This window comes from Phyllostomus hastatus, unplaced genomic scaffold (genome assembly GCF_019186645.2).
Source record: "Phyllostomus hastatus isolate PE091 unplaced genomic scaffold, TTU_PhHast_1.1 phas_contig_283, whole genome shotgun sequence".
Lineage (NCBI taxonomy): Eukaryota > Metazoa > Chordata > Mammalia > Chiroptera > Phyllostomidae > Phyllostomus > Phyllostomus hastatus.
Window position 1 is genome coordinate 19,222,392 of NW_025333833.1, and position 72,089 is coordinate 19,294,480.

Below are 72,089 nucleotides of genomic sequence, written 5' to 3' on the forward strand. Positions count from 1 at the left end.
ACATTTACTCATATGTTTTGTGCATATGTTTTTTGTCATATAAATTCCAGTTGTCTCACATGTTATTTCCCTAAATACACATTAAACAACTTAACAAACCAGACCTTGTTCAAATCAAGTGCAATATCATAAAAATAGGAGATAAAAAAGAATGCTTATTGAGCAGATTAATTATATTTTGGAAGAGGGTTCTGTGTTAATCTGCAAATGAGAAAAACTCAATTCAAACTGACTGATAAAGAAGGCATTTACTGACTAATATCTGGAAGTTCCAAAGATAAAATCGGTCCATGACTTGGTTGAGCTAGGGGCCCATCAGAACCAGGTTTCCCACTACCACACTTGACTCTCTACTCCATGTTGGCTTTACTCGCAAGCAAGGCCTCTCTATGAGGTCTCTCTGAACCTATCAGAATGAGAGATTCTCTTTCAAATGATTACCTGGAATTTATTTTTATGGAACTAACCTAGTTATATACCATTCCTTAAACTGTTCATCATTGCCTACAAGATGGGGATTGAGCTGACTGGCTGGAGCTGGTTCGTACATCCATCCCTGAGCCTGTCGATAAGGTGAGGGCATTTGATGCTCTGTCCAAGCAACTGGGGTCATGAGCAAGGGGTTTTCCCCATGTAAATTATGGCTTTATAGTCAGAAGAAAGAAGAACAGATGGGGGACAGTAAAAACAAAATTCCATCGTAGGAGGTAAGTCCCCATTTATCACTAGATGATAAGGCTTAGTAGTCTGGAAAGAAGGAAGTGAGTCGAAGGGTGGGCAATTGAAGATGAAATGTTGGTTACTGAGTGGTTTTGCCTTTTCCCCTATGATGAAAGAAGATATTAGCTCTGTGCAAAATACCATTCTTTGCATGTGCTCTGCCTTCATTCACTGTCCATAGTAAAAAGAAACCAATTCAGGGAGATATTGAAACATAGTCAAATTTTGTTGCAACTTCAGAATTAGAAAGAAAATACAAAACAAATTGAAAGGGAGGTCATACTATGGGATTTCATATAAGAGTAAAATGGTCCCTCTTTTGCAGATTTAAAAAAAAAAGGTTCAGGTGAGTTAGATCTGTAAAATGAAATGAAATTAGGTTTAACACTATAATTAATATTTATTAAGTTTTAAATACAACAGACATCATTGGGTGAAAGGCTGATTATTGGTTCAAAATTCTTTACATAAAATTTGACCTTTTCCTGCTGGAACCCTTTCCAGCTTTCTGAACAGAAGATAGTGCTACATAATTCTAATGCCCATGGGGTAGAGGAATTGGTTTTGGAAGGAAAAAAATAAAACTATGTTTTTTTCTTCTTCTCCCTAATAGAATGAACAAATACATTGATCTATTCTTCTTGCCAAGCCCTGTGAGTCTCTTTTCAGTCTGTTTCTGTATCATACAAATTCAAGGGAGCTTGGCAGGGGCAAAATGTCTGGGTTCCCAATTGAGTCACCAAATTGGCCCATTAACCACATTTCAGTTTTCTTTCCTCCAGTTGTTGGTGGCCTTCACTCTCTAAGTGAAAACTAATATCGTTCCTTCACATGGGGCTCCTTAATGACACTGGGAAGCAAAGTGGTGACTTCTTATATTGGAGTAATTTGTTCAAAGCCCGAAGGAACTCTGCAGCAACTTCATCAAGCCAGCTCCTTCTTCCCCAGCCAAAGTGCAGGCAGCGAGACTTGGACTGGCTGCCCAAGTTAGCTGTGTAGCTAGCCTATCTTTAAACCACCGATGATTTAAAAATCACAAGGAAATAACTTTCCAAGGGGTCCAGTGGGAGAGAAAGCATTAGCAAACACAAGTTAAAGGAGAGAAGAGTTTATCTCTGATTTTGACAACTTATCCCCAAAATGAATTATTATAGCTACAGAACAGTGGTTCTCCAGGAAAGAGAAACAGAATTATTTCTTTATTCTAAGCAACAGTCTCATCTCTAAACTGACAACCACCAGACTTAAGAAGAGGGCACCCCTCTGTTATGTTTTGTTTTGTTCCACTGTGTTAACTAAAACTTAAATAGCCTCAGAATCTTCTCAGCTAGTGGCCAAAATATTTGATTCCACTGACCGACTTCTGTTGGCATCATTCAGTGTCAGTAGTTAGACTTGCAAGTGATAATTCAGCATCCACTTCTGGGCCTGGTACCCAGTGTTGGAGCCCACAGTATTCTCCAGAGCTCCGCCTGTGTCCAGCCAAGCTCTGTACCCTGCTGTGTTGAGCTGTCCCACTGTGAACATCATGGTATAACCTGGGACCTAGGATCTGAGACTCTTGGCCCATGACTTCTGGCTACGATGCTGCTTTTCTCACTCTATCTTTGGTTCTTTTGGGGGTTTCACTCTTGGGTACCATCCTCAGTTCCTCCTCAACTTCAACTATTAACAATCCTTACCCTATGCTGATGTCCTGCATTCTCGCCTGTGATTAGAGCCATGAGCACTCTTCTGGGCTCAAGAGACATATATGAACAGGAGTGAGCTCTAGGGCCTTCATGCATTGTAAAGCTGGAATATTAACATTTCCTCACTGGTTAACTCTTTACCTCATAGGATTGGTATTAGAATTACGAGAATGGAAATATATAAAGTGTTTACAACAGTGTATGGCAAATGGTGAACACCCAATAAATCTTAAATATTTTTGCTATCCTCACTTCATTATCTTACCTTGAGCACTCCTAGATGTTCCTCTCTATTAGCTGTTAGAGACAAACTAATTCTCTTTTTTCTTTTTTTAATTTAAAAAACAAACTCCATCACTTCTGGAAAGACACCACAACAGGACAGCTAGCAAATGAACTAGTAGGTTTCTCTCAGCCAAAAAGTCCCTATCACATTTTTGCCATGGCTGTAAACATAGGTTGTTTTTTTTTCCAATGAAAATCAAGTTTATTTTTATCCCCAAGGTATGTCCACAATCTTCCTTTCTTCTCCCTGCCAATAATCCAAACCCAACCAAAACAGGAAAATAAAAGGCTTCATTTGGCAAGTGTCTCTCTGGAGCCACCCTGGAGAAAAGAAGGCAGAAGGAAGAGACTTCTATTGCTCACTTGGCAGTGTGGGCGCCCTCCTGAGGCCAGTCGCTGCAGCAGGGCTGGGAGAGCAACAAGCTTCTCCTTCTCCACCCTCTTTGATCTTTCTCTCAGCTCCCCTCCCTCTCTACCCCATCCTTCCGAGGCCTAACACCCAACAAAATGTGATCATTTGCATGAAATCAATGCCATGATCCACACACAAAAGCCCGGAGAAGTCTGCTATGCAATTGTGTGAGTAATTTTTCATGAACCAGACTCCTAAGTACTTGCCAACAAGCTAAATTATCCCCTTGTTAAGTGTTGTATATTTTCTTCACTCTTTCTTCTTTTCCATGTACTTCTTAATATTGATAAGGTTCTCACAGTTGAAGGGAACATTTGCATTTTTCTTTAGTTCTCTGTGCAGCAAGCACTTCAAAGGACCTAACTCCCTCTGCTCTTTTATTTTCCATTCTCAGTACCTGAGCTGTCTTCAGCCCAACCTCTGAATGAAAAGATGGTACCATTTTAGAAGGGAGAAGGGGAAGCAGATGTTTACGGATTTGGATCTTAGATCTAATACCAAAGTTACATGAAATCTAGGCTTAACTTCTTATTATGTAATCAATTAATCAATTAACCGCTAAGTGGTGGGTGACACTGGGTTTCAAGCCCTGTACTAAGTACTTTGCTAACTCTAAGACTAAAAAGAATTTCTTTTAAAAAGAGACCCGTCTATTAGTACAGATAAATGAGAGCAATTTGTGAACACTGGTGTAACTAGTATAACTGTAAAGTTGGTATGGGACAGCAGCACTGCAGCTTGGAGTTGGGGAGAGGTCCTGAGGGCTAGACAAAGTAAGAACAGGTTCACGGAGGAGTGGGGAGATAGGGAACTGGAGATTAGGTAGAATGTAGGTAGCAATAGTCAAGGAAAGTCATTCCAAGCAAAGAGAAGATTCCTTATTTAGTAATGATGATTGTCATAATTAGATAATGAGGATGGGTTTCAAATGGCCTGACTCTTTCCTTCATGTACCACTTGCACTGTGGCACTCTTACAAACATACGGTTTTCACATACTCCCAGGCTCCCAATAAGTCAGGCTCTGTGGCCAGAGAAGGAATATGGTAGAGAGGGTTGAAGAGAGAATTCAGTGGAGAGTGGATTTCCTCTTGGTCAGACAGAGGATGATACAGCAGGCTCTTAGCAAGGTAAAGTGGCATTTCTTGGCCTCAATTGTTGTATAATATAAAAGCATACCATTGGTACATGTACACAATGGAATACTATGCAGCAGAAAGAAAGAAGGAACCCTGACCCTTTGTGACAGCATGGATGACACTGGAGAGCATTAGGCTACATGAAATAAGCCAGGTGGTGAAAGAAAAATACCCTATGATCTCACCTATTAGTGTAACCTAATCAACAAATCTAACAAGCACGCGAAATAGAACTAGAGACATAGAAATAAAGAACAAGCTGACAGTGACCGGAGGGGAGGACGGAGGGGAATGTTGGGGGAAAGAAGGGGAAGAGTCATCAAGGAACATGTATAAAGGACCCATGGACAAGGCCAAAGGAGGAAGGATTGAGGGTGCAGCAGGGGAGAGTGGTGGGGGGGACATAAAGACAACTGTACTAGAACAGCAATGAAATATAAATAAGTAAACAAAAGTATATCAGCTGTACACTCAAACACACACAGGCACCGTTGTAATGATGTACATACTGTTTTTCAATTTTATTCTTTTAATAAAGCATGAGCTTTGAGGATATGCTGATAATTAAATATTATTTTAAAATATAATTTAATGGCTGAATGAGCTATCAGATTGTTTTGCCACAATACATTCAAACATTCTCCTATTATTGCCTGTTTATATCATTTCCATTTTTTCTCTATTACAAATAGTACTGTGATAAATACCTTTAATATTAATCTTTGATAACATTTCATTGATTTTTAAGATATATTTCTAGGAGTAATATTATTGAATCACCAAGTGTGGATAGTTTAAAACTTTTTATAAATAGTTCTAAATTGCTTTCCAGAAACATGGTGCCCATTCTTATTTTCAAAAGTAGTGCAAAAAAAATGTATTGGTTTCACTAAAACCATCTCAAACATGGACTACTACATATACTTTTCTCCATCTAAAATTTTAAACAATTTCATACATACAAAAGACTATATTATACTTTGTAGTTATCAAATATTCATACAAGTTTAAAGTAACTTATGAAAGTTTTAAAACCTAAAGGGACACGTTAAACCCTGCCACCCAGGTTAACAAACAGAACATAAATGAGAGTCTGCATTGCCTGTGTGCTCCTTCCCCTCGTACCCCAGGGCCTTCCACCTTCCAGGAGGTCAACACAAAGTTGAATGTTTGGTCAGCTCTTTTCTCCATAGTTTTGCCATATGTGTACATAACCTAAATAATCTACAATGTAATTAAACTTGGTCTTGAACTTTATAAATATGATACTATATGTATTTTCAGCAACTTGCTTTTTTTACTCATTTATTTCACTGCTTTATAGTGTGTTTTTTTTTAATGTGAATGTATAATGGTTTGTCCTCTTTCCTGTTGATGGATATTTGGGTGTTTCTAGTTTGGGTCTATTTATGGACAGTGCTGCTGTGAAGTCTTCTCTATGCCTCCTGCTTCCATCGCCAGGGGTGCTTCTCCCAGGCAATGATTTACAAACTGGAGTATGTGTGGCCCTGGGGAAACATGAGGCTTCAAGAGGCACAGGGGCATAGACTATGTTCAGGGAATCAGTTTGCAAGTCAGCAATTTCTGTTCATACATTTTCCTTAAAGCAATCCTTTCTAACCTCCCATATTTAATAGCTCTTTTCCCACTTTACTAAAGGAAAGCATACCTCTCACTCATCCAGATTCTTATGCTAGTGCATTAAATTAGTATAAAAAACTGCAGGATGACAAACAAAGGGACATTTTAAAATTTTATGATGGCGTTGAGAAAGCAAATGACTTTAATGAATGGATAACAAATCATGTTGGAAGTCAGATGCTTTCCAATTCTTTGTTGTCCAGAACAACAAGTTTTCAGCTAGTAGATTATTTAGAATAGTTTGCTATGATAAAACAATCAATCATAAAACACTAGGTGATATTTGGCACACAGTTGGATATGAATTCAGAGAACTGAGTCACATTGCTAAACAAAATTCCTCCTATTCCTCCGTTTATTTGCAAGAACAAGGATTCATACCACTTGCGTCTGTAAAAACAATGAATAGGAATAAAATTGATGCTATATTCTGTCTCACTCAAGCTGTAAATAATATGTATCCTTAGATATATAAAACTGATTGAGAAATTCTAACCATTTCAATAAAATATATGTTTCCAATAAATTTTTAGTTTCATAATTAGTAATTATCTAACAAAGTTTGTGATTTATCCACATCACTTCAATCAACTGTTTATTATTCCTAACTATAATAACTCATTCCAGGAGAACTTTTTGATATTTAGAACCCTATGGCCTTATAGAAAACCTTTGAAAAATTCAATATATGCATGTTATTTTGCTCTAAAGATGTGTGAGAGGATGATCAATTAAAGCGTTTCAAGCATATAACTATATTGAATTTGGATAAGGTTATTTAAGAAGACATGGAATAAAAAATATAGGTCTAAGGACAAAAGAAGTGATTAAAATCTTAAACCATTACAGAAGAACTTGATCGTATATTTTTTAATTTAAATTCAATACACAGAAAATTATATTTGTTGCCAGTGAAAGGCTTAGATGATAATTTAAAATTATGCAAGCAGCACATAGCGTTTCAGAATTCTTTTAGGTGTGTAGGTGAAAACATCTGACAACCTCTAGTTGAGGGTATACACTCTGGTGCGGGATTGTAGTATCAAATGGTGTGCACATATTCAGTATTTCCAGAAAATATTACTTTGTTTTTAAGTTGTCCAGCCCTATCAGAGCTACAGAGCTCCTAATTGCTAAACACCCTCCCAAACACTGAAAGAATTTTCCATTTTTGCCAAGCTAGTGGGTATAAAATGGCATTTCATTGTGGTTTTAATTTGCATTTTCCCGATTTAATGAGGTTGAACATATTTTCATGTTTATTGGCATTTGTGTTACTATTATTTATTTTTAAGCTTTGCTAATTTGATTTACAAAAAGTGATGCTTCATTTGCATTTCTTTGATAACTAACAGGGTTAATAGTTTTTCAAATGCTTATCAGCCATTTTTATTCTTTATGTGAATTGTCCATTCATATCCTGCTCATTTTTCTACTAGGATTTTTAAGGTCTTTCTTATTAATTCAAATGAGTTCTATTAAGGCTTGAGCTCTTGACTTTTCATATTTATTGTGTTTCAATCTTGAGATAAATTGTACTTTTTTATGATACTACACTTTTTTAATATACTTATGAATATGATTTGCTGATCTTTTGTTTTAGATTTCTACATCAATATTTATAACTCAGATTGTCCTGCCAGTATTCTGCTCTATTTCATTTTGTGAGGATAGCATCAAGTTTTAGTATCATGGTAATGCTTGCTTCTTAAAATGAATTCAGATTTCTATGTTTTTCTAGATGTACTAGTCAATTACATGCTATGGAAATTGTTGCTTGAAAAATTTACAGAAGACAACTATAAAATAATGTGCAACTGATTTTTTTGAAGGGGGAAGAATTCTGAAAGTGAGTTATTAGCTTTTTTCTTCCTTTTACTTTAACCTAAATTTAGTGTTTTACTTTCTCCAGCAAACCATCAATTTCATTAAGAACTTCAAATGTATTACCATTAACAAGTATAGTTTTGTTCATGGAGTTTAAAATGCCCTTTATACTGATCTAATATCCCTGTTCTCATTGCAAATTTTACATATTTATATTTTTTATTTCTTACTTATAAATGTAAAAAATTAAATTATTTTGCCCTGGCTGGCATAACTCAGTGGATTGAGCATGGGCTGCAAACCAAAGTGTTGCAGGTTTGATTTCCAGTCAGGGCACATGCCTGAGTTGCAGGCCACGGCTCCCAGCAACTGCACATTGATGTTTCTCTCTCTCTCTCTCTTTCTTCCTCTCTTCCCTCTCTAAAAATAAATAAATAAAATCTTTTTAAAAAATTTAAATTATTTTTCTCAAAAGACTATCTCTTGAATATATTTTTATTGATTTTTTCTTTATTTTTCATTTCTCCTTTGAAATGGGTTTGTTTCTAATCTGTTGACTACTTAATCTGTTTATTCTTTTCATTGACTTTCTTTTTTTTTACATTTTTAAGTGTATTTTATTGATTATGCTATTACAGTTGTCCCAACTTTTTCTCCCCTTTATCCCCCCTGCCCTGCACCCTCCCCACTTTCCAGCATCCCCCCTTTTAGTTCATGTCCATGGGTTGTACATATAAGTTCTTTGGCTTCTCCATTTCTTATACTATTCTTAACCTCCCCTGTCTATTTTGTGCCTACCAGTTATGCTTCTGACTTTCTATTTAATAATGAAAACATTTGAAGATATTTTTTATCTTACTATCTCAGGAAATATTTTCAATAGTCAACTAGTTACTGCTTATATCTTTCTCTTGTTATTAATCCTCCAAATATGAAACTCTCACCCTTCTTCTCTTTAAAATATATTAACTGGTATCCCAAAAGGTATTAAAATAAACCATAAGTTCTTACCTTCCACTCAAGGTCCTCCACACTCTGGCCATAATATACATTCCTAAAGTCAACCCCTAGTACATCCTATATTTACATCCTATTCTAGAGACAAATGACCCAAAAACACATATTATCAAATGTTCTAACCACCACGCATTTGCCTATGTTTTTCTTTCTACTGGGAAATGGCCTTTTATCAAGCCCTCATTCCTTGAAATTATTAGCATCTTTTAAAATTTTATTCAGCCCCTGGGTGGTTGTGGCTTCCTGGGTCTCTGGAGTCATGCGGAGTTGTAGCCACCAGGTGATCTCCTATGGGCCACTTGACTTCACTTTGCCATGAGTGTTGCTCACGGGAGTGTTGCCTTGTGAAGGGCCTTCAACGGTACCCTTTTTTGTTGATGCACCAAACCTTGCCAGGCACATCCCATAACACAACACCGGTTCAACAAGGTAACCCTACAGCATCCAACTCTGGACACTGTTTTTACTAAAAGAAGCCACTCTTAACAATTATACCAGGACAAAAAGTATAAATGATGCCTATCTTGAGCAAACCAAGACATATGCTTACCATCCAACTAACTCTTGTGATCTATGTTTATATAATACTTAATATAGCCACACTTTTCTTTGTTCTCTGTAGGGGGAGAGCAAAGGGGATATAAAGCACATTGTATAAAAGTATAAAAAAAGGTTGTATGGAAACAAAGTGTGTATCAATACAAATATTCTCACCTTCTCCAATGTGCCTTCTATTTGGATTTTGTAGATAATCTATATAGATTTTGGTTATTACCAACAACAGGTATCAGAATTCCTTGCCCTGACTGTGGCCTCTTGGGGTCCCAGCCAGTGTAGGAAAGGCAGAGATCCATCTGGTTCAAACAATCCTAGGATATTATATTGACCTTATAATGTTGAGACATGTCATGGAGAAAGTGATATGATGTCCCATGCTTATCACACTGTCACATAGATTTTATAGCTCCCGGTGTTACCATATTTTATCAAGTCTTGTCCCAATTCCACGTGTTCTCCCATCACCATGACAATACACATTTCATTAATAATGCAGACCTGAGGGAAAGTCTCTGGTGTTAGGCCCCTCTCAGGACTCACCTCCTACTTTGGCATTCCATGAAACTATTCTGATTCTAGACCTTGTGCTTTGAAGATTCCAAGATATCTCAATTTTACACATCAGAAAGGAGGCTAGTTAAATACTATAGATGGTGAAAATGCAGGATTTCAACAAGATTTCCTAAAGCAATTAGCTGGTATAACACATGGAACAAAAGGAAACCATTATAAAAAATGATAAACCATGTAGATCTGGAGATCAATGTCTCCAATGGCTCTGATATAGGAAAGAGAAGAGACAGATTCTCAAGTTTTCAGCCTGTGTTTTCGGTGCCTCTTAGTTCCAGGACTTATGAGTGGGGCAGCAAACAACAGTATTTGTGAGATGAACTGGTCACAACTGTTTAGCTCAGTGCACAACATCCTTGGGTCCCTGGTACTTTTTCCATTATAGGCTTGGTCAACTTTTAAAGTCCCTGTGATACAGTTAAAACAAACAAGCAAAACTGAGACTGTTATCAAACAGATTTACTATCAATTCCCAGCTCTCTTACCAGTTGTGTGACCTCAGATGAATATTATTCCCCTGAATCACTATTTCCTTTCTGTAAAATAGAAGGAATAATATTAACATTGAAGATGTTAATGTATATAGGAGCCAGGAATGTAAACTATTCTCAATAAAAGTTAGGAATAACAATAGTACTAAAATTATCACCATCATCATCATCATCATCAATGAGCTTTGGAAGGAAGAGGTTTGAGCCCTTCTTGCAGAAGTGCTGTCATCACATAAATTGCACCTCAGCCACTGCCCTGCTTCAGAAGCACCAGACATACCATCTAGCAGTGGAAGATATCAGAAGTAAGATCAGGGCCCTATAGTCCAAAGAAAGTGAAGGTCAAGAACATAAGCAGTCAGAGTTAACAGCAACAACAAAAAAATTAGTTTCTACTTTCTGTCCTAGGAAGAGGAGATGGGTTGGTCAGAATAAGAATGTATGTACTGAAGACTTTAAATATCTGGCTGTCCTATGAGAGATTTTCACCAGCACCTACTGGTGGTTTGCACAGCTATCCCCTCTTCCCCATCACGGGGTCACAGAGGCTGTAAAGCACAGGGGACTCAAGTGATAGAAGGAGAGGCAAAGGAATGAGCTTTTCATCTCCTTCAACCAACAGGCTCTGTCCCATAGAGTCAACCCAATGGAACCAATTTTAAGTGTTCTTTGTTTCACTTCCCATTGCCTAATCAGTCCATTACATGTTGAGCCTTCTTTTCTGCCAAAATGTTTCTCTTGCCTTTTATTTCTGTTTCAGTGCAACTGCCACCATTCCATATCTAGCCCTCGTCAGCTCATGCCTGATTTAATTCAGCACCTTTCATGCAGATGTCTCCAGGGTCTGCCAACTCAAATACATCTATCGCAGCTGCCAGTATAATCTTCCTTAGGCCATGCTTTTGTCATATCATCTTCCATCTCAAGGGTCTTCGGTGTCTCTGGTCCCCTTCTGCCTCCAGCCTCACCAATCCCATGCCTCCTTATTCCTCACAGCTCCCTTCCACTGTGGGCAAGTGTATTGACTTCTCAAGCCCTGCATATGATTTTCCTTCATAACTTTTATGTACTATGTCCTTGGCCTAAAATGTTCTCTCCCAGTCTCTCTACTAATCCATGCCCCTCATTGCCTTTCAAAGTTTAGTTTAAAAATACACCTTCCTCTACACATACAATGTCGCAGTAAGTCACACCTCAGCTTGTGCCTGGCCTTGAATATTGTGGGATAAACCATGGTCCCTGACATTCCTCCTAGATGCCCAAGAGTTAGCCATTAACTTTGATCTTGATCCTTCCCCAGGTGCCAGCTTTGTATTATGGCTCCACCACACAGTAGTCCTCACTTGATGATATGATAGTTTATAAATGTTATGACTTCATTTCATTCTCTCTCTCGAACTGGATGTAAATTCCCCAGAGGCAGCAGAAAGCGATTCTGCTTTCTGTTGGCACCCCCTCTGATCACATATGCATAACTATGTGCACAGAAGCAGCTAGAGCAATGTGTGTGCCTGCCTGAAGTACAACTCTCAGATGGCCCTGGGAAAAATGACCTTTTTATAAGAAAAATAAATTAGAAATAACCTCAATACTCAACCTTATAAATACATAATGGACTATCGCTGTGATATAATGTTATTCATATCTTAAAAACATTTTGAAGGAATTTTTAGTGACATGCGAAAATGTTACTATAAAAACTTGCTTCATATCTATGATTTTATATAAACATGATATGTAATTTCAGTGTAATAATATAAAGAGAAAAACATGATAGGAAAAAGAAAGAAAGGAGGGAGAGAGGAAATATGATCTAATAGGAAAAATGCAGCAACATATAAATAGTGGTGATCTCTGAGTAGTTCTGCCTACCTGTTTATGTTTTTTTTTAGAATCTCTTGTTTCCTCAAATTTTCTAAAATGATCCTTCATTGCTTATAATATAAAGAACATAGATTTTATTAAAACTGTAATTGCTTATGTGACATTTCAAAGCAGTATTTTTTAAATATAATGGAAAGAATAGGCAAGTGTTAAGATAGAGAAACTAATTGATAACTAAGATAGTAACATTTTGGTATTCAGGAAACTGCCAATTGCTATAGAAGGGACAGCTATTTTTTAGTGGGCAATACACTATGTATCAGACAAGAGGTGTTTTCATTTTGAACATGTTGACAACCCATCCCTTGAGTGTCAAAGTTACCACGTCTATCTCTACCATCACCTCCACCACCATCAACTTTACTACTTCTCCACCATCACCCCAACCACCATCTCCAACATCTACTTTTACCATCACCACCGCTTCCACCTCTGCCACCATCTCTACCTCCACTGCCACCTCCACCTCCACTTCCACTTTTACCTCTACCTCCACTACCACCACCACTACCTCCTATCACTTCCACAGCTATCAACCCAAAAGATTAGACAAGTCCTCTAAGGCAAATTGGATGATGGGAGAGTATAGGAATAGAAGAAATCAGAATACATTTCCCAGGTTATTTTACTTTAAATATCAAAAATAAGCAGGTTTTTTGGTTGAGTTCCCACACTGTTACTCAGGATAGATGAAATTTGGAAGCAGCTGGCCAACAGAATGAGAAGGAAGCCTTGGCCGTAGTCCTTTCGGCTGCCATAACAAGATACCACAGACTGGGTAGCTTGCAAATAAAAGAAATTTATTTCTCACATCTCTGTAGGCTGGAAAGTCCAAAATCAAGGCACCAACATGGTCCAGAGAAAGCCCTCTTCTTGGTTCATAGCCAGTGTCTTTTGCTGTGTCCTCACATAACAGGAGGGGCTAAGGCTTTCTCAGGAGCCTGTCTTAGGTGGCACTAATGCCATTCATGAAGTTTCCACCCTCATGACCCAACCACCTCCAAAATGCACACCTCCTAATACCATCATCTTTGGAGGTTAAAATTCCAACATATGGATTTGGGTTGTGGTGGCGGGGGGGTGCACAAACATTCAGGCCACAGCACCTCTTCCACACCTAAGTTGAAAGGGAAAGATGACCTTGGAATGTATGTTGCCCCAGTAGCCAGGAATTCACATCAACTTTCTATGGACCAGACCACTCCAGAGATCCAGTGTCATATCACCCAACATCTCATAAACTTTTTGCTTTAAAAACTGTTGTGTACTGACAGGCCATAGAGGACAAAGAAACACTGATAGGTAGGGGTAAGGGCAGTTTTGTGAGGAGAGCTGAGCAGGGGTATGCGTGTTTTTATGTGTACAGTCATAAGCGCATGAACATGTACCGAAATGCGTATGTTCACTGGAGCCTATAGCACCATTTGGTTCTGCTTAGGTTATTACATATTTTTATATACCAATTAAATAATGATCACTTTGACCTCGCAGTGTGAAGGTTATACTGTCTAAAATTAACTTTGTCTCTAAAGGAAAACTTGTATGTGTGACAAAGGAAGATGGAAGGTGGCTTCTGTCTGCAGCACCTGTTATAATTTAAGCAAATCTGCTGAAAGGTGTTGCAGGTCTTCAGGAGCACAGGGAGCAAGTCTGGTCAGGGCAGGGTCTGCAGTGGGAGGCGGAGGACGAGTCCCTGTGGAATGGCCCCTGCAGGGTCAGGAGACCATGGTGATTTGTCTACATGGCTATATCCGAAGGGAGATACTGTGGTGATAGTACTTATCACTCATTCATTTATTTGTTTGTTCATTTATATAACAAATATTTTTTGGTTACTTACTATCTACCAGATAGTGTTCTAGGCATTGGACATGGAACAATGAAAAAAATAGACAAAGTTCTGTTCTTTAGAGAGTGTTTATTTTAAAAAGGGGATATAGATAATAACAAATTACATATAATTTACAAAAAAACAATATAATTTCAGGAATAGTGAATGGTATGGGCAATGGTGAAGAGCTACACTTCCTTATAGCATTAGGGGTGCTATTTTAGGTGGTGGGGTCAGGGAAGGCCTCTTCAAGGGGGTGCTATTTAACAGAGACTTGGATAAAGGGAGGGAAAATCCACACAAATATCTGAGGAAAGAACATTAGAAGCAATGATAAGGGCAATGGCCCTGAGGCCCAAACCAGCTCAGAGTGTTTTGTTTTAGAGTGCGCAGCGGGATGTAGCTGGAGAGGAAGGAGCCAAAGTGGGAGTGAAGGAAACAAAGTCTGCAAGGTAGCCTAGGGCCAGATCGTGTACAGTCTTGGTGGTGAGGTCAGGGACTTGGAATTTTATTCTAATTTGACGCAAAACCTTTGTACCTCTTAATAGGACAAAAGCCCCTTTCTCAGGCCCTCTTTCCCAAAGCTGGATGGACCCCATAAAGCATGACTGACCCTAGTTGTTTTATGAGCCTTTATCTTTAGGACTAGAACATTACTGGATGTGCCCTAAATGTGCAGAGGCTCCAGGGACTTACAAAGTAGGACATACCAGACCACAGTGACCACCAGACCCTGCACCTAAAGATAACATCGAAACAGGTTGCAGCCCAACTGAAACATCCTGTTCTATGACCATCCCATCACCCGATAAAAACTCAAAGCCCTCCAGGGGTCTCCAACCTTTTGGTGTCTCTGGGCCACACTGGAAGAAGAGCTGTCTTGGGCCACACATTAAATGCACTGGAACATGTAATCACATAAAAATCTCATAATGTTTTAAGTAAATTGATGATTTTTTGTTGGGCTGTATTCACAACCATTCTGAGCCGCATGCAGCTCGTGAGCCACAGGTTGGACACCCCTCAGGGCTGGTGGTGGTGCACATCTCCGCACCTAGCCCTTCCTCCCCTTTGAGAAAGCAAAAACAGAAAACGTTTATTCTCTGTACTTTCTTCTCTTTGTGAATTCTTTCACAGCTCGCATCACCAACTACCCTAACACCTCTGGGATGTAGGTACAGGAACAGAATTATCTTTGGAGTCCATCTCTTCTTACTCACGCCCCTTCTGCAGGGCCTGTCACACAAGGGCCTGCCCCACCTTTACTTAGGCACAGGCTGACAGCACCGCATCTTAGCCTCCCCATGCATCTCTCACTACCTGCCCAAGCTTCTCTGAGTCCCAGCTCTGCATTCCTGAGTCTGACCTGGAAATGCCAGCCATTAACACTCAGTGGGGTCGCCCTTGACCAAAAGGTAGCTAAAAATGATGGATAAACATTTCTCCTATTGTTTCCCTGGGTAGTCAGTTCTGGTTTGGATTTTGCAATTCTGCTCTGCAATTCCTGTTGGGTTGAGTGCCGCCTCTTGCACAGTATCCAACTCTAAAACTCCTCCTTGTCCCCTCTACCCTGTTTTGCTCCCTGTGCCATGTGTTCCTTCTGCCTACAGTCACATTGCTAAATAAACTTCCTGTATATTTAGGAGGCCTTGCTTTACGGGAAATATGGTATTAGACAATATGACTACCCCTATGTTATTGACAAGGAAGTAAGAGGTTAAATAAATCATCCAAGATGACAATGGGCTCAGAAATGGGACCTAGGTTTATCTGACTACAATGACCACGACTCTAACTGCTCTAATTTGTTGCCTCATACTGAGAATTCGACAGGCGGCGGGGTTTCCAGTCTGAACGGGCCTTTCTGTTGAGAGCAGAGGAAACCCCAGGCCACCAATGAAGATGGTTTTCAGGAACAGCCTATCTGATGGATATTCAGAAAAAGGGCCAGGTGCTGCAGAAAGCATCAGAGCTAATCAACGACTGAAGGAGAACCCTGAGTCCACGGCTTGGGAAACATGGAGTAGGTATGGGTGGGTTTTGCTGAGGGGGTAGTTGGTACTGAATCCTTGTCATCCCTGCTCCATCCTGGATGCCAGCCCCAGGGCAGCAAAACCTTGTAAGATCCAAGAGAAGAATCTCCCTTGTTAGGCACAGAGACAAGCGTAGGGGAATTAATGTCAGCTATTTTTTAAATATAGATGTGGTCAGATTGATGAGAAACAGAAATATCATAATAGCTCTAATAATAGTTCCCTTATTCAGCACTTATACGCACTAGGCACTGTGCTAAGTGCTTTGTATCTATTATCTTTTCGGCAACACCGTGATGTAGATACAATTATTACCCATATTTTAATGATCAGGGTTAGAGTGGTTAACTCAGCAAATGTCACATAATTAATAAATGATAGAACCAGGGCTCAAACTAAGTCTGTTTGACACCAAACCCTTTCTTCTTAACCACTTCTCTAGAATGCCTCATTGAAGACTATTTAGGAGACAATAAAAAGCTTCTGGAGATATTGGGGTGGGACAGTGTAGGCTAAATTATTCTGATGCCAGTGCATACGTTGAAATAATTCTAACAGGAAACAATTAGGAGAGTATTTCAATGGTCCATAAAAAGGTTATAGTTGATGAAATTAAGGGGGTAGCCCATGAACAGAGAAGACAAGACAGGATCTGACTCAACTGAGACCGTGACAGAAGAATCTGCGAGGCTGCAGTACCAATTAAACCGGAGCACAAGGGGAAGAATGGAGTCTTGGAAAATTCTGAAGAGTGGATTCTGTTTGAATAATAATGGTGCTCTGAATAGCTGTAGGGACATCAGAAGAATTGTGGGGGAAGGGGAGAATGGTGGGGTCTGTCTAGGGGACAGGATTTGAGCCCTTTCTTGAAAATCATGTCCCAGTGTTTGATTGAAATGGACTCGGGGCTCAGAAATGACACAAGTTCTTAAGATACGCATTTAGGAATCATACCTTAGACAGTCCCAGCCTTACACCCTTTGGTGAGGTCAGCTGGGGAAAGAAGCTCACTGACCAGCCCCTCTGAGCAGCGGGGCCAGAGACTCTTGCTTCACTTGCTCACCTGCTTTCTGCCCCTTGCGATGTCAGTTTGGCTTTTGACTCTGCCCTGTCATCTCAGGTGAAAGATTTGCACATGACCTGACTTGCGCAGTTTGGATTCCAAGCTATTTGATGATAGGGGCCATATCTTAAACTTCTTTTTCTTTTATACCAAATGATATTCTAGGAAGTTGCTGGCACAATACTCTATTGGGCTTTTAATTTTTGTATGAACACAGTTTGAAATGCAATGTAGATCATCACTCACCTTTGGGGCTATTCGAAGCAGCAACCTGAATTCAAAGCACAGACCTAAAGTGCGTCTATCCCCAGCATTTTAACCTCAGTCCTCTGCAGACCTTCCTATACCCTCAACTGTCAGTTCCTGCTTACGACTGACCTTTGAGTCTCTCAGCCTCCACAGCTCCAATTTCTAGCCTCAGGCCGTTAAGACATAGGAGCTTTGCAATTAAATTCTCCCCTCCGGCCACACTGACCCCAAAAAATTTTTCTGAGATTGCTCAAGTTTATGTATTATGTTTCTGTTTCTGTGTTTTCTGGGAGCACACAGAGCCCTCCGCACAGGCAGGGTGTTTTGCTGTGTTTGGACTGGTGGCCCCCATGAACGCGTGGGCACCACCTCCACTGAGCCTTGTGTCTGATTGGATCCTAGGTAGCTTTGACCACTGCCATTGCTCTGTCACAACCTGTGGGCAGTCCAGGCCTCCAGAAAATGGGTGGAACAGGCTAGGCAAATCACCAAAACCTTCCCTCCCACTCATCCCACAGGTGCTATCTCTGCTGGCCAGTCTTGACTAGTGCCTTCTTTGCTGTGGCCGGCCCTTCAGGACAGCACCTCACAGCTGTCTTCCTCAGTCACCCAGCACAACATGAATGGGAGGAGTGGCCATGTGTTGGGTAGGCCCTGAGATTTGTATGGGATCACCATGAATAAAGCCTAGTTCTTTCTTTTCAAGTATCACCCAGTTTAGTGGTGTGGCAGTCTTAGAAGGATGTTTATGGGAACAGTGGAGAAGGGTTGCCTAACTGGGCTAGGGACCCAGAAAAGGCCTCTTAGGTGCAGATCTGACTTAGCCATTAGGACCAGAAGACTCAGGCCAGCACCCAGGATACTTTCAGAAGCCCATGAAAAGTTTTTACTTTCAAGTGTTTTAAAAACAGAAGAAAAGATGAACATAATTATAATGAATATATGACTGAATATATTCAGCCTTTATAGCAATGCAGTTGTAAAATATAATTTATAATTTTTTTGAAGAAATGCTCACAGGAACCATATTGACTAGGGCCAATGGAAGTCCTAAGGTGGTCCTGCCTAGGCAAGGTAACTTCAGGGTGGAGTAGGAGATAGGAAATATGGGAAGAGTGGAGTGGACTTGCTACTAACAAGACCAGCATAAGACTGTGTCATCACCTGCAACCCAGTGATGGTAGGGAAAAACTTGTAGACTAAATAGTAAAGGCAGAGAAGTGGTAGAGGGAGCCTTATGCACTACAAAAGACCTGGAGTTAGTCTTGCTATTACCAGTTTCGATTGTCTAGGCTCCCTGGAAAGACCATCTGTCCTTCCAAGGGTCCTTTCTTCATTCTGTGTCACCAAGACAAAACCAACACTGAAGCTAAGCATTTAATTCAATGGGCAGGGAGTTGAGAAGCAGGAGACTAATTGACAAATCAACTTCTCCTTCTAGACAAGTTTGGGTGGGGAGACTGTTAGGGGAGCAACATAATGAGGGGGAAGCATATGCATTAGTTTTCCAGAAATGGGCCAGTCTCTTCTCAGAACTGAGGCACCACCTCTTTCCTTCCTTTATATGGTCTGAGTGGAATCTGTCCTGGCTCCAGCACTTATGTTACTTGGCGTGCTAAAGTGTTTTAATTGAGGTATAAAAGGCTCAGGGTCTTTGGAAGTCCGATCCAGTGCCATCTTGGTCCCGACTGGCTCTGGTCAGTGTTTGCCATTCTAGATCTTTTCCCATTTTTCCTATAACTGATGTGGAAAAATGAGTACACGAGGTTTCAACAGCCAGGGGCCAATAGCCACCATGGCACTGTAAGACTATTCCCTTCCATGGCCTCAATTGATCAATTAATCTAAATCAAAATTTGCCATTCCTGTGCTGTATTCCCTCCCAGCTAATCTTTTTCTTAGAACATAATCTGGATAATGAATATGTGCCTGAGTGTTACTGCCCATGAGCAGCTTGCTGCGCCACCTCCTCTGTAAAAAGCAATGCCTTTAATAAGGGAACATGTTTTCAGTGCCAGGTGAGGGATGAGTTGCGGGTGCAGAAAGGTGCTGGGCTGTCCACTACCTGCTTCTCCCTTCATCATAGGATCAGCTTGAGCTCACCAAAAGGCTGGTGAATGGCCTGTTTTCAAAGGGCCCAGAGATCTACCATTTTTGAAACATGAACTGAAAGCAGGATAAAGAACAGGAAAAAAATTCATCATGCAGGAATAGGAAAGCCCCCACCACTACCACCTCCTAATGCATGTGTCATTTAAATACATATGTGAGAGGTGTTCATTATTTTCCCCATTATTTAGAAATGTGCTTCAAAGACCTCTCAAAGAGCTCTGTGCCATTATGTTGTTTAAACATATGATTTATTAAATCACTACCCTCACAGCCCCCAAGCTTTGGGGTTATATTGTCTCGGAGCAGACACAACTCTGAGGTCACCCTGCTTTTGAGGGTTGTCTCAGCTACCTCCCATCCTATCCTAGTGGTTAATAAGGATCAGTGTTTGAAAGACAAGGTCAAAAGGAGTACTGACTGACTCCTGACACTGGTTGATGGTGTATGAATTCATTGTTCCCAGAGGCTGATCAGTGCCCATTGAGGGAAGAGCCCATTGTTTTCAAGAAGCCTAAAAGGCAAAGCCTAACTGGCATTGTACCTGAGCCCAGGGCTGAACAGGGGCTTCCAGAAGGATCAGTCCACCATTTGAAAAATAGCTCAATTTAGAAAAGATTTGTTTACATCAGAATGGGAACCTGTACAAAGTTGATCACATGTATTGTCAAATACCTTCAAGCACCCATTCCCCTGGGTGCACTAAAGTGTTTATTTGCAGGTCTTTAAATTGCCATAAAATGCTTATGGCAAGGCACTGATTATAGAAAATCAAAGCGAGATGCATTCATTGATTGGAGAGAAAAAATAAGAATAATGGGGAGAAAGGTTTCAAACTTTAAAAAATCAATTTATGAAAATTTATCAAGAAAATATCTGCTCCATAAATAGAAGTATGTCTCTCATTTCTCTAGTTTTGGCATAGTGGCTGGCAGCTCTTATCTTCTCATTTCATTTTTTTCCTCTACACACCAATGTACATAATTTGTCTCTGCATGGCTACTTTACAAAATACATAAAACTCCTTAGGAAATCAAAGGTACACCCACAGAAAAATTATATATATAAAGACCTGAAGCAGCAAATCAGTTAATACCTGCCTTCATGAGTTTGGAGCGGGGCATGACAACACCCTGGAGTGACTGTTTGTGTTGGAAAGGAGAGTTCCCACCGCCTCAGAGAGCAGAAGCAGATGGACCCCAGGTGACCCCCTTCACAAAGTCCCTCTATTCAGTTAGTGGCACCACAGATCTGTAGCAAAGCAGGCTCGAACTCTTGGAGATAGTGTCAGCTACTCCCTTTCCTTAATCCCCTAGATGTTGTCTGCCACCTCTTCTTCCTTGGAAATCACGTCTCGGAGCAGACACAACTCTGAGGTCACCCTGCTTTTGAGGGTTGTCTCAGCTACCTCCCATCCTATCCTCCCATCCTACCCTGGTAATCATTCGTTGCATCCAGTCCTGCCCATCCCAGGTCCTCCTTGCTGAAGGTCTGGAAATCTGCAACGGGCTTTTATCCCTTTTACCTGCTACCCTTCATTCTCAATCTTTCTGAAAGTTTAGTTTGTTTAATTTCCTGGCATGCTGTGGTGGACAAATGCCAACATAGTGCAGGCTGAGTTTTCCAATTCCTGTTCGTTTCCTGTGGATGGTCATGTCTCCAGGCCTGGGTAAAGACCATGCCTGCAGCTGCCTCCCGTTGTCTCCTAGGCCTGAGCTTTCCATCTCCTGTGAGCATCATTTCAAAAGAAAACACAGACAACTTCAGAAGAAAAAGCAAGGGTTTGTGGGCACAGTTCAATCTGAATTCATACTTAGGAAAGAGATATTCCGTCAAGGCAAAGAGTCTGGGGAGCTTCAGCTCTGCTCACCACATAGACAAACTTCTCACTAGGTTGTGGGGAACAGTCTAGCTCCTCTGAGCACACACTTCTCAGCCATCGACATGCAGATTCCTGCTTGGGTTTCACGTTTCCCTACCAGGTGGTGATTTCCTGGAACACTGTATGTGCAAGTCTGTACTTCGCGCAGGATGGGAAAAGGAAAACCCAGACTCTGGGCCAGCTTTCCAGTGAGGATTTCAAGCTTATTTTTTCTATCAAGGTTTCAAAGGTCTTAGGACCAAGTTTCATAAAGGAATGAAGCTTAAGGAAAATGTTGGTTTTTTTTTCTCTATCTGCAGACCACTTAAAGAGAGGCAAAATGGAGTTTTTATTAAAAGAATTAATTTTTCAGGAGGTAACTGATGTCTTGTCCTAATGTAAGATTTTAAATCATGCTGTGCTTAAAGAACAATTCTGGGCCTTCATGTAAAATGTGTAAACAAGCCCTCCTCACTTCCTTACTTCTAGAAAAGCATCCCTCATGCTACAACCTAGGGCCTTTGTCTTTTCCCGAGAAAGCATTGAACTAGACCTAAATTCAGTTCCCAGTTTTTCCACTGAGTAGTCATTGACTAGTCACTTGTCATCTCTAGCCAATGTTTGCATTCTTGTGTCAAATTAAAGAAGTTGAAATGTAAGATTCCTGTGGCTCCTTTTATTTTTACAGGCCCGTGACTCTGTTGGAGCTACTAGAACACTCTTTACCAAGTACCTTCTGTGGTCATTGGGGAGCTCGCCAACCAGACAAAGAAGACCATCTCCAGAAGGTTCCCACATGAACCAACTGTAATGGCACCACGTTGGGCTAGCACAAATCTCACTTTTTGATTTTAGGTCTTGCAAGGGAATTGGAAAAATAGTATTTTCTCCCCCAATAAAAGAAGAAAGATTTTATTCCCTAGTTCATCATTAATCCTGGCATGTTTTATAAAAAATGCCCCTAGAAAGCTCATACTTCCATTCCTTTTGCCAAAACTGGCTGAGCTCCTGGCTCAGGCTAGGGAGCAGAGGAAGAATTACGAGTGTGGTTGAGCATACTGGCATGCGTGAAGCTAAAGCAGCTCTGCGTATCAGTAACATGTAATGACAGCCTCCCATCTGTTCTCTGGAACTCTTTATCTGAGGATTCATCAAGCTGGAAATCTGGAAGGAGATGAATGCAAAAGCCACACATGGGCTCAGAAGTACCTGCAGAAAGGGATCCACTTAAGGCTGGCTGGCAGTGAGGAAGCTAGCCAACTGCAGAGCTAAGGGAAGTGGGGCAGGGGCCTGAGAGGTCAACAGGAAGGTCAGGGATGGGATATGCATTTTCCTGCCCGACATTCTGTGCTTTAGAATAGGGTCTTGAACATTTCTTGCAACCAAGTGTCAGCCCAGAAAGAAACACCATTCCCCAACCCCCTTCACTATAATGAGACCCCAGACTTTCCTAATGTCTATCGTGGCACAGACCCCTTGGCCAAAACTGGAACTGTAAGTCTGACAAACCTATGGAATGTCCAATATTCCTGCATATGCCCCTGCCTCAGCTTTTGGGGAAAGATGACGTGGTGGGCAGCAGTAAGAAGAGGAAGGTCTAAGAAAGCCTAGCCACCCTCCCCACCCCACCACTTCTCCACCAAACTGGTGGTCTTTCAAAATAAAATAAAACTGAATAAGTCCTAGGTCTCTTTCATGGGTGCAGAGCGAGAGACACCTAAGTCCCAGGGAGTAACAGAGAAACACTGCCCAGGGACAGCAAGCAAACAGGATGCAATTCGCCTATTGCATTCTGAGCACAGGCTCTGCAGTGAGCAGCGCCAGGTCAGCTTCTATTGCCACGTGACGTGGGAGCCAGTGTTTGCCTTAGGCGATGGATTCAGCAACAAGAAAGCTTATGAGCTCGCAGATTCCCCCTAGTGATGTACCCCTCAGGAGACAGGAGAAGGAAATTTTCACAGATTTCACAAATACTGTAGGGAATCTGAGATCACAGTCTTGGAAGAAAAGGGGAGTGCGAGCAGGAGTTGATGGAGTTTGTTGAGGCTGAGATATGACCCTAGAGAAGCCAAGGGGAAAGCAGGCTTAGGCTCTGGTCTGGCCAAAGAACAGTTCCTGGTTTCATACTTTTCATCCTTCTGATTAACCGGGTAAATCCACAAGCCTCCTCTGCTGTTCTCTGCACCCTGTGGGGTTCCTCCAGCCAGCCCTTCCTGCTGCTTTCTTTCCCTAAAATTTAGGCCACTGGGAAAGACTTCTGAAATACAAGGCAGATTAAAAATGTTTACCTAACACTTGGAGCGACTGTTAAACATCCCTCTGAGGAAGTATCCATAGAAATACAAATTTTGAAAGATGCCTCGCTTCATTCATTAACTTGTTTATTTCATGTTTTGGAGCATATCCTAGACACCAGGCAACGTATTAGGCCTGAGGATGGGAGAATAAGGAGTTCATGCTGTAGCTGGAGAGGAAGGACATGTGTATGGGGCCATTACAGAATAAATCGAAGGCAATTATAAATGAGAATAGATGAGGAGAGATTAAAAGTAACGTTGCTATGGAGAGATGTTTGGGGGCTTCACCTGGTCAGGAAAGGCTTGCAGGAGGGGAGAGTCTCAGGCAAACTTTTCAGGGCACTGAGGCTTCGAACAGAGCAGAGGGCAAAGGTGCCTTAGAAAATTGGCAGAGCAGAGCCTTTGCTCCTTCTCAGACCCGATCCCCACACCCGCCCTCCTAGACAGAACAGGAGGTAGCACCAATCCAGATCTCTGGAAATCACCACCTTTCACCTACCACGAACATAGGCCTGAAACCCAGACAATATCATCCCAGGACACCTGGTCAAGGTGGTCCCTGCATCAGCAGTGCCAATAGCATCTGCGAGCTTATTAGAAATGCAGAACTCCAGGCTGCACTCCAGACCCACTGCACCAGAACTGGTTTTAAAGAGAGCCAGGAGATTCGTATGCATATTAAAGTTGGGCAGAGACAAGCTGCCAGACTCCCTTCTCCAGGCTCCAGGCCTATCTTCTCCTCTGCCCTCCCAGCCTGACGGGGCAGGGGAGAAAGCTGTGCTGACCAGAGACTTCACAGTTCTCAGTCCCAATCAGGAAATCTCAGCACATCAGAGTCCTGGTCCCGCTTCTCCCCAGCTGGCCTGTCTTGACTGCCCTCTTCTCCCCCACTCTCCATGGCTTGGGAAATATAGTTCCATTCTGGAAGTGGCGATTTCTGGGCCCCCAGGACCAGCCTCTCATCACACAGCCTCCCTCTTAGATACAGGACTATGGGAGGGGAGGAGCTGTGGGAAAGAAAGGCAGCCTCGTGGAGGGGAATGCGCCCCGGACCTGAAGAGAAAAGACCTGGGTTAAAATTGATGACTTGACTGCTCTGTGACCCTAGAGAGGTCATCATTTCTCTGAGCTGTAATTTTCCTAGCTGTAAAAACTACCTGTGCTAATATGTCAATCATACAGTATTTATATATATATACTGTATATAAAGAAAGTGGTTAAAAGCATAAATGGCAAAGCCAAGTCCCTGGGATAAGTGGCATTGGGCAAGCTACTTAACTTGCCTGTACCTCAGTTTCTTAATTGGTGAAATGGAAATAATAGTAGTAATACTTCAAGCATTGTAAGGAGGATTGAATTGATATTTGAAAAGTATTCAGAATAGTCTCTGGAATATTGCAAACAGCCTCATAAGCATTTGCTAAATAAATAAAGCACCAGCAGAGTGACTAGTGTAAAGTAAGTGCTCAGTAAATATGTGCTGGTTTTGAATTTGAAAGTCAATAAGATAAAAGCAGAGAGAGGGAAAGGGGGGGAGAGAGAGAGACAGAGAGACAGAGAGAGAGAATATGCATGAGCTCCAGCAGAAAGAGACACACCCCTGCCACTACGTAGGTGGCCCACATACCTGCAGCCCCTCAAATGGGGTGGGGTTGGGCCGCAAGATAAAAAGGGGACTTGTGGAGTGAGGCAGGGCATGACAGGATATGCAGGCATGCTTGCCCTTTAGTCCCTGTCAATCATTCCCCAGGACGATGTCAATCACTCCCCAAGTCCATGATGTGTGAGAGCCCAGAGAATACCAATCTGTGCTGGATCTTAATGCATCAGCCCCTGGGGAGCTGGGGCTCTCATGCTGTCAGTGTCACACTTCCCTGACCCCCCTGTAGTCATGTGCAGCTGCACCATAATGGCCTTGCCTTCTGGGGAGGGGGAAGTGAGTCTTCCCAGGCCCTTGGCCCCTCCTGCCTCCACTTTGGAAAGAACAGTACACAGGTTTGGCTGGATCCTAAGATTTCTGCCTATAGCATTGAGTCCTCAACTGTGCTCAGCTGGAGATCCTGAGAAAGAGTGAAGAGTATGCTAGTGAAGGAGTAGGCTAGGAATCACATGCGTGGGTTCCAGCCTTTAGCAATTCTCCTTCACTCCCCCAATCCATCCTGCCACTCCTATTAGACACATCTATCAACAGCCGTGGCATTACCCCTTTAATTAGGCTTTTCAGCAGCCTCCCAGTTCCTATTGTTTCAGTCAGAAGCCAGTCTACCTGCTCTTGTACTCCTTGGCGGCAGAGAGCAGCGGGCTTGCTCTGCAGTAAGACTTTGTAGACCTATCTCGTTCTCTGCTCTGTCACCAGAACAAGCTGCTGGCTAGCTCAATGAGGTTAAGTGATCGGAGTATGGTCACCAGCTAGTAAATGCCAAGTTGGGAACAGAGTTCATCTGATGTCACAGCCCAAGACACACTGGCTTCTGTGCCGTGTCTCCCAGTATGTGTGTCGTAGGACACTAGTTCCCAGGTTTGGTAATAGATATATTTTTAAAGATCTGCATGATACATGTTTGAACAATTGTGGGGGGAAAAAAACAAATGAAAAGGTTTCCTTATCACAGGACTTCTCCGCATGAGAATGCAGATACAATCTGTGACTCTCAGGTAGAATACTGAAGCTTATTTAAATGTGCAATTCCTTTTCTCCCTCACAATGCAACATGCCAGACCAGGGATTTCAGGAAACACTTCTCTAGGCCATATTACCTCTCATTATTTTTCCCCACAAGGTATGATTCCTTCCCCAACCCCTTCGAGCAGCCTGGTCTTCCTGTCTTATGAATTCCTGTTCCATCATTTCTGCCCCAGTGCCCTAGCCCATGCTGCTTCTTTCCTTGGCAATGTTTCCCTGCCTTTCTAAGTTCTATCCACCTTCCACAGCCCAAATTAAGCCCCACTCTCTCTGGAAAGCCTTTCTTGCATACTCTAGTCTTCCTCATTGTCTGCCTATCTCAACTCCTATCACATCTGTAATCTTATCTAGATGATAATACTGCTAGCCAAAAATTCCCTTAGGGTAAGAAGTACACCTGGCCCTTCCCTTTGCTCACAGGATATTTAACACACCTTAGGGGAAATACTTCATCAGGGCTTGCTGATGGAATATAGAATATTTAAAACAGACACCGGGGTCTCCCTCCTCTGCTCCAGCAAGCTCTGCAAATACCAGCTGGAGTGAAGCACAGTCCCGTTTCCATCCTCACCTGGGTCCCACCTGGTGCCCCTTGCTGTGCCCATCCTAAAGCAGTAGTTCCAGTGCATTGCCCTCAGGGGCATCACCTCTGGGACCCTTTATGATGGACCCAATGATTTTGTTTGTTGGAAAAGAGAAGGAGCCATGCCAGGGGGCATTGGTCCAGCTACATCAGCCACCCTTCCCACTTCACCCACTAGTAAGGGGTGAAGAGGCAGTAGAGTGCTAGATTGCAAACTGCTTAAATAGCCAACAGAAAAAATTCTGCAGCCTCTGGCACCACGGCCCATTTGTAAGCCGTTTTCTCTTTCCAGACTCCAAGTCTCCTTCTGTGTCTTGTGTCTGTCTCAGCGTGTCTGTCTCTCCCTGTTTGTCAGTTTGCCTCCCTTTTCAAAAGCCCTCAACAAAGCACAGAGCAGAGTGCTTTTCCTATGTGAGCAGAGAAAATCCCCCTATCTCTATGTGAGCAGGTAAAAAAGCCGTCACGTGTCAGGGCACATTTTCAGGTTTTATTTTCACCAGCAACTGTTCTCCCCCTATAATTGCTATAGGAACACCAACTCTCCTTCCACCCTTTTGAAGGTGCTGATGGACTTCACTTTACTATCCCTCAGATGACCCTCACCCAGGCTTGCTGCAGGTGCAGCACATGTCAGCACCCAGGGATGTGCAGAAGTTGGGTGAAAAACACCTATCCAGTTATGCTAGATGTGTTCTCCCTCCCCCAAATCTGATTCCTTCTCATCTAACTTAAGATGCAGCACCGAATGCCAGAGCCAGACAGGATGCCGCCTGTGTGGAAGCATCAGCCAGAGGCAGCTATTAGGGAAGAGAGTTCAACCAGGAAAGAGGGGGGAGGGGCTGTTAGGCAGATGTGCCCCGTTCCTGCACACCTGGGGGTTGGCCTGACAGAAAGGTCAGGCTCTGATTCACACCCTGCAGCTCTCCGCAGTCTAAAGGAGAGAGGAAAGTGCTGTGTTAGAGGCTGGAACCCATCTCCTCACATGCTTGCCTGTCAGGCTGCATGGATGCTGTCTATAGGCAGAATGCAGCAGGAACTGGTCCCTGTAGGTCCGGAGTCTCCAAGTCTGGCACAAATGGTTCACCTTCTGGAAGCAAGCAGAATCAATAGAGGCTGCAAGTGTCTGCTGGGACTCTGTCAGGGACTCTGGTACACAGGAAAAAGCTTTGGGAGAATGTGGGGCTAAGGACAGGTTGGTTATTCCCAGACACAGTGAGAAAGCACGGAAGCTCATAATGCAAAAGGCCAAAGATTTTCCTAAATGCCTTTGCAAAAGGATTTGATGAAACCCAGAGTGGTTGGACATATAATAACCCTGACCCACTACACCCCTGGAAGGATTTAGCTTCAGGCAATGTACTGCCCAGATCCACAGAGCATGAGTGAAGCGTTGTGCAAAACTATCCCATAAATCCTGAAATGAGTTTTTACAAAAAAGAAAAACAAAGCAAATCAAGATGAATAAATATTAATGAATCGCCTCCTCTCTGTGGTGAGAGGAACGTGAGGCAGAGTTAATGACTGTCAGCTGATAACACTGACTCTGAATATTTCATGGAGCAGAGGAGGTGGACCTCAGAGATGGGGTCACTCACCCACATGTGCAGCAGGCAGCACTCAGGGACCTCCCAAAGCTGCAGGACAGGGACACTTCTTTGAATAAGAGGCTGGATTTCCTTGCCAACTTTCTGGGGTGAGTTGGCACTGGCATATGGTATACACAACAACACTACATTTACTGAACAATGACTCCGTGCAGATGATGTGTGTGTGTGTGTGTGTGTGTGTGTGTGTGTGTGTGTGTGTGTAACGTAGATGGAGGAGACTGAGGCTTGGAGAAAATAATGTGCCCACATTACATGTCTGGTAAGTGGCAAGATGGGGTTCAAACTTGCTTTACTCTAAAATCCACCTCCATCTGATACAACTACTTAACACATTTCTCCCTTTTCCTTTCTTCCTACATATCTTCCACGCTTTAGGCCACATTCCCATGGCTCAAAGTGATCCTTCCATTGACTTAGCATGGGGGACAGCCTCTCACATAGTAGGTGCTCAATAAATCAATAAATGTTTGTTCAATTGGATTGAATTTCCTGCCAAGGAAAGAAAATGACTTTTTGTGCTCTTCTCATAGATAGGTGGAAATTCACAAAATAATCCTTTCCCCAGAGGTAGATAACCCATGCAGTGTGATAACCTCAGAGGCAGACACGGGATCTCATTCTCCCAGTCATTACTGTTATTATTATTATATGGCTGCCAAGGTCTTGAACAGGTAGGTGACGCAGAAATGAAAGACCTGGCAGACACTAAGTGGTTCTTAAGAGACCAAGCCCATGTCAGCACCATTTCTTTCAAAGGGAGAACTCCCTAGGGGCTGCCAATCACACCCCTTTCCCCAAGCACCAGATTCACTTAAAACATTTTTTTTTTAAATTAACAAATGGAAGAACAGGAGCAGACTTTCTCCAGCCTCTGTCACCTCGCCACCCAGTGACAGCTAAAACGTTTCACTTGTCAGTCAGCAGTAAATACCAGGTCTAAGCTTTGTACTGCACATCCCCAGAATAGATGTTGCTAATGGCCTTGATGACAGTCCGGATTTCTGAAGCATATGTGAGAAGGGGGGGCCAAGGGAGGGGGCCAGGAAGGCAGGGGGAGGCTACAGGCAGGAGTGGATGGTGTTGGGTATCTTTCTTTTTTGACAGCCTCATTTTCCATCTAATTTTGTTTCCACTTATTTGCTATTTTCCCCTGAAAGCTTTTTCAAGTATCCACAACACTCTGAGTGCTGAGCAGTGCTAGCCCTGAGGGACAAGAGGAACAGGGCAAAGAGAAACAGTCTTATCTTCTACAGACAGCTTGACCTGGGTGGGACAGACTATCTTCAGCCCTTCTTATGGGCCTCCAGGGAGGCCACATGTTCCAGGACATCCTCGGCTCCCCTGTGATGCCAGCAGGTAACACCCAGTTAAAGCAAGGACCTTAAGCAAGAACCATCGTCTTTCCTGAGTCTGTGTTGTTCATGTTCATGCTTTTTTCTTGGGGTACAGAGAGGGGCCAAACCTGAAGATCATGCCCAACTGCAATGCTCAGACTATTTGTCTAAACCAGCAATTTTCAACCTGTGTGCCACGGAACACTGGAGTGCTGCAAGAATTTTTAAAACGTGCACTACCTGACTATTTAGTCAGAGGAAGTGACCTCCTTTTCCTCAGATTGTCAAATAAAAAAAAATGACAACAGCCAACACAACAATAACCATTCAATGTGAACCAATCAAAATGATATCTAATTTTTTTATCAAATTGGAAAAAAATAAATTTTGTTTGGTGTGCTGCAGAATTTTAGTATTTAGTGTATGTGTGCCATGAGATGAAAAAGTTGAATACCACTGGTCTAAACAAATGAGAGTCACTAAAAGTCATTGATATCATGCTATGTCCCAGTCACTGGTGAAATAAATAAGACCCAGCTTCTATCCTCAAGGAGTCTACCATTTCTCATTGCCCTTGTCAGAGCCACTGACCAGAACTTTCAATGAACAGATGTTCCAACTAGAGTTGGAGGGACTTGAGTGTTAATTACATGACCCTGAACAATGGCAAATAGGCAAAAGACTCCCAGCTATCTCTGAAATGAATCCCTGCTCACACACACATACCACTCCACCCCACCTCCCCCCAAAAATACATCACCCTTACCTCCTGTTACTTTTCCCTAGTCACTAAATCAAAATTGTCTATGATTCTCCTGAATCATGTCTCCTTAACCTGCTTAACATTTATTAAGGTGTTTAGTGTGTCACTTGCTGCTCTAAGCATTTTATGGGCCTTACCTATGACATGAGTACTACAAATATCCTATTTTAAAGATGAGAAGACAGGGTCATCCATGTTAAATAACATATTCCTATTGATCATGAACCTAAGCCATCTAGCTTCAGAATCCACTCGCTTGCTTTTCTGTCTCACTGAACCTACATTGGTTCTAGTCACCCTCTCAGTGTAAAACCTTTTCTCTCTTTTTTTTTTTTTCACAAGAAAATATAACATCACCTTCCTGACACCGGTGTGCTACAGTCACAGGCTGAAAATTGTAAGTGTGGGGACACTTAGCTTTCTCTCTTCTGTGCTTATAGACAATTGCAACTGGACTGTGTCTGAAAGAGCCTGAAAGAAGAGACCACAAGGATCAAGGGACAATTGGTGCCATTCCATGTTCTGTACACTTATTAATTCATTTGTGCGGTATTTCTTGGCCTTTGTTATGAGCATAGCACAAATGACTTCAAACACCTTAGGAAGAGATGACAGGTTTCCCAACAGTCTTGAAACTCATGGAACAGTGTCTCTGCAAACAAATGGACATTCCACATACAGCCAACTCACAAAAGGTTTATTTTTCAGGGTGATGATAAAATGGCTGTTTCCAGGGCCTGCATCACTAGCCCTGATTTGACTTTATAGTCTCAGAAGGCCGGCACCTCCATTCTCTTCAGAACATCAACTTTAATTTAAAGGCCCGTCAAAGATCTTTGAAGGCCTACATCTTTTCCTTCCAGCTGGTCAGAGATATTGGCATATTAATCTATTTAGTAATTATGTGAACAAGCTCTGACCATGTGTTATTGAAAATTAAACTATCAAAATGTGTCCAATCAAATTGCTCAATTTCTCAGTCCCGTCATGTCATTAGATTCAACACCAAGATTAATTATGAAGCAATGGGCCAGGTTCAGCAGATGTCGTGCTGACTCCAGTCAAGGTGCATCTGTTTCTCCACCTTCCATCGCTGCAGACTCAGCCACTGATTCCACAGTCACTGCTCTGGTTCAGGGTTACATTAACTGAAACACGCCTGGTATTGACTTCATCAATGCTCTTACGTCTCCTGCTTTTTGCACCTGCGGCCAGCATGGCCATCGACAAATGATCTGTCCCAAGGGAAGTGTAAGGAAGTGAGAACTGCCAGCCAGCTTTGAGATACAGGGGAGAAACTGCTGTTTTGCGGGGAATTAAAATTACAGAAACAGGGAAACCACAGAAGTGGGTTCTGGCCCAGAATACCTGATATTTTCCCTCATGGCACAACTTCCTGGTAAACTGCTTTCCCTCCTGGCTAGGCAGTGTCACCTAGCTGGAGTGGCCTGGGTACTGTGAAAAGGGCATAACTTCAGAGTTACATATAATTAGGTCTCATAGTCATCCTGGCTCCTTGCGAGTTACTGAATGTACAACCAAAGCCTAATCAGTTTTACTATCCCCGAGCTTTCTCAGTTGTAAAATGAGAAGGTAAAAATACCTACCCTACAGGGTCATTAGAACTGTGAATGAATACACAGAAGTGCTTGGCATTTTGTATAGTGATAAGCACTGAGGTTCTTGTGTCAAGCCATTCAGAACTCAAATCTTGCTCAACACTCTACCAATTACTAAGTGGGCATCTTTGAACAAGTAACCTAACCTTTCCAAGCTTTGTTTTCCTCATCTACAAAATGGAATGGTATTAGGGCCTATGTCAGAGGTAAGGTTAAATTTATATAACTTATGTAAATGCTAGGTAGAGTGCCTAGAAAATAAAAACATTAAATAAATATTCAGGGATATAACTATTGTTATTTTCATGGAATATGTAGCAGACATATTCAACTCTCATCTTTTCTTGCCCTATCTATATGCTTTTCTATGGTCTTCAGAGTTGAAAGAGTCTTAGGAGTCATATAATCCAATCCTTTATGCCATCTAGACATCCATTCCTTTTATAATAAAAGAAGATTTTATCATTATAAACCCAAAGTTTCCTTAAGAGGATAGGTACTGTTCTATGGGATATATTTCCTTTTATTGAATACCTTAGGATGCCAGTATGGGAATGTGAGCTAATATAGATTGCTCAGTGTAATAGAGAAAGAAAATATGGTCATCGGAATGGAGAGGTCAAGAGGACAAGGGTAAAAAACAGAAAGTCTCCAAGGAGAATGAAGAAGGAAAAACAGTAAAAGGACAAAGTTCTATAAAATAACCCTCTTCCCAATGATCACTTAAAATATTAGTGAAGCCCTATTAAAAGTTTGATGTGAGTTAATTTCTTATGGAAACCAGTATAATAATTGGCTGTGTTGATATGATAAAGAGGAGAAATTAGATTTGTAGATAAAAGAGTTAAAGGCATAGATGACCAAAAAGTGTAACTATCCAATGCATTATTCAAGATACTATATATAATTATGGGGTTAAAAAGTTCAGAGCCTTAAAACAACAGAAGTTGACTTCAACTTCTATTAAAGATGTAGAAAATCAAAAGAAAATGTTGCTATCACTCTAACAACAAGAACAATTTGGATAACCTATAAAATCATAATATTTAAGCCAAAGAGCCAAAGATGCATATACAAACACACAAACTAATGAAATAAAATTTTGAAAATTTCATAATCCTTTTAGGAGAGAAGAGGATTATGATGATGGTTTTCATCATTATAAAATAATGGAGAAAGGAGGAACCCACCATAGACCCATGTAAGAAGAAAATGAGCTAGTTTCAATGAATTTGTAAGTGTCAAAATTAGATAGGAACAATGGTTTTGAATCTGTAGGAGCCCAGAAGTAAAAAGCCTGAACCCACTCACTAACTCTATTCATTGTCTTTTGTTAATGCGTATGCAGAATATTGGGAATTATATGGGGAGGCGGGGGAAGCTGCAGAAGTCTTCTTGTAATGCAAACAGATGAAATCTGCTGAAACCTAAAGAGCAGAAGAATTGAGACATTTAAACCTCCAGGAATTCATATTCATAGCCCTGCTAAAGGGAAGGTTCTAACCCTTTCCTCAAATCATCTGAAGCTGAAACAAATTTAATCTAATTAAAGCAACAATCAAATCCTGACCCAGCTCAACTACAAACCAGATTTATTCAACGCCACAAACCAGAAGCCTGACAGGAAAAGATGTCCTGCTACTGAAGTAAACATTATTTACTTCAACTTCTACCATATTTTTATCCACAACATGTGACATTCAACCAAAAACCAAGAGACAAAATGTCCAAGTTGTGAAAGACAAGGAGAGACTTACAAACTTTCCCAGGCTGGAGGGGAGTAGAGGACACGACAAATAAATGCACTGTGGTATTGGATCCTGGAACAGAAAAGTGGTATTAGTAGAAAAACTAGGGGCACATGAATAAAAACTGTAGTCCAGTGAATAATATAGTACCAAAGTTAATTTCTTAGTTTTGATCATTGTATTGTATGGTCACTTAAAATGTTAACATTAGGGATCTGGGTGAAGGTTACTGAAACTCTCTAAATAATTATTGTATCTCTCTGCAAGTTTTAAATTATTTCAAAATTAAAAATTTGAAAATAACATCATGACATAAAGAGAAAGCAAGAAGATATAACCCAATATGTAGAGAGTAAAGACTCAATAGAAACAGTCACAGAGATGATCCAGATATTGAAATTATGAGAGGAACTTTAAAATCAGTATGACCAATAGATTACACAATTTTATGGAAAAGGTGGACACTGTGAAAGTACAGAGGGGAAAATTCAGCAGGGAGATTTCTACTTTCTGTGAAAGAAAACAGCCAAATAGAAATGCTAAGGATGAAAAATGTAATGGAACATATGAAGAATTCTTTCAATACATTATCAACAAGACCAGAGAAAAGAATCAGTGAACTTGATTACAGGTCAGTAGAAGTTATCCTAAATGAAACATAAAGAGGGGAGAGTTGGGAAGACGGCGGCATTGCTGGAAGGAGCGTAATCCCCTTCCTCTATGCACGGGAGAGAAGCTCATGGATCTGTGGAGGAGCTGAGCAAGGGGCCTACAATATCGCACCATTTATGAAATCAGGACATCAATAATTATAGCGGACATTGAAAAACCAGACGGTAAGGAGACTGCTTTAGGATAACAAGGGCCCAGGGATCAGCACGGGGACCTGGGAGGTTGCAGCATCCAGGCCCGGTGCTCCTGGGTCTGCCTCAGGGCACCAGGGAGAGTGGAGTTGCTGCTCCCTTTCCGGACAGCAGGGATTGAGCAGCATCACGGGAGGCCTTGTTGCTTGAAGGCACAGAGAGGAGGGTGAGACTGAGATAATCAGACAGGAGCTGCGAGCACTCATGCATAGCCTTGGGAAGGGAGAGTGCCCCAGCCTGCGTGAACAAGGGTGGCCCGGCCATGTGCCCATGCCCCCAACCCAGTGAGAATGTGGTTTTGTGGATGACCCAGACCCCACAGCCCTGAGCAAGGAAAGGGCAAGGGTGTTCGCGGGTTTCTGGAGCCTGCAGTGGTGAACTTGGGGGCGTGTGCGCCCCTTCGGGATTCCCGACTCTCACATTGCGAACCGGAAAAGATGCGGAGCTTTGCAGGGTCCTGGAGCCTGCAGCGGGGAAATTCAGGGAAGGGTGCAACCCCTCGAGATCACTGGAGCTTGAATCGTAAATCCGGAAAAGACGCGAGTACTTCACAAGAACATAGAGCCTGCTGCTGAAATTTGGGAGAAGGGCTCGAACCCTTGTGATCTCTGGAGCTTACACAGTGAACCTGGAAAAGACACGGGAGCTCTGCGGGGCCCCGGAGCCCGGGAGACTGGGCAGTGAGCTCTGGAGAGCATGCTTTGGAGTGCCCAAACCCATACCCAGGGACCTCTGGGAAGACATCAGATCGGCTCTGGGGAGAGCGTGCTGCTAGCCCTGGGGGCAATACGAGAGAGACTGACTGAGTTCTGACTGGGAAGAGGGAAAAGCATTCCAATCGCCCCTCAGCCTGCTGAAGCCAGCAAGACCATAAAAACTGGTTTGAAACCAACAAGAGGGTTGTTTTGTTTTGTTTTGTTTTGTTTTGTTTTTTTTGGCTGCTGTTGTTTGATTATTTGATTTTATCTTGTTTTTTAAGTAACTTTTTATTTTTTAATTCTTATTACTTTTATATCTCTCAATTCCCTATGTTTCTCTTTCTTTCATCCTAGTGCTATTCCTTCCACTCCAATTTTATCTCTCCTGCATTCCATCTTCTGCTCTTTTTCCATTTTTTTGAGCCTGCAAGTTACTGCAAATTTGTATTATCTTTTTCTCACTTTTCCGACATTTTTTATTTTAATAGTATTTTGGTATTCTTTTTCTTTCTGTATAATCTTCTTTGCTTGGCTGGTTGTACTGTTGTTTGATAGGTTCCCCCTGTTATCTCATTCACAGTGTGTTGATAATTTACTGTCCTTCATTTGTGTTCCATTAGTACACCTCTCAAGGTTCTATACTCCTTATTCTTGTTATCTAGATCTCATAGATTCTGCCACATGATTGTTGCTTTAATATTACTGTAAATAACACCTATTTCATACAATTGTAACTACTACACAACACACCTCCCAGATCTCAGACCACTTTGCAATTTCCTGAACTCTATTATTGTGGGGGTTGTCTCTATTCTTTTATACACTACTCCTATTTACTATTCTTTATTCCCACCCTACCTCAGAATCTGACTTCCCACAGCCTCACAGCTTTCTAGATCCAACTAACAATCCTTTCCTCCCCAATAAGAGTCTTATCTTCTTTCCATCCTTTCTAAAACATGGATAGTGGGGTGGAAGATCACGGTTAACACTATACATAGCCAAAGGATCTCCCATCTCTTCTCTACTGGCTGATACTGTAAATATCATAGAATACTGTCTTGCTGTCTTAAACCATTTTGCCTTACTCCTCCAACTGATCACAAAAAAGAGTAAGGGGAAGCTGTGAATACCAGGATACATGAAGGAGACTGCACCATTGAATCTCACAGGTCTTCTACCACAGAAGTTCACACCATAAACAGAGGGAAACAGAACAGATCAATTTAAGAAACAGAGGCTAACAAGAAGAGTCTCAGGAACAATGAGAAGACAAAGAAGCAATCCCCGAATGAAGGGAAAGGAGAAAGCCTCAGAAAGAATGCTAAATGAAATAGAGGCAACTCAACTATCAGATATTGAGTTCAAAACAATAATTATCAGGAAGTTCAATGAACTCACAATGAGCTACCAGAAACTACAGGGAAACTACAATGAACTCACTGCAAACTATATCAACATGAAAAAGGAAATAGAAACTATCAACAAGGGCCAAGAGGAAATGAAGAATACAATTTCTGAACTGAAGAACACAGTAGAAGGAATGAAAAGCAGGTTTGATGAAGCAGAAGATCGGATCAGTGAATTGGAGGACAAAGTAGAAAAAGCACCCAGAAAGAGCGAGAAAAGGAAAAGAGGCTCAGAAAGAATGAAGATGGATTAAGAGAAATGCAAGACAATATGAAACGTAATAATATCCATATAATAGGGATACCAGAAGGAGAAGAAGAAGAGCAAGGGATAGAAAACCTATTTGAAAAAGTAATGATGGAAAACTTTCCTAATTTGATGAGAGAAAAAGTCAAACAAATCCAGGAAACACAGACAGTACCAATCAAGAGGAACCCAAAGAGGCCCACCTCAAGACACATCATAATTAAAATGGCAAAATTTCAAGACAAAGAGAGAATCTTAAAAGCAGCAACGGAGAAACAGGAAGTAACACACAAGGGAGCCCCAATAAGGCTAACAGCTGACTTCTCAATGGAAACACTCCAAGCCAGAAGAGAATGACAAGAAATAATACAAGTAATGAGAACCAGAGGTCTGCAACCAAGGCTACTTTACCCAGCAAGGCTCTCAATCAAGATAGAAGGCCAAATAAGAAGCTTCCCAGATAAAAGAAGTCCAAAAGAATACATCTCCACCAATCCAGCTATGCAAGAGATGCTAAAGGGACTGCTTTAAGGAAAGGAAGGAAAAGAGAGAGAGAGAGGAACACATGTACATAAATGGCAATGAATAAGTACCTATCAATAATAACCTTAAATGTAAATGGATTAAATGCTCCAATCAAAAGACATAGAATAGCGGATTGGATAAGAAAACATGACCCACACATATGCTGCCTCCAAGAGACCCACCTCAGGATAAAAGAACTGCACAGGCTGAAAGTGAAGGGCTGGAAACAAATTTTTCAAGCAAATGGGTAGGAAAAAAAAAGCCGGGGTGGCAATACTCATATCAGACAAAATAGACTTCCAAAAAAGGGCCATAAAGAGAGACACAGAAGGTCACTTCATAATACTCAAGGGAAGAATCCACCAAGAAGACGTAAACATTGTAAATATATATGCACCCAACATAGGAGCACCCAAATACATAAAGAAAATCTTAGAGGACTTTAAGAAAGATATTGACAGCAACACAATTATAGTGGGGGATTTTAACAACACACTGTCAAAAATGAACAGATCTTTCAAACAAAATATCAACAAAGATATTGTGACATTGAACAATACCCTAGATGAAATGGACTTAATTCAAGGTGGATAAAAGACTTAAATATAAACCGTGACACCATTAAAGTTCTGGAGGAGAATATAGGTAGGAAAATCTCAGATATTTCATGCAGAAACTTTTTTACTGACATGTCTCCTAGAACAAGGGACATGAAGGAAAGAATAAACAAATGGAACCTCATCAAAATAAAAAGCTTCTGCACAGCTAAAGAAAACAGTATCAAAATAAAAAGAGAACCAACTGTATGGGAAAACATATTTGCCAATGATACCTCAGACAAGGGTTTAATCTCTAAAATATATAAAGAACTTACACGACTCCACTCTAAGAAGACAAGCTACAATTAAAAAACGGACAAAGGACTTGAACAGACTCTTCTCCAAGGAGGACATACAGAGGATCCAAAGACACATGAAATGATGTTCAATATTACTAGCTATCAGAGAGATGCAAATTAAAACCACAATGAGATACCATTTCACACTGGTCAGAATGGCCATCATAAACAAAGCAACAAACAACAAATGTTGGAGAGGTTGTAGAGAAAAGGGGACCCTAGTGCACTGTTGGTGGGACTGCACACTGGTATAACCACTATGGAAAACAGTATGGACCTTCCTCAGAAAACTAAAAATGGATCTGCCTTTTGACCCAGCAATTCCACTGCTGGGACTAGATCCTAAGAACCCTAAAACACCAATCCAAAAGAACCTTTGCACCCCAAGGTTCATAGAAGCACAATTTACAATAGCTAAATGCTGGAAGCAACCTAGATGCCCATCAGTAAATGAATGGATTAAAAAACTATGGTACATTTACACAATGGAATTCTATGCAGCAGAAAGAAATAAGGAGCTCCTGCCCTTTGTAACAGCATGAATGGAGCTTAAAAGCATTATGCTACGTGAAATAAGCCAGGCAGTGAAAGACAAACACCATATGATCTCATCTTTAACAGGAACCTAAACAACAAAACAAAGAAACAAGGAAAATATAGTCTAAGACACTGAAATAGAAAACAGGCTGACAGTGACCAGAGGGGAGAGAAGAGGGAATTTCAGGGGAGAATGGGAAGGGTTTACAGGAACAAATTTAACGGACACATGGTTAAAAACTAGGGGGAGGGTGGTAATGGGAGGGAAGTGGGGAGGGATGGGTTGACGGGCTGGAATGGGAGTAAAATGGAGAAAACTGTACTTGAACAATGATTAAAATAAAAATTTAAAAAAGAGAGAGCTAAAGCAAATATGACCAAATATAAAGATTTAACAAAACTGAATATTATGTATAATAAACATTTATTAAAGCCTGAAAAAAAAAGAAACATAAAGAGGAAAAAAAGAGTGCAAAAAAAAAGAGAGAGCAGAGCATTTGATCTCTGTGGAATGTTATAAAATGAACTGGCATTCGTGGAATTGGAGCCCCAGAAGGAAAAGGGAGAAATAATGAGGCAGAAGAAATGTTTGGAGACTGATCATTTCTTAAATGAATGAAATACCAAAAAATGTAGGTATAAGTGGTTTAGTGAGCCTAAGAAAAATAAATACAAAGAAAACCACATTTCAAAAGCAGTAAGAAAATAAAAAGACACAAAATTCATACAGGGGAAAATTATGAGAATGACAGCTGCTCTCTCATCTGAAATAGTGCAGGCCAGAAAAGGGTGGAATAACACTACAGGACTGAAATAAAAAAAGAAAAGAAAAGGAAACTATCAACCTAAAATTCCATACCTACAGAAAACATCCTTCAAACATACGGGGTAGGAAATGTAGGTTTACAGTTATTCATATGGGGAAAGACATGCAGGTTTTTAACTCAAGTGCACACCACACTCACAACTGTAAACCTACTTTTGCCCAGCTTTGTATAGGCAAAATAAAGACAAGTGTGAACAGACAGATGTTTACATAATTTGGTTTTAGTAGATGTACATGATGAAAAATGATTTTAAAAAACAGTTCAAGCTGAGAGGAAATGACAACAGATCAAAACCTTGTTCTTCAAGAAGAAATTTTAAAAAATACTGGAAAAGGTAAATGTAACAGTAAGTCAGATGGGTTGTTGTTTAAAGTAAAAATTATAACAAAAAGTTGTGAAATTTTAATCTATGTGAAAGTAAAATGCATGACAGAGTGAGCACAAAGGCATAGAGATCTAATTGGAAGTACATTGTTCCAAGGTTTTTGCAGTTTAAAAAGTAGTAGAATATTTTTTAAAGATAGACTCTTACACATTAGAAAGACATAACTTCTTATGCAATTATACATTTATATATACAATACAAGGAGGCATAATGTAAAAATTAATAGAGGAGATAAAATGGAATAATAAAAAATATCACTTTATTTACCAAAGTAAGAATTAGAGAAGTGAATGACAAAAAACACATGGAACCAATTTTAAAAACACACTGTTAAAATTAGGATAATGACCACTTCTCCCAAGAGGACATACGGATGGCCAATAAACACAGGAAAAGATACTCAGTGTCACTAATCATCAGAGAAATGCAAATTAAAACCACAATGAGATATCACCTCATACCTGTCAGAATGGCTATCATCAATAAATCCACAAACAAGCTCTGGTGAGGATATGGAGTAAAGGGAACCCTCACGCAGGTGGGAGTGCACATTGGTGCAGCCACTGTGGAAAGCAGTTTGGAGTTACCTCAAAAAATTAAAAATGAAAATGCCTTATGACCCAGTGATTCCATTTCTGGCAATACTTCTGAAAAAACACGAAACAATAATTTGGAAGACTATATGCAGCCCTATGTTCATTGTCATGTTATTTATATTAAATAGACAAGATGTAGAAGCAACCCAAGTGCCCATCAGTAGATGAGTGGATAAAAAAGCTGTGGTACATTTACACAATGGAATACTACTCAGCTATGAAAAAAAGAAGGATATCTTACCCTTTGTGACAACATGGATCAACCTGGAGAACATAATACTAAGTGAAAAGATGAGTACCATATGATTTCACTCAAATGTGGAATCTAATGAACAAAATAAACTAACAAACAAACTAGACTCATAGATACAGAGAACAGACTAACAGTGGTTGCAGAGGAGGGAGATTGGGGGTCTGGGTAAAAAAGGTGAAAGGATTAAGCAAAGAACAAACAACTCAGATACAGACAACAGTATGGTGATTATCAAAGGGAAAGGGGCTGGGGGGAGAAAGAAGAGGGTAAGGGGTGGAGGATGAATGGTGCTGGAAGGAGACTTGACTTTGGATGGTAATCACACAATATACAGATGATGTATTATAGAATTGGACACCTGAAACCTACATAATTGTACTAACGAATGTCATTCCAATAAATTCAATACAAAATTTTTAAATTTAATGACTTTAAAGGAAAAAATAAATTAGAACACATAGTTGACAAACTTAAATACAAACTTGCCCATGATTACATTAAATTTAAATGGACTAAACATCCCAATGAAAGGTGGAGACTGGCAGGTGGTAAAGCAAAAGTAGATCCCATATGCTACTTATAAGTAGTATACTTTAAAAGAGACACAAGTTAAAAGTAAAAAGATGAAAAAAAACCTACCATTTTTGATGACCAGACTCTAAGGTGACTCTCATGATCCTTGATCCTGATGTTTACACTCTGGTATAAGACCCTCCCCTTTATTGCTGGCTGGTCTAGTGCCTTGCTTCTAACCAACAGAATTTGGCGATTGTGATGGGATGTCACTTCCATGATTATATTGCATAATATTTAACACCTACCTTGCTAGGAGACTATTTCCTTTGCTTGCTTTAATGAAGCCAGTGAGCATATTGGGGAGGCATGTATCACAAAAGACAAAGTGGTTTTCAGCAATCAGTCCATTAGGAATTGAGAGTGGCCTTCAGTCAATAGCCAGCCTAAAACTGAGTCCCTTGGTCCAACATGACATCAGTAACCAAATTCTGCCAGAAACCACATGAACTTGGCAGTGGATACTTCCTCAGGCCTTAAGATGAGAGCACAGCCCTATCCCATAACAGTCATTGTAACTTTTCAGATAAGTGAAAAATCAGTGTCTTTTGCCTTAAATCACTGAGTATGTTGTAATATTGTGATGCAGCAATAAATAGCTAATATACTATGCAAATACTAAGCATATTAAAACTGGTATGGTTATATTAATATCAAACAAAGTAGATTTTAAGTTTAAGGAATTATTATAGACAAATAAAAATATTTTTGAAAAATGAAAGGGTAAATTTACACGATCAATTTTTAAAGTTCTTTTTTCAGTTTCATTGAGGTATAATTGACATATAGCTCTGTATAAGTTTAATGTGCATATAGTATGATGACTTGACATACATACATTGTGAAATGATTACCACGATAAGTTTAGTCAACATCCATCACCTCATATAGTTACAAAATCTTTTTTCTTATTATGAGAACTTTTAGGATCTATTCTCTCAGCAACCTTCAAATATATGTGGGTCAATTTTATCTAAGACACAGCAATCTTAAATGTGTGTGCACCTAATAACAAATCTTGTAAATACATAAAATGAAAAAATTGGCAGAATTAAATAGAAATAAACAAGTTCACAATCATTCTCAGTAATGAACAAGTAATCAAATGATCACTAAAAAATTATATACCCAGCAAAAATATCTTCTAAAAATGAATGCAAAATAGTCTTTTTAAGGCAAACAAAAATAGAGAGAATGCATTGAAAGTGGAACTGCACTACAAAAAAAAATAGAAAGAAATTTAAAAGAATTTCTCCTACAGAAGGATCATGATATCAAATAGAAAATTTGGATCTGCACAAATAAATGAAGACTTTCAGAAATGGTAAAAATAAAAAAATGGAAGACTGTATTTTTCTTATTTTAATCACTTAAAAGAAAATTGGTGATCTAAAGCAAAAATAGTCTCTTTTTGCAAGTTATAACATAAATAAAAGCAAACTGTGTAAAAAAATAGGACAGAGGATTGGCAAGAGAAAATGGAAGACTATTGAAAGCTTCTTACATATATATATTATCTTAAGGTAATAGACTGTGAGACTATTTCTATTTTGTCTGTTAGTCCACTTGGTTCACTAGATTCCACATAGTGAGATCATATGGTATTTTTCTTCCCCTGACTGGCTTATTTCACTTAGCATAATGCTCTCCAGGTCCATCCATGCTATCAAAGGGTAAGATTTCCTTCTTTTTCACAGCTGAGTAGTATTCCATTATGTACTGTATTTTGCTGTGCATAATGTACACCCAAGTTTTAACACCGCCCATATATAATGCACAACCTTATTTTTCCCTCAAAAATCTGGGTGAAAAGTGCACATTATACACAGCAAAATACAGTAAATGTACCATGGCTTTTTTATCCACTCATCTACTGATGGATATGGGGCTGCTTTAAAATCTTGGCTATTTTAAATAACTCTGCAATGAATATAGGGGTGTACATATTCTTTTGAATTAGTGTTTTGAGTTTCTTCTTGGATGGAGAACAGACTGACAGCTGTTAGAGGGGACAGGGGTTGCAGGGCTGGGTGAAAAAAATGAAGGAATTAAGCAAAAAAACCCCGAATATTGTAGACAACAGCATGTTGATTCCTGGAGGGGTAGGAGGTGGCGGGAGGGAGAGAAGAGTATGGGGGGGGTGGTAAATGATGATGGAAAGATGTAACAGGGTGCAGCCAAGAGGAGGGAGGCAAATGGGGATTTGTAATGGGGTCCAGAACTCAGTGTATCCAGGAAATATTAGAAATATATATATATGATGACCTCACCCCCACAAGTCTGAGCTGGGGGATAGGACACATGGAGCAGGGCTGTTGAGAATTGTTTTGAATAGCAACAGTTTTGCAGATAACCTCTAGAATGGTTATTTAACATATCTATAACCTTTAACAGGTTTCATAGATATGTTAAATAGCTGTGGCCACGCTTTGAGCCAGGAGGATGGGAGTGACTTCAACCCATGCTGCAACTGGGAGGCAACTCCCCCTGGTTACAGCACCTGCACGAGAGCTTGAGATGATGGGCTCCATGCCATGGGACCATGCCTGCCCTGACTTACTATGGCAGCCCACTAAAGCTGGAAGAATAGGGAATGCTGACAGTTGTAACTGATTGTGGGAGGAATTGGAAATGGTTCTGCAAAGGAAGATTGGCATGGGGATTAAACCCAGGGATAGCAGCCATGCTGGGCTTTTGGGGGCCACATGGCTTTGGTGAAAGATGGGACCATGCAGCTTTAGGGTGCACCCTTTTTTTGCCATGTGGTTAAGAAGCAGAAGAGACTTTGCCTTGAAGATAAGGGGAGAAAGGACTCTTGCAGGTGCCAAATGATTCTGAATTAACTGGAGACAGCGGAGGTGACACAGCTGATGGTGCTGGAACCAAGGGGCTGCCTGAACCACGGACTTCTACTTCTTTTCCTGAGATACTGTACCCCAGAATGGGAAAAGGGGAGAAGGAAGGACTATAAGTTTGTGGCATTCTAAAGGACTTTAGTATTTTTAATGAAGACATTAAGTCATTACTCTAAGTCTGTATAACTTTTTAAATAAATAATCCCTTTCTTTTTCACCAATCTCTGGCATTGAGAAACTTTTTCACCAATCTCTGGCATTGCGAGACTTCTTTCCCTGGCAGTGGGCAAGGCAAACCTAGTATGGGGTGGAGACCCCCAGAGCACAAGGGTGGGTCCATGCAGTAGTAGTATATCATTTGTGCCACCCCCGCCCCAGGTCTTTTCTGTAACAAGGAGACTTGACTTTGGGTGGTAAACACACAATATAATATACAAATGATGCACTATAGAATTGTCCACCTGAAGCCTATATAATTTTATTAACCAGTGTCACCCCAATTTTTTAATTAAAAAAGATTGACTGTGAAAAGCTAAGATGCATTGCAAATTCTTAAACAACCATTAATTTTTTTAAAAAAAAGCAGGTATCACTAAAATGCCAAGGGTGGAGATAAAGTGGAATTATAATAATTAACTGAATTCAAACTTAGAGAAAACAAGGGGGGAGTAATAACAGACAGACAAATAGAAAAGAACTAGCAGTACTGTGCATTTAAATGTAATTATTTTATATCTATATTTAATGTGAAAAGTGTAAAACCTTCACTGAAAGACAGAAATTGTCAGATCTCTATATGTATGTTACTTACAAGAAAACCACATCATATAATAAGACATAGATATGTTAAATTAAAAGGATGGTAACAGATGCACAATGAAAACACTAATTGAAGGGAAGTTGAGGCAGAGGTCTTGACATAGCTGAGTACTCAGTAAATGTTAGCCACTAACAGTGGTAATTATAATGGGATTTGCAGCCATCAGGTAACTAGGAAATTGCTCACAGTTGGCATAAAGCAAGGGGGAAAGCCCAACAGCAGGTGGACCCTTGGCCTGTCAGCAGGTGCTCATGAACTTGGGAATTGGTACCATTTGTGGTCAACACCTTGCAACCACTAACAACTCCTCCTCTCTTGCCACTTAAGCAGCACTAATATCTTTTTTTTATGCTTAACAAAGTATTCAAGTTTAGCTTTCTCACATTCTTACATACACACCGATGTATACTGTTTTTTTGTTTGTTTGTTTTTGCTATAGTTTGAATTCTCAAGGGCCAAAGAGAAACCTGGAAAAGTCTAGTCTTAAGTCTAAGAATGTGAATCCAGACCATGTTCAAATCCCAGCTCTATCACTATTGAACAATGTGATCTTGAGTAAATTACTTAATCCTCTCTTCATTTTCTCCCCTGTAAAATGGGTTACTAAAACTCTTATTTCACACAAGATTGATAAGAGGATTAAATGAACTAATTTATGTGAAACACATAGTATAATATCCAGCATAGAGTTTGTGCTTATATGAGCCCTGTTCTGTGAGAATACCCCTATGAGATATGAAGATATTTTAGGCCTCTCAGGGAGTATGGTGGAAGACCCTTGTGTCCCTGGGGGTAGGGAGGTGCACAGCGGGACTTCTTTTCACAACAGAAATTAATATGGCCTGGATGGCTCATGTAACTGAATGGGCAGGACCACCTGTCCCAACTCAGTGAACTTCCATCTTTGTCTCCACTGCAACAAAAATGGAAAGCCAATGCCCTCTGTATTTCAAATCCTCAGCCTGATAAATCAACAGTCATTAATGAAGATGTCAGAAACAGCAGCAACCATAATGGTTCCGTAGAGGTGAGGAAAGTAGCAGCAAACTTCTGCAATTCTTTAAGACAGGCAAGGCAGAGGGGGCCTTGAGAGAAAATCTACATGACTGGCAAATAAAAGTAAAATCTACAAGCCCATATTTTAAAACCCTTTGTTCATTCATTCATGCTTTCATTCATTTATCCAAATTCCTATCCATGTATTTAACAAACATTTATCAGGGGCTAATTAAATGCCAGGCAATAGAGCACAAACATCAATGAAACTGACACGCTTTTCTATTTCCTGGTAACAAAAAATATTATTTATGCCAGCAAATGCATACAAAAATTCCTTACACGTGGTCAACTGGACTACTAAATTCCTGGAAGCCTTGGTTGGGGCTGGAACCGAGGCCCAGGTTAAACCCCTGCGTTCAGAAGATGGAACACAGCTGAGGAATGAATTAGGCTTGGAAATATGTTCAGCAGGTGATCTGTTTGACTCATTAGGGGAACTACCAGGTTCATTAGCTGATATACCTGGTTCAGTGGGTAATACATCAGATTAAACATATGAAACATTATTTCTTCAAAAAAATAGACCCCCTTCCACCCACCATGGGCACCCCCCACAGTAGTGGGAGATTTACCTGCTCAGAGAAGCTTTGTTTACTTCCATGTTCCTTTTTCCCCCCGCTTAATACCTGTGATTGTATGCTGAGGGAGCTCCTGCAGGTGTGTCATGTGTACTGTGCTGATACAGGCAGAAATCTGGATTTGGCTATTTTAGTACATCACTGTCATCCTGAGTGGTTCTGAATTCTGAAAAAAAATAAAAGAAAAAGCCTGGATTTGCTTCGTAGTCAGAATGTGGCTGTTTTTAGCCTGCTGAGGTCCACAGCTATGAAATATTTGTTTGTAAATCAGCCTTCTTTTCAACAATGCTGGGTGTGGGGACCAAAATAGCAGTTCTACAGTTACTTCGCACCCTCTGTCCTCCTCCTGCTGTATGGTGGGGTTGGGCTCTGGAGGAGAAACAGTTGTTCCCTTGCTGATGCTCTTGTCACAAACAGGGACATGCAGCCCTGGAGCCATCCAAAGGCAGGCTCGTGAATGCACAACCCTGACTTTTGTATGTATTTGCATGGGGGAGGGAGAACTAGAAGTATCAGAGTCCCCTGAAGGGCTTGTGAAAACATGGATTTCTGGGTCAAATGGTGCTCTGATAACTGTTTAACAACCCTTTAGAAAGAAAAAGATGTGCTTTGCACTTGCCAATTTCTATGGTGTAAATACTCTTAAAATAGCCCATTTCAAGCTACTGTGAAATTGAGAAGAGAGGCACAATCTGCTCTGAAATTTATACCAGCCAGCCCCAGCACCGCTGCCTCTAACTTGGCAGATCTAGGTTAGGGACTGAGACTGTGCACTTCCAACAAGTTCCTGGGTGGTACAGATGCTGCTAGCACATGATTACCAAATATTGATGAAGCTTCCTCTGGCTTTGGAGGCTTTGCCATCCTCCATACTCTCTCTTAGGGCCTGATCTTCCTTTCCCAATTATATCCTAAAGGCCATTGGAAAGGATGTTTAACCATGAGGACATGGCTCCAGACTGTGATCTTTGGGAAAGTGAAATGCAGCAATTTTCTAAAAAGAAGCCACATATGCTGCTCTCTCTTGTTTGCACTTCTCCCTTTTCTTAACATGACTGTAAGAAATCAGACCTTATCCATCCTTCTGTTTCTTACTTAGCACAGTGCCAGTCAAAATCCACTGAACTGAAATAAATGTGGTATACTGGCCTGCAACCATGAAATACAGGTCTTGTATTTCTATCACTCATTTGATTTTTAAACTAACCACTTATCCATCTACTTATTAGTTTATTTCTGCAGTGAGATATCTTAGTCCCTACTATGTGCTGGTCACTGGGTACTGGGGATGTAGAGGGTGAAGGTGTTATTACAATAGCTGATCTACAGAGCTTATAATATAGTAGGGAAGACAAATATGAAATACAAATTAGATTTGCAATGTTTGCTTCAAAGAAAAAGCCCCATATGCTATATGGGCATCCAATAGAGTAAGAGTTCAATAAACGACTTTCTGAGGAAAGAAGTTTAATTGAGACCTAGAGGGTGGGTGAAAGTTTCCCAGTGAGAAGATATGGGGGTGGCAGATGTGTCGCAGGGGAGAAGTATTCTAGGGAAGTAGGAGATGGGAAGTGTGGCACAAGATGAGGCTAGAGAGATGGGTGGATTATTGACTTGATCCTAAGATTGGGATCCATAGAAGGACGACAAGCAAAGGACTGCCATTGTAACAGCTCACACATCTGTGTGTTGTTTCTAAGTCACAGACAGTCATATACCCTATTAGGCAAGGTTATGGCTAACTCAATCTTTTCTCTTTGGGTCAGTCATACCACTGGATGCTATCCTCTAGCTGTGTTACTCTGGTTATCCAACACAACTGTAAACCATTCAAGGTCAAGGATGCTACCTTCATGCCTTTTGTCTGTTGTGCCTGTGGTGGTGCTGGGTACCCACTGGGTCACTGGTCAGCAGCCATGAGGTATTAAAACAGCACTTGACAACGACAAGAGACCAGGCTTCCAGACCACAGTTGCTAGTTACCAGCTATGAGACCTCTGAGGTTAGGCATGGGACTTTTCTCAGCTTCTGTCTTCTGGTATATAAAAACGAAAACCATATACATTCCATCAAGGTTTTGTGAAATGATTGAATAAGATAACACAGGCAAAAGTTCTAGAATGCTGTGCCCCTGTGAAGTAGCATAGTTAATGATACACTGAGTGGGTAGTGATAATGACCCCGGTCTTCATCTAAAACAGTGTTCTACTTACCTTCCTGTTCAGAATTACCCAACCCCTATGCTGTCATTTTAGATTTATTTCACAGTTCGCAGGCTGCCAGGGGTGACCTGCAAGAGTCAGGAGACCACCCATTCCTTTAATGTTCCTCTTACAGCTTGCATTGGGCTATCTCTGATCTCTGAGGTGCCTTCTTACTAACACATGTGTATGAGTAGAAGGGGGAACTGTAGCTGAGGGAAGCATTTTTTAAACTGAAGTTTATGGACCACCCACATCAAAACTACCCAGGCACTTATTAAACCTGCAAATCTGTGGACCCTACCCCAGGTCTACTAAATCAAAATCTTCTAAGTACACAAGGCTCCCAGCTCTGCCATGATGGATAGAAGCCCATGCTATGAACTCATCCATGCCAACATGGCCTTGGTCTTCACATCTATACCTTTGATTATAGATTATATTAATCTCTACCTCAGAGAGGCATCGTGAGGGTTAAGGGAGATGAATTATGCATGGTGCTTAAAACTATTTTTGGCACTTAGAAAGCACTTGATAAATGGTTGCATTTATTATGTCACACTGGCCTCTCGGCAGCCCTGTATGTGGGCGGATGAGGAACTGACTTCTAGAAAAGCAAAATGAGTTACCAGAGGTCACACAGCTAATTAGCAGCCAGGCAGGACTAACACCCAGAATGCCTGATGCCTAATCCCGCACTATTTCTGCTATACCAGGCTGCCACCTTTAAGCCCTGAACTTCCATAAGTGCTTCTTTTCCATGTACTCATCTCTAGGTGGCTGGGTAGAGGTCTACATAACTCCTTTTCAATAGTAATTTGTCTGGATGTTGCTTTTTATCTTGCAAACAGGTAACAAGCCCAAGCTCAGTCGACCTCTAGAATTCCTTCCAAAATAATTGAGTTTGCAGTATCTGAAATTGACCATCTTGTAACATTTAGATAAATCGCAGAGCCTCCGCACCTGACTTGGACCACCTGTCCCAGGGTTCTGAATCCTTTGCTTTGTTCCCCACACACCCTGCTCACCTCCCCTTTCTCACTTGTGTTCAGGGAGGCGTTGATGATGTTGATGCTGACTTCATGCAAAGCACGCAGGAATACAAAGGCCAAACCACTCCCCTGTCAGATCCCAGTCCTGCCTTTTTGAGACTGGAGGAGATTTAATTTAGATAGAGATGATTTCTAGCAATACGGATGTTCCAGCCTACCCTTGAGGAACAAACAAGGCAAGAGCCTCTTGCAGCGAGACGCTGGAACACAGCCACATAGTCTCCACATGCCAGATTCCTACTGCTGCCTTGTCTTCCTCTATCTCTTGTGAAGAACTAAGAAGTGTCTCTGTTAAGATGTCCTTACAGCTCCCCTAAACTATGCTTCATCCACTGACCACCCACCCAAATGGTAGAGGAGAGAAAGCAAGTGTTTAGTTTTCATGGGTCAGTGTACCCTCTTCTTATGTCAGCTGCTTGCTTCCTTAGTGATTATACCTCTCCACTACTACCCCCTTCACACACATATGCTCTTCCCTACTGCCCCCGACCCCTCCACAACCCAGACACAAGAAGAATAGGATTGGGCAAGTCTTCTCAAGGTCTTAGGTTGCCTACTTGTAAAATGAGGGTGCTAACCTGGATGGTATTAAAGATCTCTTCTACCTCTAGCATTCTATGGTTCTCTAGCTTACTCATACTTAGCTGTTCCCAGGCATTGGGCCAGGTACTGTGATCAGCCACTACTATGTACTACAACATCTTTATGATACTTTAGAGCAGAGGTTCTTAAGATTTTGCTATTTGTGGCATCCTTAAAGCCTTAGTGTTTTCACAGTACCCATAAGCCAAAAAAAATACCTAAAAGATCTATTTATTAAGTATTTAGTTACTAAATATGCTCTAAAGGAACTAAAAATTTTGGAACTGTAGAGTACGACGAGCAATCATTTTGCAGTGTCTGATAGATGTTGAGAATTAGTGTATCTGCCTAGAAAATTAGAAATCCTGTGGCATCTCTGTGAGTTTAGTACAACACTCTAGAATATGTCAGCACAGACTTTTGGAATTGGGGCCTTATAGTCTTATTTCCTAAACTCATATCTAAACCTCCTGCTCCCCACAGCCTCCAAGGGAATCTCAGTGGGCACTCGTCCTATTACTGTCCACCTTGATCTCTCAGAAAACTTAGAGAATCCATTTACTTTGGCCTTCAGTAAAGTTTCTTGGGACAGTCTGATTTGAAAACTAGAAATTTCTGTATCTTCTTTCTTTGCTCAGACCCAGAAACACCAAACCAGAAGATAACTTATACTTTGGCAATTTAGACACTGATTGTTTCTCAAATGTGTCTATAGATAGGTTAAATCCTAAACATGCAAAGACAAAGAAAATAAAAGGAAGCTGAGGTATGAGTTAATAAGGTTGGCTGCGTACTTGACCTGAATTACCTGAATTTATGGTGCAGCCTTACATTTCATGTGCAGGAATAGACACAGGCAAGATAAAATTATGTGTCAAGAATATTTGAAAAGGCTATTGAGCCTGCCCACATGCCTGGTACTGTAGTAGCACTTTTAGACTTGGAAAATCTACCCTGTACCAGCTCTAGAATATACATACTCTGGACCCCCATCAAGCAGTGAAGAAATCAAGGCTCAGAGTAGTTATGTAGCATGGAAACAATGAGGTCAGAACTTGAACTCATATTTTTCTGACTGCAAAGACCCAAATTTTAGCTACTTATTCTACCTCTTTGAAAGTGTGATCCCCCCCCCCATGGATGACAAATTACCTAATTGGCAAGTACATCCAAGAATTTTACATTAGAGTACTTTAGCAAACCTATGATCCTTGGACCATGTTACTCTAGACCTGAGCTCACTTTCTCCTCTAGCTCCAAAGCAAATGTACATTATTCATTTACCACCTATGATGTCCCTCCATTTCTATGAGCCTGCAATCTTTCCAGTGGCTGCAAAGAAGTTTCCTGTCTGTTCACCTCACCTACCAGCAATACTGAGAATTATCTCCTCTCTTGGTCCCCTTCTCAAATGGTAACTGATAAGAAAAAAAATACCAAGTGTCCCTTAAACAGAAAAGGAGAAAAGCTATAAAAGAAAAAGAAATGGCATTTGCCTAGCATAGAGGATGGATCACGTAGAGGTTACTGCTTTAAGTTATAGGGAATCCATTAGGCCAGGCCAGTGGACATTTATTTCTTCTTCTTGCCAATGTGGGCCTTAGTAACCCCAGTTCTACCTCTAAAGGAAATGTCAGGGAGACTGCAGCTCTCCCCTCCATGGCCAGTCATTAATTCAGAGAGTGAAGCACTAATGCCTTGAATTAGCTTGGCTTCTCTCTGCATTTTCTCTGAAATTCCCTTTACTGACAACTTAAATAAATTAAGACTTTGGGAGTGAGACAAAAGAAAATCCTGGGGAGAGGAAGAAGCCTGCCTCATATATGTGGGCTGCTGGCTCAGCCACCATCCTGAATTGCCTCCAAATCTAACCTGCAATAATGTCTCATTCTGCTCAGAACCTCTCTTGGTTTCAATACTGTTGCTTCTGGTACTGCTGCTCCTCCTCCTGTTTTTCTTTCTTCTATACTGAGGTCTAATTCACTTTTTGTCTACTGGTCTGTAATTTGACAGTTGTGTAACCACCACCATAATCAAGATAATGACCATTTTCTTAAGAGCAAAAAATTCCTCCATGCCCATTGTGATCAACACCTCACCCCACCTCAGGACCACCGGGCACTGATCTGTTTTCTGTCTCTATAGGTTTGCCTTCCCCAGAATGTCAAATAATTAGAATTATAGGTGTAGCTTTTAAATTTTAACTCCTTTCTCTTAGCAGAATGCACCTGAGATTCATCCATGTCATTGTATGTGTCAGTAGTTTTCTTCCTTTTTATGCTGAATTGTAGTCTAGTACACGCATGTAACATTGTTAACTATTCACAGGGTGTCTGGCTCATTTCAAGTTTGAGGGGATTATGAATAAAGCTGCTGTGAATATTCACATGCAAGCTTTTGTATTAACCTAAGTTTTTACTTTTCTTAGGTAAGTGCCTAAGAGTGAGCTTGCTGGGTCCTATGATGAGTGTATGTTTACTTTCATAAGAAACTGTTTTCCACAGTAAGTGTATCAGTTGGCATTCCCACAGTGACGTATGTGAGTTCCAGTTGCCCTGCATCCTCACCAGCTCTCCCCCTGGTTTAGGTTTCATTTTCTCTATAAGTTGTGTATGGCTCAGCTGTGGTTTTGACTTTATTTTCCCTAACGACTAATGATATCAACCATCTTACCTGCATTTTTGCCATCTGCATAGCTTGTTGGTAAAGTCTTAAAATCTTTTACCCATTTTTTATTGGGTAGTTTGTTTTCATATTATTGACTTTGAAAAGCTTTTATGTATTCTGGATTCAAAAACCTTCATGTTTTGCAAATATTTTTTTCCTATCCTGTGGCTTATGATTTCATTATTTTGACAGTTTCTCCATGAAGAACAGAAGTTTTCCATTTTTATAAAGTCCAATTTATCCATGTTTTTTTTCATCGATCATGCTTTTGATGCCATATCTAACAACTCTGCATAACCTAAGGTCACCCAGATTTTCTCCTATGTTTCCTCTAGAAGTTTTACAATTTTAAGTTATATAGTTAAGTCTTTCGTTTGTTTTGAGTTTCATGCTTCTTTTCTAATTGGTTGTCTTTTAGAGACAGAGATACCAAGGCAGAAAGAGAGATTTGACTTAACCCCTTCAAGGAGTTATTCTTTTATGACAATCAGCTCACCAATGTAGAGAAAGCCAGTGCCATGAGGGAGTAGTTAAACCTCAGGCTCTGACATCAGATGCCTTGAGTCTGAGTGAGTTTTCTTTATCCTAACTTGTAACACAGGGTGATTACTTATACTTTTGGATTCTCAATTAAATGAGCAATTAATCAGCAATGCTAAGATTAGCACCAGGGCTATAGCATTGATTCTGGGTTGGGGAGACAAGAAGTCTCAGCTTGGGAATTCTAAATCATCCAGGAAAGGTGGCCAGGAGTGATTTATGCTAAATACTGAAAAAAAAAAAAAACAAGGTTAAATTATCAAGCCACTGGTATCTCCCATAGCGCCTGTTGTCAATTCCCTGCTGGGCTCTCACTGCTCTCTGAGTCAATCTAGATAAATGCCTCCCTTACATTCTTCTTCTTGCCACTCAGATTATTACTCACTTGGATGTACCATGGTTTTGTCTGTTCTCTGCCTGCCAAGATTCTCCACCTCTCTACCTCTGTTTTCAAGGAGCAACTACCAGTTTATGTCTGGATATATTCATCTAACAAAGACACCCACATCACAATCCAGAAAGAGACTTATGAATTCACTGTAGATTTGATCAAAGATCAAAAATGTTTATCTTGCATGTCCCCAGCCTCCAGGAAGGCCTGTCCTAGAATCTTTCAGAAACATTCATCTGTTTAGATGAACGGCAATGTGGCATGGTTGGGTGCACGTGGGTTTGGGTCTTGGACACATGTTCCGATCACAATTCCAGCTTTTATTGTGTTGCCCTAGGCAAAACACTTAACTGCTCAGCCTCAGTTTCCCAATCTCAAAGTGAAGACTACTAAAACCTTTACTTGGTTTTGTAAGTCTTAAATGATATAACGACTGCATGTGAAATAGCTGGTACATTGTGGCAACTTCCCTGATTATGATGATAAAGTTTGCTCAGCCTTCCTCAACAAGGATACACAGCCCTCATTCAGAGGAACATCTTTGTTTCTAATCAAAATTCCCCCTGCTGCTAGCCTAACTTATTTCTGATGATTATATGCAGTCAATGGCCCTCAGACGATCAGATAGGAGTTGAGAACATCCTAATGGCTTTTGAATTCTTTGAAAAGTACGTACGTATGTGTAGTGCAATTCACTTGTGAAGAACTTACAGCAAATCAATTACTATAAATGCCCTAACCAGCTTCAATTGATTGCCATGTGTGATCTGAAGTTCTGATTAATACAGCCTTTGTTTAAAAAGAAAAGTATTTCTAGAAAAAAAGCAATTATCAGTCTATTCTTACCAATATCCTGAATTATGAGACTAAAAAATGATCTCCACTGGCAACTCCCAACATCCAGCTACCTGCTACTTCCAAAACAAGTCAATACTTAGGTGAATACATCTTCTATTTGTTGGGATGCTTGGGGACAATCAGCTGAGATCATCTCATATTAGCATAAATTTTTCCCAGGTTGCCTGTACTGAAAGTGCTATTCTGTATTCCTGAGTGAGGGCTCTCTTATGTATCTTAATCCTGTGCAGCCCCAGTGATTCACCATAGCTCTGTGGGGTTTAGCTTTGAATACCCTTCAGTTTTAGGCTACAACATCAATCCTTCTGCTATGCTTAACCTTCATTTCTGGAGCACTCGTGTGCGTATCTAACCACTGCATGCACATGAGCATTCATTTGCCTGGAAGTCTTAAAATTGTTTATATGAAACCGGGTTAGCATTCTACAGATCTGCTGACCTCAAATATTAGTCATGCCAGGGTAGCTGAGGGGAGCCCTGGCCATTGCAGGGGGGAGGCATACACTCATCCTGAAGCACCACAAGGCAAACTAACCAAAATCAAACCCCTAAAACATTAAAACATTAAAACATTTCACTCACCAGCAGACTGTTTCTTTTCCTCAGATGTACATCTTGTTTTTGATTAGACAGAAGCAGTGATCTGATCAATTTTTCAATTGAACAAGTAACAAAACAAGATATGGCCAATTTACATCATGTTTCTCAAATGGTTTTTCATAGAAATCTACTTCTTTGAATTCCATTCTTTATTCAACATGATCTCAAAAAATGCTTTTCTTGTCTCTCTTTTGTTCACATTTACCTCTCTTTTCCTACCAACATTTCTCCCCCCAGAACACTTCCTGATATATTGAAGAATTACTTAAAGACTGGATTTGAAATTCAAAACTCCAAAGAGTTGCCTCTCATGGACTGTGGACAGTCATTGGCCAGAGGTCTCAGGGGAGTCGCTCAGAAGTGCATCTCTGCTGCCAGGCCACACCACCTGTATGCCCTGAACCAGGCCAGCATCAGACAGCCCCTGCCTTGGGAGCTGCAGTTACAGTGTGGTCACCCTGCCCAGGGGCCTGTGTCAACACAATGCCTCATCTCCATTACAACTGGGTCCTGTCTCTTCATTAAGCCCCTTCATTTTGTCAAGTCCTGTACTAGGTACTTTCATTTGTGATAGTGCATCTGATCTCAATTGGTCCTTAAAACCATCATGTAATTTAGATAGAATCCTCATCTCTATTTCAGCTATAAAGATGACCCAGGTAGGAAGAAGTAGAGTGAGAATTTGAATCCAGATCCAATGACTCCAAAGCTTATCACTTTTCCTCTGCATCTCACTTCCTTTAAATTACCATCTAATTTTCTCCCAGGAAAACAGGTCTTATACACAGGACAATGTTCTCTTCACCAGGGAAAGAGATGAGCTTACAGGCCAATTGGTGCAAAATCTTAAAATATCAAACAAAACAACTGATGCCCAGGAGATCTTTTTGACTACCTGATGTCATGGCTATTGAGTGGACACAGCTGGGACTTAGGTTTGTATCTTGATGATTCTAATTATTGTACCACTATTGCTTGTACCATGTTGGATACCCTGTCCCGTCAATGAGATAAAGATTCCAAGTCAAAGGAATAAACCCGCACTATCCACTTCTGGAGAAAGTCACTGCTTCAATACAGATACTAAGATGATCAAGTCCTAATACATCTTGTGCTCTTAATATGGTCTTTCTCCCACTTCTTAAACTCTTTATAGTTTCTTTTGACTCTTTACTGCCTAATTTGGGTTTTGGTTATTTTTTTCCTTTCCTTTCCTTTCTTTTCCTTTCCTTTCCTTTCCTTTCCTTTCCTTTCCTTTCCTTTCTTTTTTTCCTTTCTTTTCTTTCCTTTTGTCAGGAATATGGAGAAGACAAAACAATACAGTATCCTCAACTGCCATGCAAAATACAAACAACTCTAAGCTTTTCTTTATATTTTCTTAGATTTCTATTAAAATGCCTCCTGCAAATTGAAAAAGAGCTTTCCCCATTTTAACTGTTTACTTGCTTGTCTCAAAACAAGATTGAGGTAACCTCAGAAATGCAGCATTTCAGGTTCCGCCTATGTCTGCTGTTATTTGAGGGTAAGAAGGAGAGAAAATAGGAGTGAACTATATTGGACTAAACTACATTTCCACTAATCAACTATATATATATTATTTTTTTTCTTTTGAGAACAAACTCTCTGTTAATGCAATGAATTGCAGACCAGTAAATGAGATAATATTTGGGTTTGGAATGTTCTCATTGGTGTCCCCATAACCATCTTATGATTTATTTCTTCACAGAATCTATCCTCCAAGGATACCAACATTACAGAAGACCTAAAAGAAAAAGAAAAATTTCTTGCAGTTAACCAAGTTTTTTTTTTCTCAAGAAATATGTCCAAGAAGGAGAATGAGTAGCATGTGGCTATTGGCCTAATCTTCCTGACCTGCTTCTATTAAATTCTCACCTTACACTGTAAGGAAATGAACTGAATCTATACCACAAATACATTGAATTAAATTGGTGAGGACTTGGTAATTTTCTGTTCTAACCCTTAACCTACTAGTAGGTCAGCTTCTATGCCAGCTGAGCTATTAGATATCTCCAGTTAGTGTAATATGTGTTCATTTATTCATTCAACAAATGCCAAGCACTAGTCTATTAGGTGTTGGGGATATAACAGTAAACAAAATTGACCAAACACCCCTGTCCACTCTGCTAGATAAATAAGGAGATAAAAATAACAGGTCAGGTGATGACAAGCACGATGATGATGTATAAGTGGAGAAGAAAAGTTCACAATGTAGTCAATAGAAGTAAAAGCTACCCATCTACTGGGACCCTGCCCTATTTCTATCTGTTTGTGCTACTCCTCACTGGCTGCTATCTTCTCCAGAATGCTCAGCTGGTAAGAGGATATCACTGAACTCAGCTGTGTCCACATTCTTGGATCCAGGTGACCTAGTGATGTCCAGTGTTCTTCCTGGTGTCCATTTCCCTGCTCTGCTCTCACTCTGCTCTAACCCTTGAGCCCCCTACGCACAAAGTCTCTCTGGTCCCCAACTGTCCTGGCTGTGTTTTCTGTTCATATGCCCAAGCCTACCCCTTGAATCTGATGACCCCCAAGCTCCCCAGGAAAGGGTTCCCTTTACTCTGTTTTTTCCATGCCCCAGCAGTAGAACTCCAATAAAAGTCTGTGACTGGTACTTACACAAAGCTTGCTCTGGCACCTGTCTCCAGTATCTAAATGGAAAGAATCATTTTCAAGTATCTTAAAGCAAAGAAATAGCCATTTCTTGTGCATACACATACTGGTAGTGCTTTTAGTAAGACCTCATCTGAAAAAGCATGTGCCTTCTCTGGACATGGCCTCCACAAGGCTTTGTTGTGCCACAAATTGAAATTTATTCACAGAGCAATACTCTCATGGAGATGGAGCTCTCCTGGTTTTTAGCCCATGCCTAATGTGTTTTGAGTTTCTTTAAGTCATTGCCCTCAATATCTTGCTGCAGCCAGGGTCCTTGGGTTAATTATACCTCCCCACATTTAAAACATTTCCTTTCTTAATCTACTTAAAATATGTGTTCTTTAGAATCAGAATGCTGGTGTCCCCCATCTGGAGATGTCATATAACTAGATGCCTAAATGGCTTTTTAGAGGCACTAACTATTTTGCAGCGATCTCTGCCAGAGCAGCCTCATTCATTCTCTCATCACAGCATGTGCTTGCTGACGCGGCTGCCTGAAACCCAGCTATGCCTTCCCTTTCTGGCCATGGAACTAGTCTTCTCAGAGAGACAAGCCATCTACTACCTCCTGGCATCAACAGACATTCGAAGCATCAGCTTTGGATCATGTCCAGTGAACTACCAATATCCACCCTTTTTTCCAGGTGAGGAAACCTACCCTGTGACAATTATTGTTGAAATAGAATAATATTTTATGTAAGCTTAGAAGTGGCACATTGTTAATCCTTGTCTTTCAACAAACATTATATTTTACATGAAAGTTAAATTGGAAAAGTGTCAGTTATACTGTTGGTCCTGAATATACATGGATTCATCTACCTGCCTTCATTCCAAGAGCAGTTTACAATGGCCTGAATGTTTGCATTGGCTTCTGCACAAACTGTATCTCCAACCCCTGTGGAGCTACATATTTTCATGTTTAAACAGTGTATCTGAAGTAAACAGGGATAGCACAGTGACAGAAAAAGCAAAGAGAGAGAATTTGAGTAATTTCAGTTTTGTTATTCTATGTGACCACTTGGGGTATTTATTTATGTTTAATTTTTAAAACAATGAAACAGTGTAAACTACAAGGCCTAATACTTTTGCTTGGTAATTGCAAATTTTGTTCATATATAGGATGACTTACTGAATAATATCTTAACTTTAAAATTTATTCATTTTAATTGATAACAGTTTTAAAACTAAAATATAGGTTAACAAAATTCACTTATTATACAGTTATTTACATTAAATATTATATCAGACTATTATCAAAATTCAAAATATTAGGTAGATATAAAAGTATTGAATAATACTATTTATTATCTTATAATGATAATAAAGAGCATCTTATATGATGCTCTTATCATCTGGCAGGAACATGAAAGAATGAGAAATAATGACAGTATTCATTTATATTTATCTTGAATTTTGTGAAGAATTTTGAAGTGAGAAACTACATGAAAGGATATCAAATTTGTGAAGTTCAACAACAGAAAAACACCAAAGAAGGGGCAGTGAATCAATATATATTGGAAATATCTATATCTATTTTGAAATATATAGTGCCTTCACCATCACCTATGACTTTATCACGACTGTCATTGAAAAATTATTATATTACATGGGGGGTGTTAAAATTATAAGTTTTACATGTCAGATATGCTAGATACACCATAGGATTACTGTTGTTCTCATGTCCATTTCCTCAATTAATGTGAAACTGTGCATATTTTCACATTTATTGGTCTTTAGGTTTCCTCTTTTATAAAATGTCTGCTAAATTCTGTGCCTATTTTTGTAGGTGATTTTAATATCAATTTATACAAATTATTTATATATTCTTAATATTAATCCTTTGATCTTCAAACAACTATCTTTATCCTCAAATTCCCAGATCATGTCCCAATATTCTGGATAATTCTGTGAGGCTATTTTTTTCCAGTAATTTTAAAATCTATCGTATTATAGAATTTATGTTCTAGGACAGCAATTCTTTAATATTCTGAATTTCACATTTCTTGGTATATTGCTTTTTAAATTTTTATACAACGACCTTACTTATTCTAAATAATATGTATTTTTCTTATGGCCTATTTTTATTCATTTATTTTAAAATTTTTTTGAAAAATCAGAGGGAGAATGGTTATTGCACTCCTAAAAAAATGAAAAAACCCTCTTATCTTCCAAACTATTTCCTAAATTCTTTCTTCAAACAGGGAGGTCTTAGAGTCTATTTTTAATTTTATTAATATGATACCAGAAATTCTACTTCCAACCAAGATGGAGTAACAATAACTGGATTTACCTTTCTTCCTGAACAACAACAACAAAGTGAAGAGACAATTTTCAAACCACTATACAACAGGTAATGAAAAAGTTGTGTCCCTGATAGATAGGAAAGAAATGAACTGAGAACGCATCCAGGTTGCCGACCTAACAGTTCCTGGATGTGCTGCAGGGAGGAGGAACCCAGGGAGGTGGAATCCAAGGAGAGCCTGGCAGATGAGTAAACCAAACAGAGCTACAAGTCAGAGGAGAACAAGGTATCTAGAGCTCACAGTACAGAATACTCAAAAGGAGAGAACTAGACAGAAAAAAAAAAACTCTCCACAGATAATAGAGGGTTCCTTCTGAGTATTCAGCTGAACTCTCGTATGTGCCAGAATGTGAGAAAAATACCTGAGGCTGGGAAAGACCTCCCAGAGAGGGTTAGACGGAATGGTGACCACAAATCAGAATGATAGGGAATAGTTCCTTTTCCCGCCAATGTGACTGGAAAATTTTCTAGTTCTTAGGTCTTTGGGTAGAGTATTATAAAGGATTTTTCCTTAGTGGTGAAAAATAATTAGTGCCAGAGCAAACACTGCTGTGGCCCCTCCTAACAACGACTGAAAGTAAGACCCAAGAGCACCAAACTGTTTCCAAGTAACTTAATGTATTCAAGAACAAAGTTCAGGACTATTTTAGGAGTACAATAATATCTGAGAACGAAGGTAAAATTTATAGTATCTGGCATCTAAGAATAAAGAAATCAGTAAGCATGAGAAGCAAGAAAATGCAACCCAAAAGAAAAGAATCATTCTAACGAAAACCAACTAAAAACATGACACATATGTTAGAATTAGAAGAAAATACATCAGAACAATTATAACTGCATTCCATATGTTCAAAAAAATATAATCATGAGAGGTATACAAAAATTATGTAGAAACTATATTGAACTTATATAGATAAAAATACAACTAGTGAAATGACAAGTACATTGCATGAGATTAATGGCCGGTTGGAAATTACACAAGTAGTGATTCTAAAAACATAGTAAATATAGAAACTACCCAAAATAAAAGGCAGGGAGTAAAGGGAATAAAGTCTAACAATGAATAGAGCATCAGAAAATGAATATGAGCATAAGCGACCTAAATATATGTTGAATTGGAGTTCCCTAAAGGAGAAGAGACAGAACAGAATTCCTCAAACACTATTTTAAGAAATAATAGCTTAAAATTTTCCAAATTTGATGAAAACTATAAACTCAGACCCAAGAAGCTCAAGAAACCCCAAGCACAAAGTATGTGAAGAAAACTACACTATAGCACATCAAAAGGAAATTTCTCTAAGCCAGTAATAATGAGAATGATCTCAAAAGTAGTAAGGAAGGAAGGAAAGAAAGGAAGGAAGAGCAGAAGGAAGAAAGCAAAGGAAGAGGAAAGGAGGGAGAGATGTATTAAATATGATATCAAACCCATGATATATAAAAGCAAATTAATAAATTAGTCTTTATCAAATGTTTTAAAATCTACTTTAAAAAAGACACTGAAGAGAATGAAAAGACAAACCATAGACTGGGATAAAATATTTGCCAAACATGGAGGACTTATATTGAAATATATATCAACTCTCAGAACTCAATAATAATGAAAGAACTCAATTTTTAAAATATAGCAAAAGATTGAAGAGACACTTGACCAAAGAAAATATGTAGATAGCAGATAAGCACATGAAAAATGCTCAACATAATTGGTTCTTAGGGAAATGAAAATTAAAACCACAATAGGATACCACAACCTACTTATTAAAATGACTGAAATTAAATAATTGGCTATACCAAGTGTTTTAAAAAATATGGAGAAACTGCAACTTTCATACACTGCTGTTGGGAATGGAAGCTGTGCAAGCATTTTAGAAAATTGTTTCAGTTTCTTAAAATGATAAACATTCACCTACCAACATTCCAGTCATTCCAATTCTAGGGATTTACCCAAAATAAATGGAAATATATTTTAGACAAAAAATTGTACATAAATATTTTTAACAGCTTTATATGTAATAGCTAAAAACTGGAAATACCCAAATATCCATACCAGGTGAATGACTAGACAAATTGTGCTATAAACTATAGTGGAATAATATGAAGCAATACAAATAAATTAATTTCAGCAATAATAGATGAATCTTTGAAAAAATTCCGAGAGAAAGAAACAACAAAAACCCAATATAATATATACTTACATTGTATACAAAATTCTAGAAAAATACAGATTAATCTAGAGTGACAAAAAGTCGATCAATGGTTGTCTGGAGGTGAAGAGGATGGAGGGAGATATTACACTGGAGCACAAGAAAATGTTGGAGGTTCACTATCTTGATTATGGTGGTAGTTTAATTGGTATATACATATATCAAATTTATAACATTATACACTTTAAATAGGTGCAGTTTATTGTTTGTCAATTACATCTCAATATAGCTGTTTAAAAATCATTGCATCATCTTTCCTTTCATATGGATTTTGCCTAATTCTCTTTTTCCCCTTTTACTTTCCATTTTTATATCTCACAAGTCTTAGGTATGTCTCTTGTAAACAAGGTATACTGGATTTCCTTTTATTTTTGAAAAATCTGTCTTTGTCAAAAGCATTTAGTCCATGTATATGTATTATTCTTACTAATCTGATATACTTTTATTACTTTATCTTGGACTTTCAAATTGCCATGCTTTGCAATTTGTTCTTTCACATTCCTTTCTCATCTTTTATGAAGTGTTCTTTAGCCCTTTTTATTCTAGCCCTCCTTTTAGTAGTGATGAATTGTGCTGTTTCTTTTCATATGGCTGTTGCTTCATTAGAAGAAGGGGGAGAAAAAGGCCCAGTGTGTTAATAGTACCTCTTATTTTACAGAAGAGCATCACCGTTAGCATCCACAAGGCCCTTATTTTTGCTATTTATTATGTCTGATGCATATATGTATGCATTCATTATCCTCATTCCTAATTCGTATTCCCTATTCTCACAGTAATTTGTTTGATGTATATGATTTTGTGTTTTTATAAAAGGTAAATAATTATTGTACATGTATTTTTAACTTACATAAATGATATTATGCGAGACTTCATTTTGTATTCTGTATTTTCCCTCAGGATTATGTTTTCAAGCACTAACCATGTATGTGGTTAGGTGTGCCTGTTCTCATATCCTTGCTAACACTCAAGATTATTCAGCTTTTAAGTATTTGCCTTTCTTATATATGTAAAGTGATAAATCATTTTATTCTTATGATAACAATGCCCATGTCTTCAAAGAATTTTCTGTTCATATCTTTTATCTGATTTCCCTTGGGTTTCAGTAATTATCTATCAGATTTATAAGCATTTTTATATATTTTAGACATTAATCCTTTGACATTTTTTTCATAATCAATCACCTATTAACTTCACACATGTGACACATGGCATCACAGAAATTCTTAAAATCTGCGTAATCAAAGCTCTCAATTTTGGCTTCATTAATTTAACCTTTAAAATTTTAATAGTTTTTAGTAACTCATAGGTCACAAAGATAATTGTGATAAGCCTTTCACTTGTAAATTTTTAACTGATGCGGAAGTGCTCATTGTACGTTGTACATGTGTTTAAGTAAAAATCAGTTTTTCTTCATATGCGAGCCAGATTTGTCAGCAACTTTACCCTCACAGCCTCCACTATTGTCTATCAAGTTCCACTTGTACTTAGGTCTCTGAGGCTCTATTCTCTTCCATTGTCTACTTGGCTTTTCTTGCAGTACCGTCATACTGATTTTACTGATGTGTCTTTGTAGGGTACTTACAAGATACTTTGCAAGGAAAATCACTTTCCCTTGGTTGTTTTCAAAGTTTCCTTAGCTCTTTGTGAGAGTTCCAAATGAATTTATCTATTTTTAAAATCTTTATTTATTCATTTTTAGAGAGAGAGAGAGGAAAAGAGGGAGAAAGAGAGGGAAACATCGATGAAGTACAAGAGAAACATCAATCTGTAGCCTCTCACCCATTCCCAGGTAGGGACCTGGCCCACAACCTAGGCATGTGCCCTGACTGGGAATCAAACCAGTGACCTCTTGGTTTGCAGGCCAGCACTCAATCCACTGAGCAACACCAGCCAGGGCATTTTATCGAATTTCTTAAATAATGCAGTTGGAATTGTTATAGTCATGGAATTAAATTTACAAATTAAGTTCAAATCGGCATTTTAACAATATTTTTTATCACATCTCATTTAAGAGTATATAAGATTTCTGCATTTTTTCAGAACTTCCTCTATGTTCTTTAATACAGTTCAATCTTCTTCATCAAGATTTTATGTACTTATTGTTAATTTCTTTATATTTTATTCTGAAAGGTATTATTCTAAATGTTTTACCCAGTGATATTCCTTTATATTCACCTTAATTACAAAATATTGTCTGTTAATTTTGTTCATTTTCTATATAAGCAATCATGTTGTCTGTGAATAGTCTTATCCCCTTCTTTCTAATTCTTTAAGTTCTATTTTTTTTCTTTCCATATAGCATTAGCCAAGACCATTAGTGATCTGTGTATGAATTCCAGATCTCAAAGGAAATGTGTTGTCTAAAAATTCTCCATTAAATATAATGTTTGCTTGTTATACTTTTGTCAAGTTAGGAATTCCCCTTTTATTCTCAATTTGCAAAAGTTTTTAATCATATGTGTGGGTGATTTTCTGTATCTGATAAGATAACCATTATTTTGGAGACAGTATTTCACTGTCTTCAGGTATTTTTTGTTGTTGATAGGACAGCACTGTTAATGTCATTATTATGTCTCTGTAGGTAATCTAATATTTTTTTTACTTGGTTTTAAGAGGTGTGTGCGTGTGTTCTGAAATTTTCTTACAATGTACCTAGATATAGGATGTTCAATTTATTCACTTTGGTTTCTGAATTCTTCTTCTATCTTCAAATTTCCATATTCATTCAGTCCAGAGATTTATCCCTGATTATTTCATCTCCATCATTCTTTTCTTCTAGAATTTCTGATACACAGACTTTATACTATCTCAATTTTTCCTCCTTATACCTCTCGTTCATATTTTCATCTTTGTCTCCCCATGAATCACTGTGACAATTTCCTCCACTGTATCTTCAAGTTTATTAATTCAACCTTGTTCTAATGTAAGAAGATTAATTTCTGCAACCAACCACAGAAAGTTCTTTGTGAGTCCCCATATCTGATTTTCTGTACACTGAAACAGGAGACTGTGGAAAGTTGACTCACCTGTGTAGGACCACAGGGGTTGGGGGAGGGCTGCTAAACCTGGGAAATGCTTTAAGGGAAGTTGAGAATCATTTAAAGGAGCAACACAACAGGAGAGCTTTAAGTAAAATAAATGTCAAGTTTCCTCTGATTTGTGACAAGTAGGACACAAATGATTCCATTAACATGTATTTGGATGACAATTTAGCCCTGATAATTTGCACACCTACTTTGAAAACCCATCTAAAAATACTCCTCTTAAAGAAAAATTATTTTTTCTTTTGTATCTCAACTCAGGTTCAATAGGTCTCATGGTTTTGCAAGGTCTTAAATGACTTACACTTGTAGTCTAAGTCCATCTGACCAAAATCCAGGATTGGGTCTGTTTCTCTTTATAAAGTCACTTTAGGTCCCCATATAACATGTGGAAAAGTTGACACCTGGTAACATAAACTGGATCGAGAATAAGTACCTGGAGAAAATTATACATTTCACCACCTACACCCCTGATGCTAATGACTGCAAGATGAGAGATTCTTTACCAGGGACTTATCAGTATCAAAAAGTAGTGTAAAATCAGTTTTGTGCAGATTTAGTGTATATTTATAGTGAGAAAAAAACTTGGTGTCTTTAGGAAATCTGGTTAAAATTTGTCCGATATATAAAAATAAAATCAGTGTAAAATTCTATTCAAGGACTCAGAAATACTTTCACCATTCAAAAATTATTTAAATGTGATACATGTTTATAAAAAAATTAAATTGGAAACACCTTTTCTGAAAATTGGTTAAAATTACTTCAAATACTACTACCTGTGGCAGAAATATGCCTATAAAATGAGATCCTTAAGAGATATAAATAGGCTTTTTAAAAGAGTTAAATTTTAGGCAAACTAGATAAATGATTATCAAGAGAACTGGTTTCAGCCAAATTGCTTTTAGGTAAACTGGTCATCATTCTATTTCAACATGGACAAAGTAATACATTTTTCTAAGCTACAAATATTGGGCTTTAGCTTTTGTAAAGTGTAATAGAGTTTAATGTATTATGTATGTGAGTAGCAGGCAGAGAGGTAGGATGTGAAACCCCTAGGCCAGAGAGAAAAGGGGTCCTTCAGCTGAGCCAAGTAAGGGCAGAATTGAGATATAACTTTTTTTTTTCACTTATCAAAGTGAGAATATAGAAAGAAAAAAGTTAAGCTCAGGACCAAGTAGCAAAGAATTCAGAATGAATGTCAAACAGGATAACAGGAAAGCTCAAGTGTTCTAAGATAGGAAATCCCAAACACAGAGGCAAAGCCCATCAGGATACCCTGGATCAGAGAAAGGAGAAATAGGTGGGAAAGGAGACATCACTTACATGAGATACAAAGAAGAAAAAGTAGGAAGCAGAAGCAGACCCAAACCCACTGCCTTTAGCTATTTGGCAGGAAATGTGCCTGCAAATTTAGAATGGCTTTGACCAGAAATCAAAATTGTGGTCCATAGCCCAAACAGAAAAGATTATCTTCTCTTCCTCAAGACCAGAACAGGTATCTTAAGTGGTCATCGTGATCTTGTGATGAGTGGGTTGAATATGAGTGGGCTGGATCAGAGTGGGTGGATCAGATGCCCAAAATGCTGGAGTCTTAAAATAAGACCTGTGATGGAATGCTACTGGACTGTAAAAAAGAAGGAAATTTTACCTTTTGTAACAGCATGTATGAACCTGGAGAGTATTATGTTACCTGAAATAAGCCAGTCAGAAAAAGACAATTACCACCTGATTTCACTTATATGTGGAATCTAATTGATACAGAGAGATCTGCTCAGATCACTGGGGAGGAATAGGAAGGGACCATAGGAGGAGGTTGCCTGGAGCAATGGTAAACAGCCTAGGACTAATTGGCTCAGAAGCTGAATGCTTCCAGAGGGTGTGGAGTTATGGGCCAGAAGATTTAAAATAAAAGAAGGGCTCTCTGACTCTCTTCCTCGAGGATGCCTGGATGGTAGTGCTGCCACTGCCTTCATTTCCCAATGGACAGTACTCTGGATGGGAGAAGAAACCCCTGGCGCTGCCTAGGATCTGGCTGGCCTGGCAGAGGATGGCAGGGTTATTGTATTTTTGGGTGTTCTAGAGGAGACCAGCTCTGAGCCAGAAGCCTGTCATTCTTCCACTGGGTAGCTTTTGTATCTTATGTTGTTTTAGTTTGTACACTAACCTTATAGAAATAAGATAATTAAAACTAACAGTGGGAAAATGATAGGAGAACTCAGGTGTTAAAGAGTTCAGCCTTAATTGATAGGTTTAATTAAGTGATTAATGCTATAAGTGACTAATGTATGTGAAAAACTATTATTTCAAAATTGTGTAGGCTTTTGAATAAAGACTCCTTTCCTTTATTACCAAAACTTTGACTCTGGAATTTTGCCTAGAGGGTGGCGGTGGGCAGCAGGATCTCACTTGCTGCTTGGTAACATAATGAACAAAATAAACTAACAAATGAACAAAAAAGAAAAACCAGACACATAGATACAGAAAACAAACTGACAGCTGTCAAAGAGGAGGGGAATCGGGGGTGCTGTATGAAAAAAGGCAATGTAACTAAGCAAAAAAATATCCCTCACAGACACAGACAACAGCATTATAATTACCATAGGGAAATGGGGTTGGGGGAGGTAGAAGAGGGTAAAGGGAGATAAATGGTGATGGAAGGAGACTTGACCTTGGGTGGTGAGCAAGCAATACAATATACAGATGAAGTATTATCGAATTGTACGCCTGAAACCCATATAACTTTATTAACAATGTCACCCCAATAAGGTCAGTAATTTTTTTTTAAAGATCTTTGAGTTAATGGGTAGTAGTGAAGGAGAGCACCAGGAGAAAACTGCCATAATTGTCTGATTATTGAAATTATCAATAATAAAAATTATTTTGAATATTTGATTTGTTGTCGAAGGAGAGAGTTCTGTGGGGTAAGGACAAAGATGGAGAAAGTGTCTACTAGAGAAGCAAGTGGCTATCAGCACAGTGTAAGTTGGAGAAACATCCCCGTTTATACTCTTGGGTGACAGCAGTGATTCACAAACAAGCCCCTAGATGCTGCAAGTAACCAGCATGTAATCTGTGCTTCTCACTGGACCTTTTCTGGCCTCATCCCTTTTCTCCATCCCTTGTCTTACTCTCACCCCAATGTGGCCTTGATAGCCTTCCTCTGAACACCAATAGCACCCTATCTATCTTATAGCACATGCATGTGTAATGATCACTTGTTTATTTCTTTTCTTCACTAGACCAGAGCTCTGGAAGGCAGGGACCCTTGTCTTTAACTTTTGTATCTCCAGTACCTAACCCAGTGTCCAGCACACAGAAAACAATGATGAAAGAATAAAGAGATATGAATAATTGGATGGGTAAATGGGTAAATGAATTGATAGATGAGTAGCTCACACATACATACATAAACACATGCATGTACAAACAGTAGCTCATACACACACAAACTCACACACAGACTCCCTCTGTGTTCCTTGGAGGTTCATCCTTGGGCCAGACTTCTCTGTGGCATCAAACATAATCCTAGGAGAGGTTGCCTTTAGCTGTCAGTAGTTCCAGCTCATCATCTCTCTAACTGTTGTGTTTAATATCAGCCATGCAAATCTAGAGTGTCATCTGAGATTCCATCCCTCTCTCTGGCATCTGTCTCCATCCTTCCAATCTCTCCTCTTTTGTTGTTCAGCATTTTCTCTCTGTTAAGAGGAGGGCAGCAGCAACAATTTGATTTTGAGCCATATTTATGTCTTTGCCCAATATCTATTTGTCATTTTTATTATATTTTTCTCTGTGCATTCATCTTTAGATGAGGTCTTGTTCTTAGCATTTGCTTTCAGAAAAGAGAATAGGATGTCTCGTGGAGCTAGGAATTTATACCACTGGTTCCTACCAGCTACACAGGAAATCGAATAGTCTCATACCCATCAGGTTGAGTTTCTCACACCCATAGAAAATTAAAACTATCCAGTGAGTTTGCTTTCTTTAAAGCATTTCAAAAAGACTTTTTCATTTGAGTCTCATAAGGGTAATTTAAGGCAGGTATCATCCCATGAAAACATCAGGACTTTGAAAATACCAGTTGGGTCTGATTTGTGTTTGAGTTCTTCTCTGCTAGTGTGGCCATGAGCAAGTCACCTACAGCCCAAACCCTCTTTTTCACCCACCTCTAACCTAGTAATACATAATACCTATCACTTTCCTACCTTTTAAGTTACAAAAAGTATATATAACAATACATGTCTAGCCACCTCACACAGTTTTGATAAGGCTCAAATAAGATAGTAAAGATAAAAGAGTTTTTGAAGTCATGAAGCACTGCAAAATCAAAAAAGATCAGGATTGTCCTTACTGAAGTATATATAACATATATATATATATATATATATATATATATATATATATATATATATATATATATATATATATATATATATATATATATATATGTATATATATATATAACATATTACGAATTCTAGGAATTAAGACAGCTCTTGAAGAAGATCAGAACTCAGGTCTCCTGGCTCCTATTCCAGGACTTTTCCTCCCTATCATGCTGCCTATACTATTCTGATAGAAGGCCAGGACATGGGTAGGAAAAATATAGTTCTCCCCACCCCCACCCAGGCCTCTTGTTTCTGGATTGAGGAGCTGGGCTTCCTCTGCCAAGGAAAGAGCAACCAGCTAAGTTTCTCTCCATCTTAGTGACTTGTGGGAGAGGTGTTTGGCTTGAGCCAAAGAGAAGAAAGCAGCAGACCTCTCTGAACACCCGTAATTTACCCACCTCATTGCTATACAGCCAGCCCAGAGAGGTCTGTTAAAGGGAGCAGTAAGAAAACTCATAAATGCTTTTCTCTTCTTGGTTTCCCAGAGTCTCTCAGTTATAGCTTGAAGACCTGGGCAATTTTCTGATTTATTGAATAATTCAACTCTTTTAAAAGCACTTCAGCTTACCAATAGGTTTCCTTTCTGGCAAATACTTCAGTGGTTGCCATCTGGGAGCTGCTCTGCATTTGTAATTTTTTCCACTGGGGCTGGATTTTTTTTAATGCATTTACGTATTAAGCCACAATTTGCTTGAGATCCGCAGTAAGAAGCGAGCTATGGCCATGTAAATGGATTGCAAAAGGAGAGTGACCTCAGAAAGGAGCATAGAGGTTAAAGACACTTCTGAACAAACAAAACGAAATCATATTTTCTTAAATCAAAAGTAACTTGATGGAAACATCTTAGCCTCCAATCCCACTGCTTTCACCAGGATAGTGATGAAACTGGCTCTGCTGATAAAAGGCAGCTCATCTTCCCTCCCTAATTGCATCAGCTTGACCCTCTTTTCTGATTAAATGCTTATAATTTTTCTCCCAGCATGTAATTTTTTAATTATAATATGTTTGAAGAACATCAAAATTATTTGGCTGTTTGTAGGGTGATTGTTGACAGCAGAGTCAATCCATTTCTTTTCTGATATGCCAAGCACCCAGTGGGTGTCTGAGAAATAATAATTGATGCTAGTGGCAGAGATGTCCCTGTGGATGGGTGATGGGCTCAGCAGCAGTTATGTGTGGGGAGAAGAAGGCTCTGGATTCTCTGTGTGCTGAATTCCTGCCTTGCTGAGGATTTGGGATGGTATGAAAGAGAGGAAAGAGACACTAGATTATGTATCCATGCTCTTATTTACTGTAGAGAAATTCCTGTTCAAAGGCCTCCAATTAGGTCAACTGGTTTTCCCTGGATTTGGGAATGAGTTGCAGCAATATTTTACGAGAGAGGTTCTGTTTAGGAAATATTTACTTGTTGTAGTTAAAATAACCTTAAAGCAAGTAAAATATATTATTTTCTAGACAA